The sequence below is a fragment of the Arvicola amphibius genome, chromosome 3, assembly GCF_903992535.2.
Source record: "Arvicola amphibius chromosome 3, mArvAmp1.2, whole genome shotgun sequence".
NCBI classification, from domain to species: domain Eukaryota; kingdom Metazoa; phylum Chordata; class Mammalia; order Rodentia; family Cricetidae; genus Arvicola; species Arvicola amphibius.
Genome location: NC_052049.1, coordinates 103761887 through 103832737, shown reverse-complemented (window position 1 = coordinate 103832737; position 70851 = coordinate 103761887). Strand labels below are relative to the sequence as shown.

Here is a 70851-nt window from a genome sequence, read left to right as displayed (position 1 = left end):
GGCAGATGCATAGGCTTGCCCTTGAGAACATTCACTCTAGACAGGTTTGTGTAGACCACAGACAGTCCTGTGGTACCTGGAGACCCCTCTCCCTCCCACAGAGAGGAGGCTTGCTATCCAACCTCTCCTCCCCACCCCTTTATCTAGGCTTCCAGAATCGCCCTGGCCTTCCCTCGAGACTTCTCCTAAGCCTGGAAAGTATAACCTTCTCACCCCCAACCTGGTTCTGTCCCAAAGCCTTGTCATTCCTCACTGCTCTTTCTTAGACCAGGGGTTGTAGAACAAACTGTTCTGTCCTGCTCTCCTCCTGCCCAGACCCTCCCCTCACCCACTCCCCCTCTGCTGCCAAGGGAGGGACAAGTGGTAGATTTGAAGTCTGATTAGGCTCCTCTGTGTTTACCTTCAGGGGAAAATAAACTAAGACTAATGCCCCCAAGTAAAGTGTTCTTCACTAAGTGAAAACAGAGAGGAGACCAGAAGAGTAGATCTGTCACACACACAGGGTGCCAGAGGGGAGGCTCCACCAGAGCCTCCACACAGCTGGAAAAAGGAAGCAAGTGTCCCGGCAGCCATATTCCTTCTCCATGGCATCTCACCTGTCTCACACCCAAGCCTTGCAGGCAAATGAAGCCAGGGCACTTAGGTCTCCTTACCTGTAGCCCTCCCCAGACCCAAGCATCCTCTGGCAGCCCACACTCACCCAGGACATTATCCTGTCTGCCTGAATCCCAGCAAGGAGTCCTTCACCCTCCATTTCCTCATGTACCACCATCCAAGGATAGCCTCCTGCCAGAGCCCTCAGGATCCTTCTCCTAATCACCCTCCAAACCTGCTGGCCTTGAGTGGTGTAAAGGTACCATGGGCGGTAGTATTTTGTCATCTCTGTAAATAAAGGCATCAGGATTAAAAGTCACAGAGTTTAGCATCTATTTTACACATGAGAAATAGGAGTCAGTTAAAATGTCACAAAACATGAAGGCAAGGGGAGATCATGGTCCGTGTCCTCTCAGTTATCAGGCCAGAGACCAAGTGAGGAAAACTCCAAGTATAAATCAAGCTTTAGGTAGGGATTCTGAGTCACCTCTTCACAGATCATCTCTCCCACACCCCTGGCATAGTGCCTTCACCTACTGACTTGGTAAATGGAATTTTGGTGTAGAAGGTCCTTTTATATATGTGTTGCTTTTATTGGTTAATGAATAAAGAACTGCCTTGGCCTGTGATCGGGCAAAAGAGTAGATCTAGGCAGGAAAAACTAAACTGAATGCTGGGAGAAAGAAGGCGGGGTCACAGAGAGAAGTCATGTAGCCGCCAGAGGGGAAAGACACAAGCTGCCAGCTGGAACCTTGCTGGTAGGCCACAAGCCTCATGGTAAAATATAAAATAATAGAGATGAGTTAATTTAAGATGCAAGAGTTAGCCAGAAATACGCTTAAGCTATTGGTCAAGCCGTGGTTTAAATAATATAGTTTCTATGTGATTGTTTCATGGTCTGGGCAGTCAGGAACAAACAAGAGGCCTCCTACAACAGAATTTGGGGAAGCCCAAAACCTCAACAATTAACTTTCTCAGGAAGGTTTCCCAGCAGACTTCTTCCACGACCCCCACCTGTGTCTTTGCCTGGACTAAGACAGCAGGATCTCAGTGAGCCAGGACAGTAGGCTTTGCTCTGAGTCAGCTCTCACAGGCTGTCCTAACACATGACCTCCTGCCTTCCACACGCTCCATCTGGTTGTAGCCACCATGCTTGGAGGGCTCACTGGTCTCCATCTACTCCTACAGCTGCAGTTACAGTGCAAGTCAGTGGAGAAGAGGGACTGGGGAAGATCCAAGTATGACTTATGACCACCTCTCCTGCCCAAGAAAATCTATATGAGCCACTGACTAGGAGCTAGATTCCTGGTAAAGAGATAGCTGGGGGGGGGGGGCTATCCCTAGGTAATAAAGGTGGAAAATTATCAAGATGCCTGCTTCTTTCTCACCCTTCTGCCTTGAGCAAAAGCCTGGCAGTATAAAACAAAGGCCTTCGAGGCTTTGTTTGCCATCAATGGGCCCCCTGCTGATGGACTGACTCAACGAGGTCAAGGTCTGTTCAGGGTACTATACAACAGTTCTGAGACAATCAAACATCCTAGCTTTTTCAAACTGACCAACTCTAAAGAAGGGGAGTGAAATTCTTCAGAGGTTTTTAAAACCCTGGCCTTTATTATGGGGTTAGGAAGAAACCTGGTGCCAGGAAACCCCCAGGAATCCACAAAGGTGACTCCAGCTAAGACTCCTAGCAATAGTGGAGAGGGTGCCTGAACTGGCCTTCTCCTGTAATCAGACTGGTCACTATCCTAATTGTCATCAGAGAACCTTCATCCAGTGCCTGATGGAAGCAGATGCAGTGATCCACAGCTCAGCACTGGCTGAGCTCCAGGAGGCCAGTTGAGAGGGTGGAGGGATTATATGAGCAAGCAGGAGGGGGAGGGAGTCAAGATCATGATGGGGAAACCCATAGAGACAGTTGACTTGAGCTTGTGGGAGCTCATGGACTCTGAACATAGCTAGGGAACCTGCATGGGACTGACTTAGGCCCTCTGCATCTGGGTGACAGTTGTGTAGCATGTGTTACGGTTTTGGTCCCTGGTCCCTTTAAGAGACAAGCCACGCCCACTCCCTCCCCATCCGCTGAGGCAGGCTGATCTTCAGCTTCCGGCCTGAGCTTGCTCTCTTTCCCATCTTCGTCGTTTCTTCGTTTCTGCCTCTCTCCCCACTTATCCGCTTCTCCCCTCTCCCCTTTTGCTTCTCCTCCTCCTTCTCCTTCTCCTCTTCTCTCTCTGTCTCTCTCTCTGCTCTGTCTCTCTCTCTCTCTGCCTCTCTCTCTCTCTCTCTCTCTCTCTCTCTCTCTCTCTCTCTCTCTCTCTCTCTCTCTCTCTCTCTCTCTCTCTCTCTCTCTCTCTCTCTCTCTCTCTCTCTCTCTTGCTCGCTCTCACTCTGGGACCGGCAGCCGTCTCTGCCTTGGGACTGGCTGCTCGCAGAGTCTGCTGCCTGCCTACAGCTGCCACCTGGGACTTTATAGCATTTAGAAAAAGAACAACAGCATGGTCCTTTGTGGGACTAGGACTTGTTCCTGATGCATGAGCTGGCTCTTTGGAGCCTATACCCTATGGTGAGACCCCTTGTTCAGCCTTGATGAGGGGAGGAGAAAGAGGGGAGCTTGGTCCTGCCTCTACTTAATACACCATGCTATATTGATTCCCATGAGAGGCTTTACCCCATATGAACGGAGATGGAGCAGGAGTGGGTAGGGGCAGGAGGGAGGTCGAGGGAATGAATGGAAGGAATGATGAATTTAAAAAGAAAAACTGACCATTACAAAGAGACTGAAATTTTTGGCTCCCCATCACTGCCACCACCCACTTTGCAAAAAGTCCTTTTCTCTGTGTGTCTGATGCATGCATGTGTTTCCTCAGCCCTAATAAAAGCCTTTCCTCAACTGCTAATTTTGTCTGCTGCTGTCTAAATTTCAAAGAGATTTCTCCACTGCCTCCTGGTGGGTGCCAGGAGATTTTCCCGCCTTTTAGTTCTTTAACTGGCAGAGGAATTGAACCTGATCAAGATCTCAAGACTGAATCACCACCATGTGGGCCTTCCATTTGTGCAGATTTCTAAACAGGTTCCGGGGGTGGGGGGATGGGGGGGGAGACGCACTGCCCAGCAACATCATTGTATAGAATCCATTCAATCGGCAAAAGTGACCCCAGGGCTGTGTCAACCTTGCTCTCCAATGCCAAAGCACAACCCGATAAGAGATGTGAGATCATAGAACTCTTGGCATTTGGGATTCTCGGGAGCCATCTGGAATCTCTAGCAAAATCAGGTCTCAGAGCTAGGGGAGGTAGTGTACCTCTTTTATCTCTGCACTCCAGCAGCAGAGGCAAGCAGATCACTGTGGGTCCAAGGCCAGCCTGATCCATATAGCGAGTTCCGGGATAGTCAGGACTACAGAGTGAGACCATGTCTTGAAAAAAAATTAAAAGGCTCAAATGCTTCGGTCAGGAGCAACTTTTAGAGATCACGAGGGGCGTCAGAGTGGGGAGCAGCCCAAGGCCTATGGGTGACACCCTGGCATTGGAAAGGAAAGAACCTGGCAGTGGGGAGAGCTATAGGAAACAGTTTCTGAAAAAGGCCACATGGCTTCAGTATGGTATGCATGTTAGAGTGGGCAGGAAATCAAGAGCAAGTTCTTCTAAGCAGAGCCTTTGAAGTCTGGGCTGAGGTTCAGAACAGGCTGAATTCTCTCAGATAGCTGAGCAAACAGATTAGCTAAACAAACAGATTAGCCTGGAAAAGAGAAGCCTGGAGCTGTACCTCCTGCAACCCAGAGTAAGCAAAGACACACTTGGAGGGCTGTGGCCATCAGAGACCTCCACACACATGGCCAGACTTTCTTTCTCCTGGGGATGTTCTGAGAGTCTCTGAGGGTCATCCCTCTTAGAGGCAAGCTCTGAGGTTCAAGTAAATTTTCTTCTAGAATATCCATAAACTCTGGTCCAGAAAGATTAAAAGAGAACCTGATCCCAGACCAAACCCAGAGTCGGGCTCTTCAGTATATTGATTCACCCGTGGAACAAGCCATTGAGCTATGTGAGGTGACGAGCCCGAGGCAGAGGCACATAGGTTCTTATCTAATCTTCCTGGATGGAAATGCAAATATGCAACCGTTTTGGAACATAATTTAGCAATTCTTACTAATTAAAAATTCTTTTCATTGTTATCATATGATCCAGCCATCCCAATCTTTGGCAAAGGGACTTAGAGTTTTATGCTGCCCGCACATAGCTATTTACAGCAGCCTTATTGATATTAACCAAACTCAGAAACAGCAATGTCCTTCAGTAGAGGAGTGGGCAGTAAGCATCAAGAGACTGGAATATGGTGGCACCATCCTATGTGCTTGGGTCCTGGACTACATAATGGAGCATGGGGACTCATCTCTCTTGCTTCCTGACCTCAGATTCAATGTGACCAGCTGCCCCTGCTCCTGCTGCCATTACTTCCTGCTGTAATGGACTGAACTTTGGCACTGTGAGCCCAAATAAACTTCTTTAAGTTGCATTTTATCACAGCAACCACAAAAAAATAATTAATTATATTTAGCCACCAGGAAACTGTAAATGAAAACTATGTTAAATGTGTATTGGGTTTTGTTTCTAATTTTCTGTGCATCATTGTTTTGTCTGAGTGGATGTCTAAATACCATTCATGTCTAGTGTCCGTGAAGGCCAGAAGATGGCATTGGATCCTTCGAAACTGGAGTTACAAACAGTTGTGAACTGTAATGTGGGTGCTGGAAATTGAACCCCAGTCCTCTGGAAGAGCAGCCAGTGCTTGTAACCACTGAGCCATCTCTCCGGCTGCCCAGTTGGACTGTTTATTACTAAGAAAACAAAGCAACAAATGCTGACATAGCTGTAGAGAAAAAAATAAACCTTTCTATAGAGGTTTTATGTATTCATGTGTAGTCTGCCACTTTGCTGAAAGTATTTATCAGCTCTAAGAGTCTAGGGTGTAATCTCTAAGGTTGATTAGATATAGAATGATGTCATCAACAAGTAGGGATACTATGACTTCATTGTTATGTTTCTATCCCATTTATTTCCTTCTCTCATCTTATTGCTCTTAGATAAGACTTTAAGCAGTGCATTTGTCCTTATTTATAGTCTTTCAAGAGAATAATCAGAGTTCAGTTGTCAATAGTAGTTGAACTGTTCGAGTCTGGGACCAGTATTTTCCATTCTCCATTTCATTGATGAAGAAAGTTAGTTTTGATATTGCCCAATTTATGGCTCTTTTATAATTTGTGGTTCTCCTGGCCTCTCATTTGGCAAATTGCACAAATATGAAAGCAGTATTATATTCTCAGGTAGATAGAGTGCTATGAAGATTATCCAAGGAACACAAGGCAAGAACTCTCGCTTAGCCACTAAGCCTTACAATGGAGGAGAGATAAGTTTGGGGAGAAGTCAACAGGCTGAGGACTAAGTAGGAGAATAGAGGGATGGAGATACTTACAGTGAGGGAGTCAAATACAGCCATCCTCCTAAGTAAACATTCTTCAAAGGCTCCACAAGGACCACAGACGTAACCTAGCATTGTTGCTATTGAAAATTCTTCTTATAATTTCACACTCGACCATCATATTTTCTTGTGGCCATTTTTTAAAAAGCAATATGATTCTCTCTCTCTTTTCTCTCTCTCCCTTCTCTCTCTCTCTACTCTCTCTCTCTCTCTCTCTCTCTCTCTCTCGTAACTGCCAACTGCTCCTGCATTTCCAAGAATTATTTGTAAACACACAGAGCAGAATGTTTGTACTCAGCATGGGCAAGGCAAGGATCCGGTATTCTCTGATGTTCACCATTGTCCCTCCCTGGGGGATGAGCTCGCTGTCCCCTTGGTGATATGCCCTTAGACTAGTCATGTAATGTCACAGATCATCAGATCACATTCCAGAAAGGACATTTCCAAGAACACAGTACCCCTACCTGATTCACCCCCGCACTCCCAGGAGAGAGTGCACCCTAACTCCACAGTCACTGGAAAGCCGCTGCACAATGTGCCCTATTGTAGCTTTGCACTCTTTATTGTAAAATCCTCTCTACAGTTGAACTAAGACCCTGTCATTAAAATTTCTCCTCACTGATGAATTTTCCAACTCAGTAAACTCTCAGTGGTCATTTTACTAATTGTGAGGTTTTCTGCTAAACCAAGACACTGGTTGAGGAACCTCGCAGAACATGAAATCATCTTAACGAGATCACGTGTGTCCATCAGGGACCAGAAGGGAAGCCTCTCTTCAAATAAAGGACTTTGACTGGCTACTCAGTATTACATAGTCAATTAAGGAGTTTATTCCTCGGAAAAGACTCATTCTCCTTCTCTCGGCACCTATTAATTACATGTGCTTCTTTGTCTAAGAAGGTTCTATGACATTTCCCCCTTCCATGCTAGCATGTCTTTGAGGTTTTACTGTTCACATCTTGTCTAGGCAGCAATAGTGTTGCAGTATCGTTGATATAGATTATCAGCCCTGAAATCAAATACACACAGGCAACACTAAAAGGACTCATCAGAATGTATTTATATATGTACATATATAAAAATAAAGAAAAAGAGGTAAAGCCATGAATTTGGAGAGAGTGATGGGAAGGACACAGACGGAGTTGAACAGTTAGAAAGGGGAAGGGGGTGTTAGATTAATTTTAATTAAAATAAAATTAAACTAACAGAGAGAAAAAGAGTTGAAAACTAGTAAGAACATAGTTGGGTGGGGAAAGACTGATCATGAAGGCACCAGATGAACCTCAAATGTCAAAGGATAGAAGTTTTAAATAATTGGACAGACTGTTAAAGAAGCAGGTGGTTTGCTGCTGCATAAATGAGGTGGATATAAGGATGTACATATGGAAACAGAGAGATACACCGTATTGTAGAGGTAGCATTGGGCAAAGAGATGGTGTCATGATCTTGATACTGAGAGTGTGTGGTGGACGGTGTTTTAGTCTCCTTCTGCTGGCCATGATAAAGCATTCTCACTAAGACTAAAGGCAACTTAGGGAAGAAATAGTTACTTGGCTTACAGTGCAATGATCCATCACTGAAGAAAGTTGGGCATGAACTCAAGGTAGGATCTGGAGACAGGAGCCATGAAGGAACACTGCTTTCTGACTCTCTCTCCTTCTCTCTCTCTCCCTCTCCCTCCCCCTGTCCCTCCCTCCTCTCTCTCTCTGTCCTCTCTCTCTCTCCTGTCTCTCTCTCTGTCTCTCTCTCTGTGTCTCTCTGTCTCTCTGTCTCTGTCTCTGTCTCTGTCTCTCTCTCTCTCTCTCTCCTCTCACACACACACACACACACGCACACACACACACACACCACACAGGTTCAAAGTTATCCATCCAGGATCACCTGCATAGGGAATGTGCCACCCACAGTGGGCTGGACTTTTCTGAATCAATTAACAACCAAGAAAATCCCCCCACAGACATGACCACAGATTAACCTGATTAAAAATAACTATCAAATTGAGTCTTTTTCAAATGACCCAGGCTGTGTCCCGATGAGAGTACTAAATAGGGAAATTTGTATAATAACTTCCAAAGATATTTATATCCCAGCATTTTAAAGGAATGCTACTATATATGTCTCCAAAGGACTTTTAACATCTGATTATGTTAAGGACTGTGGGGTGAAAGGTTATCATGTTTCATATGGTTGAGCCCCTAAATATGATCACAAATAACCTTATAAAAGAGAAGTGGAAAATGAGGTCAGAGATGAAAAGTAGAGAACTTGCCTAGCATTGGCAAAGCCAAATATTTGATTGCCAGAGTCTAAGAGTAGGAGTCGACTATAGAATGAGGGATGGGAGATGTAACGATGAAAGCGGGTTTTGAAGTTAAATGCTTTGAAGATGGAGAAATGGGTCACGAGCTATGGGATACTGGAGGAAAACACATTTTTTTCTTTAGTGTCTCCAGAAGGAGCTAACCTATAACTGACATCTTTACTGTTTAGCTCCCTAATATGTTATCCCTCTTGAACTTGAATAATTCATAGCATCATAAGCTACTGTTTGAAGTTTCATAGGAAATGCATACATTTGTAACTCTAAGGATATAGAATTGAATTCCTTGTTCACTATGGTGCACTTCCAGTAAGTTGACTAAAAAATAATATTTTCTCAAGGGTTGATAAATACACCAAAACCCCACTAATAGGAATAAATGCATCATCTGTAAATTTATCTCAAATATAACCTTATTGCAGACAATTATGGGTTCACTTCATCTGCAACTTGTTACCTGCTATGTGACCTTGGGTCCATTACTGAATCTTTCTGGACTTATTATTTCATTCAAGGAAACAATAATTATTACATATACTTCCCAGAGTTGTTTTTAGGATCCAGTATATGGAAGCAGCAGAAGAAAAGGGAGAGAACCCATCTATTAAGGTCTTAGAACATGCCACACAGCTAATCCCCACAGAGGACAAGGTCAACAAGGAAACAGAAAAGACCTTCATGGTTATTGGTTTGAAACAAAGCCCAGACAATGGAGCTACACAAAGACAAGGTCACCTGGAAAGAAAGCTAATGAGACCCGAACAACTAGAATGGGGGTGGAGACAGTGCACCCCACCAGAAATGGCGGCATTCATGAAGGAAGTAAATCTCCCTCAGATGTTCAGAGACCATGAGGACAAGCAAGAAATTTCCATTTAGGTGTTTGGTCTAGAATGGAGCTGAATGGCTCAGAGCGAGGTTAGGACCATGACCTTTCATTTCCCTAGAGTACACACAGCAGGGGCATTGAGACAGGGTAGAGTGTGGTGGAGGCATGGTCCTAGCTTTAATTCCAGAAGGATCAGGACAGGAAATACAAAGAAACTGTGCTCAGACTCCAAGAAGGAGCTCACTGGAATGCCTCTGAAGAAGCACCCTCATTTTCTCCCCTCACACCCTGAACTTCCCAACCGTAAGATCTGCTGGGAACCTGGGAACCCAGACTTCCAGAGTGAAGAGCACTAGAACTCTCTAAGGGGGAAAGATGGAGGCGTTAGGAGACAGGAACTAGGGAGTTGTGTGCAGACTCTCAGGCTCTAAACTCCTCCTTTCTTTTTTTCTTTTTTTTTCTTTTTTTGGTTTTTCAAGACAGGGTTTCTCTGCAGCTTTTTTTTTTTAGAGCCTGTCCTGGAGCTAGCTCTTGTAGACCAGGCTGGCCTCGAACTAACAGAGATCCTCCTGCCTCTGCCTTAAACTCCTCCTTTCTTGTGATTCAAACTGGAGAATGCTCCAACACTGGATAAGCTGTGCAGGAAATCTTCATGTTCCATGTTCCTTCTCTGGAAATCCTTGAATTCAAAGTCACCATTTCCCATTTCTGAATCCTAGGATGAGCAGACATTTCCCACTTAGCATATAGAGAGGATTTCTGGAGGATCAGAAAACTGAGTCTCACACACTTGCACACACAGAAGACGAGATAAGGGAGAAGAAATTATCTGAAGCAGCTGTAGCTAGACAGCTGGGCACCCTGTGCTTCCCGCGTTATCGCACATTTGGCTTTTTGAAAAAGGAAAGGGCATTTCCTCCTGTGCTGATGTTGGAGATTACTTCCTGTTCTCCAGCTTTATAAAGGCACCGGGTGGCCATCCTTTACACAGTACCTCAAGCCACCATCTATCACCCAGCATGAATCCTGCGACCAAAGTCAGCACAGTGCTCATCGTGACCTTGTCTTTTCTCTGTTTGGTAGAGGGTAAGTTTCCACCATGGGGAGTGGAGGGAGGCCTTAGGGGTGTTGTTACCTAAACCACTGTCCCCCAGTCACACTCTGCATTGCAGCTCAAATCTAAAGACTGAGGTTCTGAGCATTAGGCAGATCATGTGGCGTACTAATCAAGAGAAGAAGAAAACAAAAGAATCGCGGAGAAACAGGGCAGCAATTTTCAGACCTCCAGTTTTTGAGTTTTTGTGCACAGGTTTCTACTTTATCTTCTGTTCTCCTGAAACACTGTTAAGCTACACCCTGCACAACACCCTTCTCCTTCCCCCTTCTTTGTCTCGTTACTTCTTCTCCGTGTATTTTGCAGGTGTTAGGTCAGCATGAATCTTTATTTACCTTCAAAGCTCAACGCTACTCACACAGGTCCTCTTCCACCTCCAAGGCTCCAATTATAACTTATAGCTGAAAATAGTGAGCTCCACTCCTCAGGCAGATCTCTCTGCTGAGACTCCGTCTTACACCAGTGAGTGCACACTCGGCTTGAAAGGCAGCCTTGACACATAGCTCTCCCTCATGACTAAATGAAAATTAATGTCTAATTTGTATTCATCTTACTTATTAAATGTACTCAAAGTACAATGGTGTTTCTATTTTCCCACCTTTTTAATACTAAGAAATGCTAAACCATAAAATATTAGAGAAAATGTAAGATTATTCTTTTACAGGGAAGGGGGAGAAGGAGGGGAGGGAAGGGGGAGGAGGAGGGGAGGGAGGGGGGAGGAGGAGGGAAGGAGATGGAAATTTTTAAATATAAAAAAAAATAAACCGGGAGGAAAAAAAAAAGATTATTCTTTTACTAGTTTGGGAAAGACCTTTCTAACTATAACTCAAAAACCTAGAGTTCTTTAAAAAAAGACCATATGAACTTGAAAGAGAGAAAAGAGGGCCATATGGGGTGGGGGGCTTGTAGGGAGGAAAAGGAAGAGATAAGCGATGTAAGTATACTATAATCTCAAAAAATAAAAATAATACAAAGAAATAAAAATTTAAAAACTCCTCATAATAAAAAGCAAAAAGTCAATTCATGTTGTGAACAAATGTCCCTAATATATGATGAATTTCAATAAAAACATTTAAAAATACACTAATAAGTTAAAGTAAAATAAGTTAAAGACATCAAAAGTTTGTCATACAGTAAATACAAATAACTATTAAATATACAAAAATGTGCTCAGGCTTATGCCTTATATAATGAAGAAGTACATGTTCAAAGAACCTATCAGATTGTCAGCATTCAGAAACTGAATAACCTGGTATAGTGTCCTTTTTGTAGTGAGGTAAGAATTGCCTAAAAATTGATAACAAGAGTATAAATAGTTTCATTGCCTTTAAAGTGCATCTTGCAAAACTATCAAAACAATAATTTATTATCCAGTAATTCTGCTTATATGAAATTATATTATAGATATAACCACATGCAAATGAATTATATAATAACAACTATTCATTATATTATAATGAATAGTGTTCAGGATTATTTACTGTGCCAAGTAATATCAAAAGGTAGAAATAAATATACATAAGGAATTGATTAATTAAAGCAGGCTACAAAGCTATAATGGAATATTTTTTCTTATATCATATATTATTCAAAAGAAATCAAAGTGCATATTATGTATGGTGTATAGCCATCTCACTGAATTATAAAAGGGAACTCACTCCAGGTCTGCTCCTGATACCAAAACCTATGAATGTTCAAATTCCTGATATAAAATTTTACACTGTGTTTGCCTCTAACCTGCGAACATCTTCCCGTATGCTTTAAATCATCATTACTTAGAAGTGAACAAAGCCTTGGTTTGTCATTGGGGATTACTAGCAGCATTTGTAAAGGCGGTTTTAGTGGAGCAGGGAGCGTGGAATATAGAAGACAGATGTGGCACATCTGTCTTCAAAACCAGATGTAAGTCAACGGCACTCAGGTCCTCCTCGGCTCCATACAGAGTCTGACTCAGTAATCTCAAAAAGTCTACGATGAAAGGTTCAAATAATGTACTACCTCCTCTCCATCAATATGGCTTAATCCTAAATGCTAAGCTGTCATCTTTTCTGATATCATCTCTGTGCCCTGCCTCCCTTGCCCTGTTGCTACCTGAACACAGAGATTCCTAGATCATTTCTCTGCTTAGTGAAGAGAGAGAAAGTAGAGCTGAGCTAGGTGGGATCATCAGCAATAAATGTAACCTCAGTCCACTCTGTATGTTCCACTGTTATTCCAATCTCTATGCCTGCCCTCATAAGATCCTCAACACACAATTACCCAGATCTAACCTACATCTCCATATCTCCAATAATCAACTCAACTCCAATAATCAACTGGCCTTCTCAGCCCAATGGAATCTGTCTGTTGTTATACTCAAACTGCATTGCACAATTTATCCAATTGACTACATATATATATATATATATATATATATATATATTTGATTCTCCTTGTTTTTATTTCATCTTTGAATATACGTAGGCACTAACCAGGTAACAGAAATAATGCCACCATTATGTTAATCCACCCCCTAGCTTAACTCACAACGCTAAACTGAATAGTAGCTGAGGGAGTAAATGGACAGTACAGTCCATGTGTAACACTGAAGCCTCTCTTTGATCTTGTAATCACTCATTCCCATAGCCTTATAGTTGATCCTAAATATCCTATTCTCTCCTTACTCAACAGGTCTGATCTGTAATGTCTGTGAATTTGCAGAAAACTCAAAATGTAAAAAGGGCAAAGACAGATGCGTTGCAGACCATGGTCAGTCATGTGCTTCCATATCATATTATTTTGGTAAGTGAGGCTGATGCAGACTCAAAAAAATGCCATCAAAAGACTATTACTCCTTCTAGTACCTGGGCAAAGGACTTAACATTGTTGAGCCTTGCTAGGGGGTAAGGCAGTGAGTGAAATGTGGGGAGGAGGGAAAAGAGTACTTTCTAATTTATCATTGAGGGGCTTGGCATCCAGAGTCAGAGTCAGGATGGGAGTGTGACCCCAAGGAGCCTGGGAAGGAGATCCAGTGTGAAAGGGTTTTCCTCTTGGCAGTGATTTTAGGAAATTATATTAATTTATAATTAAATTATATTAAGATAATCCCCTCCAGCATGTATAACCGGCTTCTTTATTTTTAGGAGATATACATTTGTTCTCCAGACAACTGTGCATGCCCAACTGCACGGAAGATAATTACACTCGGAATGACAAACATTACTTGATGTGCTGTAACACAAACTTGTGTAACACTTTCTAGATGGAGAAGAGTCTCTTGAAGAAGATCATCTTCTGTACAAGATCCAAAATTACATACCAAGAAATATGAGGAATGTGTTTTCCTACACTGTTTCCACACTGGCCAGAGATCCCTGAGATAGCAACAGGAGCTGTGTCTTCATTTCATTGAAGGGCTCCTTGACTGTACCATTAGACCCTTAAATTCATGACCATTGCAAAATGATCCTGTACCTACCATGTTATTCTCCTTATCCAGCTTGCAGTCTCTAGCCCTGTAATAGTCTCTCAAAGGTTTTTATTTTATTATCTGGAATCTGTGAATGCTGTTGTAGATGGCAAAAGAGACATAGAAAATGTGGGTGAGATCTTATTAATGGAAGGTTATTTTTTGGATTGTCAGGGTAGGTCCTAATTGCAAGTACAAATGTCCTTCTAAGATGAGGGGTGAATTGACTATAGAAGAGGAAATTATTGTATGGTTGTGGAAGCAGTAATTGGAATGATGTCCCTTGAAGATGGATCAAAGGTTCAGAAGCTGAGAAGGACAATTAAATTAATTTTCCTCAGTGCAATGCTGCTACTTGATTTTATCCCCAGAAGATTTATTTGTGACTCCAGAGTTCTACAAATTGAATAAATATGTGTTGTTTTAAGCAATTAAGTTTGTAGTCATTTATTATCTCAAAAATAAGAAATTAAAACAATCCAATAAGTGTCTAAGAATTAAAAGAATTGGCAATCCTGAACCCCCCCTACTCAGGGAGCAATATAAAATTCTTTGTTCCAGATTTAGGGTAACCTGCAAGAAGAGAGGTGTCTTAGTTTGGGTTTCTGTTGCTGTGAAGAGACACCATGAGGCTGGCAACTCTTATGCACAAAAAACATTGAATTGGGGTGGCTTGAAATTTCAGAGGTGTAATCCACTATCATAATGGTGCAACATGGTAGCATGGAGGCAGACATGGTGCTGAAACAGAAGCTGAATATCCTGACTCACAGGCAACAGGACGTGGTCTAACTCACTGTGTGTAGCTTGAGCATAGGAAACCTCAAAGGCCACCCCCACAGTGATATACTTCCTCCAACATACCTCCAAGAAGGCCACACCTCCCATTAGTGCCACTCCCTCTGGGGGTCATTTTCTTTCAAACCACGATAGGAATACAGAGAAAGTTCTGGGAACAAATGAAAGTTAGTCCTAAACATTCAACTTCACCATATGATGCAGGTCATCTTTTAGATATGACTTTGGAGCTAATTGTACCCTACCACTGTAGTAAAGAGGCCACTTGTTTGTCCCAGCTGCCCAGAACTGAAATAATGACACAGAAACCATATTAAATAAATCACTGCTTGGACCATTAACTCTAGCTTCTTATTGGCTGGCTCTTACATATTAATTTAACCCATTTCTATTTATCTGTGTATAGCCACGTGGCTGTGGCTGTGGCTGACCGGCTAAAGTTCCATCTGGCTCCTGTGGGGCTACATGGCTTCTCTCTGACTCCTCCTCCTTTCTCCCAGCATTCTGTTTTGTTTTCCCCACCTAGCTCTGTTCCCCTATAGCTCTGCTATAGGCCCAAAGCAGTTCCTTTATTAAACAATGATATTCACAGCATACAGAAGGGAATTCCCCATCATACCACTTTCTAAAGCAATCAAATATATGTTCTAACAGATTAACTTATAGCTTCTCATTGGTTCATATACTGACTGCACCTTCTAGCTCTCTTGGCTGTTAGTTTCTCTACACATCATTTTGCTTTGCTTTTATTATGATGGCATTTTTATATTCAGGCACCTAATTTGTTGTGAGAAACGACTCACTAAATATGATGTTGAGGAAAAATTTCCATTATTATTTTTCTTCATAGAGTAAACTTTCCTAATATGCTTTGCTATAAATAGAAGTTATCCTTTTATTTGTGATATCATTTTATAATATATTGAGAGAAGAAAATTCACTGCTATCTCCCTCACATAAAATTTCTGATATATCAAAGGTATAAGCTTTCCCACACAAAGGAATCTTCTGCATCTTCATGGACAATGGCAGAGTATTCTACAATTTAACTCAACTCTACCATAAACTGCAAGATTCTGTTCCTTCACAGTGTGAGATAAGTCATTTTCCCATCACACAAATATGTTATTATTCACCAGCTCAGTAGTACTCCAAACTCCTTTTGTTGGGAATCTTAATGGAAAATTCATAATACAGCAATGATTTTAATTCAGTCATCAGCTGTTGGTGTTTAACTCAACCTCCAGTCCTTCTTCTATCTTCCCAGAGATTGTGGAGGGATGGAGGGGGCTGAAAGCTCTAACTCTCAATCACATTGATCCCCTATGATCAATCCCAATTCTACAGTAATCTAAGTCATTCACCCAAAATCATCTCCCCAGTGTGAACCTGGGTCTGTCTGAAGACAGTTATCAATAATGAAAGACATGGAGATGTTTCAGGAGCTGAGAACAAAAGGTCAAATACTACAACATAAGGTGTCCCTGTTATTTTTATCACTTAGAAAATCACAGGGATTTTAGTGCCAGAAACCATGTGCAAATACAAAATAAACTACTCTTCAACTTATGGTAGGAAACTCCCCCATCTCACCCACTGCACACTGGATATATCATGCAGATAAAACTAAATTTAATATACTTAGCTTGAGAAACTTAGCCCAGAAACATAGTGCATTATAGGATGTCCAACATTTACCTTCTGAGTGTGGTGATAACGGGGGAGGGGGACACAATTCCTTGCTGCTGCTCAGTATTGCAAAACAGTATTAAACTTAAGCCACTGACCCAGAAAAAAATTCAACGTGTGATGCTTACCAAATGGCATCCTCTGCCATTGTCAAAAAGCCAAAATACTGAGCAATGATGCATGAGACACTATTTGTATGGATTTTGTGTTGTATCACTAGACACACCATTCTACTTGATTGTCTGTTCTATGGTATGCAGGTGTGAAAACTCAGATGTTGAAGTCTTGTTTCCAATATAATAATAGTTGAGGAAGTGACTATGCCTTAAGGGTAGGGTTCGTGAATAGGAAGGGTGATCTGATAAGAGAACCCAGAGGCGCTTTCTGCCCTTTCCAAACTGGCAAAATTGAGCAAGAAGGCACCACCTGTGACAAAAGCAAGCAGGAATGTAGTGGCTTTTCAATTGTATTTTAATAAATAAAGAGTATCTGAAGATCTGAGAGTAAAACAGTCCCACTGGTCAGCTTTACAAACCAGGTTATGGTAATACACACTTTTAATCCCAGTAACCACAATGATACACACCTTTAATCCCAGTAGCTACATTAGTTGCCATAAAAATAGAGCCATAAATGCCTTTAATCATGGTGGTACATGCATACCTTTAATCCCAGCCCTAGGCCCAAGACAGTAACCTCCATAGGAGCAGATACAAGGGAGCGACCACTGAGGAACCAGGCCCAAGCCAGAGACCTCTGTAGGACCAGGTGCAAGTCAGGCACCTCCAAGGGAGCAGACCCAAGGCAGAGATGTCTGCAGGACTGAGCCCAAGTCAGGAACCTCTGCTGGAGCAGGCCCAAGCCAAGGACATCTGCCAGAACAGGACTGCACCAGTGACTTCCACCAGAGCAGGCCTGAGCCAGTGACCTCTGCATGAGGGCCCAAGGCAATGGTCTCCACAGGAGCAGGTACAAGAGAGCTACCACTGAGGAACAGGCCTGAGACAGAGACCTCTGTGGGATGGGCACAAATCAGGAACCTCTGAGGGAGCAGGCCTGAGTCAGCAACCTCTGACGGAGCAGGCCCAAGGCAGCTACCTCAGTGGGAGCAGGCGCAAGCAAGCAACATCCAAGAGAGCAGGCTCAAACAACACCTGGTAAGGCAGAACAACCCCTGGGAGCACTGAGCGACTTCCAGGAACACTGAGTGACTTCCGGGGTGACTGGAACAATGGCTCTGACTGCATCACAAGGAGAAACCATCTGAGCCTCAGATTCACTGGCACCTGGAAGACTGATCACCAGAGACACAGCCCCAACTACACTAATCAGAGGAAAAGATGAGTAGACAAGGTAAGAACACATGCAACACCACAAAGAACAACACGACACCAACTACAACATCAAGACTTGAACACCCCAATATAGATGAAGCAGAAGAGAATGACCTAAAAAATAACTTTAGGAGAATGTTTGAGGCCCTTAAAGAGGAAATAAAAATTTTCCTCAAAAAAAATGGAGGAAAAGGTCCTGTCCCTGAGCTGAGGACAACCTTTCAGACTGGTGAGTAGGTGCCATCCCGGGGTGGGGCAGAACATTTGGGAAAGGACCACTGGGCCCCTTCAACTCCTGCTGCAGGGGTTTCTTTGTTCCACACATCCCTGACCACCCCTCCCTCAAGCCTGCCCTATTGTCTGCAAGGCCCAGAAACAGTTCCTGCTCCTCCACTGAGGCTACCCACCCAGATGGGGGGAGTGTGCACCCACCCAGCCAGAGGGGAGTGCACGGCACCTCCAGGTCCTGCTGCAGGGGCTTCTTGGCTCCGCACAACCCTTCCCCCCCCCCCAAGTTTGCCCTTTTGTCTGTGGGATCTTCAACCTCCAAGAGTCCTGTCTCTGTGCTAAGGACAATCTATCAGACCACCTGCCCTATTGACTTCAAGGTCCTTGGCCCAGGAACAGTTCCTGCTCCTGCACTGAGGCTACCCACGCAGAGTTAATCACAGCATAGATTGGACCAAGACACCAAGACTCTCCTGGCTGAATTTAAAGGAAGAGATGGGCAGGCATCAATGCAAGAATTCATCCAACAACCTGAAAGGCAACGTGACAACACCAGATTCCAGGGATCATGCAACAAGAAGACTTGAACACCCTATTCCAGAAGAAGTAGAAGAAATCAACTTTAAACGTAACATTATGAAAATGATAGAGGACCTTAAACAGGATGTGAAAAACTGCTGTAAAGAAGTGGAGAAGACAAACAAAAAGGTAAAAGAAATGAATAAATTTCTCAAAGATACCCAAGAAAACCACGATAAAGCAATCAAACAGGTAATGGAAACAGTTCAAGACATGAAAAATGAAATGGAGGTAATGAAGAAAACACAAACCAAGGGACAGCTGGATATGGAAAATCTGGGTAATAGATCAGGAACTACAGAGACAAGCATAACCAACAGAATACAAGAGATAGAAGAAAGAATCTCAGACACCAAAGATACTATAGCGGAAATAAACTCATTGATTAACAAAAATAACAAATCCAACAAATTCTTAACACAAAACATCCAGGAAATCTGGGACACCATGAAAAGACCAAACCTAAGAATAATAGGGATAGAAGAAGGAGAAAAATTACAGTTCAAAGGCCCAGAAAATATATTCAACAAAATTATAGAAGAAAACTTTCCCAACCTAAAGAAGGATATTCTTATGAAGGTACAAGAAGCATACAGAACACCAAATAGACTAGATCAATAAAAAGCATCCCCTCGCCATATAATAATCAAAACACAAAACATACAGAATAAAGAGCAAATATTAAGAGCTGCAAGGGAAAAAGGTCAAGGAACATATAAAGGGAGACCTATCAGAATTACACCTGACTTCTCAATGGAAACCATGAAAGCCAGAAGGTCTTGGATAAATGTGCTGCAGACACTAAGAGACAGTGGATGAAAGCCCAGACTACTATATCCAGCAAAGCTCTCATTCACCATTGATGGAGAAAACAAGATATTCCAAGACAAAAGAGATTTAAACAATACTTAGCCACAAACCCAGCCTTACAGAAAATACTGGAAGGAAAACCACAAACCAAGGAAGCCAACAACACCCATAATAACACAAGCATCTAATAACCCTCCACCAGCACAACTTAAAGAAGGGAAACACTGGTCATTAATATCACTTAATATCAATGGACTCAATTCACCTATAAAAAGGCACAGGCTAAGAGGTTGGATACGAAAACAGGATCCAACATTCTGCTGTTTACAAGAAACACACCTCAAACTCAAAGACAGACACTACCTCAGAGTAAAGGGTTGGGAAAAGGCTTTCCAATCAAATAGTCCAAAGAAACAAGCAGGTGTGGCTATACTAATATCTAACAAAATTGACTTCAAACTAAAATCAATCAGAAGAGATGGAGAAGGAAACTTTATTCTCATAACAGGAACAATTCATCAGGAGGAAGTCTCAATGCTGAATATCTACACCCCTAATATAAAAGCACCCACATATGTAAAAGAAACATTACTAGAACTCAAAGCATACATCAAACCCCACACTCTAATATTAGGAGATTTTAATACCCCACTCTCACCAATGGACAGGTCAACAAGACAGAAACTTAACAGAGAAATAAGAGAGCTCACAGATGTAATGAACCAAATGGACTTAACAGGCATCTATAGAACATTCCACCCAAACAGAAAAGAATATACCTTCTTCTCAGCATCTCATGGAACCTTCTCAAAAATTGATCACATAATTGGTAACAAAGCAAACATCCATAGATACAAAGAAATTGTAGTAACCACCTATGTACTATCAGATTACCATGGAATAAAGTTAGAATTCAACAACAATGCTACCCTCAGAAAGCCAACAAACTCATGGAAACTGAACAGTCAGCTACTGAACCATCCCTGGGTCAAGCAACAAATAAAGAAAGAAATTAAAGTCTTCCCTGAATTTAATGAAAATAAAGACACAACATACTCAAACCTATGGGACACTATGAAAGCAGTGCTAAGAGGAAAGTTCATAGCACTAAGTGCCCACATAAAGAAAATGGAGAAAGCACACATTAGATACTTAACAACACACCTGAAAGCTCTAGAAAAAAAGAATCAGGCTCACCCAAGAGGAGTAGAAGACTGGAAATAATCAAACTGAGGGCTGGAATCAACAAAATAGAAACACAGAAAACAATCCAAAGAATCAATGAAACAAAAAGCTTGTTCTTGGAGAAAATCAACAAGATTGACAAACCCCTATCCAAACTAATCAAACAGCAAAGAGAGAACACGCAAATTAACAAGATCAGAAATGAAAAGGGGGACATAACCACAGACACAGAGGAAATTCAGAGAATCATTAGATCTTACTACAAAAGCCTGTATGCCACAAAATTGGAAAATGTAAAAGAAATAGACATTTTTTAGATAAGTACCATATACCAAAGTTAAATCAAGACAATGTGAACAATTTAAATAGACCTGTAAGTCACGAAGAATTAGAAGCTGTTATCAAAAACCTCCCTACCAAAAAAAAAGCCCAGGACCAGATGGTTTCAATGCAGAATTCTACCAGAACTTCCAAGAAGACCTAAAACCTATAATCCTTAATGTATTTCACAAAATAGAAACAGAAGAGTTATTGCCAAACTCCTTTTATGAAGCTACAATTACCCTGATACCAAAACCACACAAAGACTCAACCAAGAAAAAGAATTATAGGCCAATCTCACTCATGAACACCGACGCAAAAATTCTCAATAAAATACTGGCAAACCAAATCCAAGAACACATTAGAAAAATTATCCATTATGATCAAGTAGGCTTCATCCCAGAGAGGCAGGGCTGGTTCAACATATGCAAATCTATTAATGTAATCCATCATATAAATAAACTGAAAGAAAAAACATATGATCATTTCATTAGATGCTGAAAAAGCATTTGACAAAATTCAACACCCCTTTATGATAAAGGTCTTGGAGAGATTAGGGATACAAGGTTCATACCTAAATATAATAAAAGATATATACACAAGCCTACAACTAACATCAAATTAAATGGAGAGAAAATCAAAGCTATTACACTAAAATCAGGAACAAGACAAGGCTGTCCACTCTCTCCATACCTCTTCAATATAGTGCTTGAAGTTCTAGCAATAGCAATAAGACAAAATAAGGAGATCAGGGAGATTTGAATTGGAAAGGAAGAAGTTAAACTTTTGTTATTTGCTGATGATATGATAGTGTACATAAGCGGCCCCCAAAACTCTACCAAAGAACTCCTACAGTTGATAAATACCTTTAGTAATGTGGCAGGATACAAGATCAACTCCAAAAAATCAGTAGCCCTCCTATATACAAAGGATAAAGAAGCAGAGAGGGAAATCAGAGAAGCATCACCTTTAATAATAGCCACACATAGCATAAAATATTTTGGGGTAACTCTAACCAAGGAAGTGAAAGATCTATTTGACAAGAACTTTAAGTCTTTTAAGAAAAAAATTGAAGAGGATACCAGAAAATGGAATGATCTCCCTTGCTCTTGAGTTGGGAGGATCAACATAGTAAAAATGGCAATTCTACCGAAAGCAATCTATAGATTCAATGCAATCCCCATCAAGGTCCCAACAACATTCTTCACAGACCTTGAGAGAACAATAATCAACCTTACATGGAAAAACAAAAAACCCAGGATAGCCAAAACAATCCTATGCAAAAAAGTACTTCCAGAGGCATTACAATCCCTGACTTAAAACTCTATTACAGAGCTACAGTAATGAAAAAAAGCTTGGTATTGGCATAAAAACAGAGATGTTGACCAATGGAATGGAATCGAAGAGCCCGATATTAACCCACAAACCTATGAACACCTGATTTTCGACAAAGGAGCTAAAAGTATACAATGGAAGAAAGAAAGCATCTTTAACAAATGGTGCTGGCATAGCTGGATTTCAACATGTAGAAAAATGAAAATAGATCCATATCTATCACCATGCACAAAACTCAAGTCCAAGTGGATTAAAGACCTCAATATTAATCTGAACACACTGAACCTGATAGATGAGAAAGTGGGAAGTAGTCTGAAACACATGGGCACAGGAAACCAATTCCTACGTATGACCCCAGTAGCACAGACAATAAGAGCAACAATGAATAAATGGTACCTCCTGAAACTGAGAAGCTTCTGTAATGCAAAGAACACTGTCATTAAGACAAAAAGGCAACCTACTGAATGGGAGAAGATCTTCACCAACCCCGCATCAGACAAAGGTCTGATCTCCAAAATATATAAAGAACTCAAGAAAGTAGACATTAAAACTCTAATTAACCCAATTTAAAAATGGGGTACTGATCTGAACAGAGAATTCTCAACAGAAGAAGTTCAAATGATCAAAAGACACTTAAGATCATGCTCAACCTCCTTAGCGATCAGGGAAATGCAAATCAAAACAACTTTGAGATACCATCTTACACTGGTCAGAATAGCTAAAATCAAAAACACCAATGATAGCCTATGCTGGAGAGGATGTGGAGTAAGGGGAACACTCATCCATTGTTGGTGGAAATGCAAACTTGTGCAACCACTTTGGAAAGCAGTGTGATGGTTTCTCAGGAAACTGGGAGTCAACCTACTTCAGGATCCCACAATTCCACTCTTGGGAATATACCCAAGAGATGCCTAATCATACTACAAAAGCATTTGTTCAACTATGTTCATAGCAGCATTATTTGTAATAGCCAGAACCTGGAAACAACCTAGGTGCCCCTCAATAGAAGAATAGATGAAGAAGGTGTGGCACATATATACTTTAGAGTTCTACTCAGCGCTAAAAAACAATGATATCTTGAACTTTGCATGCAAATAAATGGAGATAGAAAACACTTTACTGCGTGAGATAACCAAGACCCCAAAAGAGGAATATGGTATGTACTCACTCATAAACGGATTCTAGCCATACACAAAGGACATTGAGCCTATAGTTCGTGATCCTAGAGAAGCTAAATAAGAAGGTGAACCCAAAGAAAAACATATATTTATGCTCCTGGATATTGGAAGTTGACAAGATCGTCAGGCAAAAGTTGGGAGCAGGAGGGTGGGGGTGGATTGGGGGGAAGAGGAGATGGGGAGAGAGAAGGGAGAAGGGGAGGATTGGGGAGAGCTTGGGGGAATGGGATAACTGAGATGGATGAAGGGTAGATATGGGAGCAGGAAAGAAGTTATCCTAACCGAGGGAGCCATTTTAGGGTTGGCTATAGTCTTGGTTCTAGAGGGGTTCCCAGGTGTACAAGGGGATTTCCCCAACTAGTTCCATGGGCAGGAGAGGAGAGGGTGCCTGAACTGGCCTTATCCTATAGCCACACTGATGAATATCACCATAGAAACTTCATCCAGCGATGGATGGAGATGGAGACAGAGACCCACATTGGAGCACTGGACTGAGCTCCCAAGGTCCAAATGAGGAGCAGAAGGAGGGAGAACATGAGCAAGGAAGTCAGGACTGCAAGGGGTGGGTCCATCCACTAAGATAATGGGACTGATCTAATGGGAGCTCACCAAGGCCAGCTGGACTGGGACTGATGGAGCATGTGATCAAACTGGACTCTCTGAATGTGGCTGACAATAAGGGCTGGCTGAGAAGCCAAGGACAATGGCACTGAGTTTTGATTCTGCTGCATAGACTGGCTTTGTAGGAGCCTAGTCTGTTTGGATCCTCACCTTCCTAGACCTGGATGGAGGGGGGAGGACCTTGACTTCTCACAGGGCAGGAAACCTTGACTGCTCTTAGGACTGGAGAGGGAGGGGTAGAGGGAGAGGGGGAGTGGGAGCGAAATGGGAGGAGGGGAGGAGGTGGTAATTTTTAATAAATAAATTTTAAAAATGGAGGAAAAGACAAATAAAAATAGAAAGAAGTCAATAAATCACTTAAAGAAAACCAAGAAAACGTAATCAAACAGATAAAAGAAATGATTCAAGACTTGAAAACTGAAATAGAGACAATAAAGAAAACACAAACCAAGGGAATTATAGAAATGGAAATTATGAGAAAATGATCAGGAACCACAAATGCAAGCATAAACAGCAGAATACAAGCGATGGAAGAGAAAATCGCAAGCATTAAAGATACGATGGAGAAAATAAACTCAGTGGTCAAAGAAAACACTAAATCTAAAAAACGCTTAACACAAAACATCCAGGAAATATGGAACACGGTTAAGACCAAACATAAGAATAATAGGGATAGAAGAAGGAGAAGTACAACTCAAAAGCACAGAAAATATATTCAACAAAGTCATAGAAAACTTTTCCAACCTAAAGAAATATACGCATATGAATATAGAAGAAGCTTACAGAACACCAAATAGACTGGATCAAGAAAAAAGTACCTTATCACACAATAATCAAAATATTAAACATACAGAATAAAGAAAAAATATTAGAGCTGCAAAGAAAAACCTAAGTAACATAAAAATTACACACTTGACTTTTCAAGGGAAACAAAGAAAGCCAGAAGATTCTGGTCAAGCATTATACAGACATTAAGTGACCATAGATGCCAGCCCAGACTATTATACCCAGCAAAACTTTCAATCACCATAGACAAAACAAGATATTCCATGACAAAACCAGATTTAACCAATACCTAGCCACAAACCCAACCCTACACAAAGTACTAGAAAGAAAACTCCAACCCAAGGAAGTTGGCTACATCCACAAAAACACAGACAATAGATGATCTCACAGCAGCAAATCCTAAAGAAGGGAAAAACACACACAATAACATCACCAACAATGAAACTAAAATCCCAGCCCTAGAGAGGATTATAAAACGAGAGGAACAGCTTTCAAAACACAGTCTCATTCTAAGATTCCAGAAGGCAGGATTGCCATTTCAGACTGAGGTCAAAGTAAGAACCAGTGGCTGGCTGTTTTGCTTTTCAGATCTTTAGATTGAACCCCCTCCCACTATTATAAAAAATACTGGCTGAAATGATCCAGCCTCACAGAATACTCCAGTAAGGACTTGACAATAATCCTAAATTTCTTTGGATCCTCATAAGATTATCAGCACCCCCAATCACCAGGAAGTAGCCTAGAAAACTATGCCCACATTCCCAAAAACAATGGATTATGGATATTTGTTTTTGTTTAATGTGTTGGTTACAAGTTGTTATAGATAATGGTTAGGAAAAAAGCTAAACAAAGGAATTTAGATTCAAGGTTTTGTTTTCAAAAAATGAAAGGCCAGGCAGTGGTGGTGCACATATTTTATCCCAGCACTTGGGAAGCAGAAACAGGTGGATCTCTGTGAGTTCAAAGTCAGCCTGGTCTACCCAGTAAGTTCCAGGACAGGATCCATATCTACTGAGAAACCCTATCTTGAAAAAACAAAGAAGAAAAGACAGGAAGGAAGGAAGGAAGGAAGGAAGGAAGGAAGGAAGGAGGAGGAGGAGGAGGAGGAGGAGGAGGAAGAGGAGGAGGAGGAGGAAAGGAAGGGAGAAAAAGAAAGGAAAAGAAAAAGGGATATAAATATGATAAGATAGAAAGGTAGGTTATTGAATCTAGTCTGAAAAGGGAAGATATAGATATGATAAGATACAAAGGTAGATTACTGAATCTGCTTTTTAAAAGCACCTATTAGTTATAAATGTTTTACAATTGGTTTTACTTTCGTATATTGCATACTGAAGGGGAAGCCCAGCCAATCACCTTGTCTGTCCCCCGTCCCCCCCCCCCCCCACACACACACACACATAGTCTATAAAACATCCGTGTGCGTTTGTTTTTCCTCTTTGGTTTCCTGCACTCCTGACATTCCCGGGACCTTTGGTCATGTAAGTTTTCCCTCAATTAGTAAAATCTTTGAATAGAGCTGGTCTGGTTATTTATTAATCGACCTCGCCCCCTACATTTTGGTGCTCCTAACGTGAGGCTTTTTTTACCCGCCTCCGAGCCTCTAGTAGCCGCTGGAGTCGGTGACCACCAGGGCTCCCTCCCCTCCGTGCAGCCGCCACCAGCTTGTGCAGCCCCCATTGCCAAAGGAGCTTGCCCCCCCCCCATTGCTCACCGGGCCAGCTTCCCCTGATGCGAACCCGCTGCACGGGTCCTGCCAGCACCTGCAGAGCTCCCATCACAGTCTTGTGCACAGTGCAATTGTTCCCAGGGCCCCTGAGCGCCCACAGCAACTGCTCCCGTGCCCAGAGCACACCAAACTGCTACGTGTACCTCCTTAGCATACAAATTTTATATATTGATACAAATTTGAGATTAATTTTGTTAAAACATACTGTACATACATTTCTAATCTTTTGCAAGGTTTGTACTTATACAGCTCATTTAACAATATAATTCAAATTTCTAGTCCTTGAAAATTATTATTATCAACTGTTTAAGATAATAAAGAAATATAGGTTAGTAGTTAATCACCTCCTATAATCAAACTTGTAGTCACATTAGGTATGTTTTCAAGGTCAAACAAAGATATAATTTAAATAAACAGGTCATCTTCAAACACTTCAGAGATCTACAGAATATGGCATTTAAGATGTTTTAATAACCTAGGCTTTTCTTTTTAATGACAATGAAACATGTCTGCTCCTGACAGCACCAATCTACTTCAGAGAAGATAATGGGCATCAAAGAAACTCCACATGGAGTTTGCTTTCTTTGTAGCAAAAAGTAAACCACAAGGCAAGAAAATGCCCCTGCTTGACTGCTGACATTATGCTGTCCTAATTAGACAAGCAGGACATAAAATATCCTGCTTCAGAGAAAAGTCTGTTGAATATGCTAGGCCTGTAGGATGAAGATGGATGTTCCAAAGTTGCAGAGAAACTTTGGGTGACTGTCCAGGCAGCCAGATGTTTCTGTTATTACTCATATTTTTTGGAAGTCACTTTTTTACACTTCCTGCTGACTCAGTTAATATTATTTCCTTCTTGGGTCTCTGAGGGAATTGAAGATTAGATAGCTATAGTTATAATTTACCAGACACAGAAAGCAAGTTATGATAGAAAGTAAATTAGGTATAAGACTTTGGACTTACCAAGATAGAATACATATAAATTTGTCAAATGCAAATGGACTAGACATTGTTGATGTATTTATTGCCTGTATATATTGTATATAGTCATTGTACATTTTGTGAATGGTTTTCCTATATTAGTTATAGCCTTCTTTTTTATTTTAGACAAAAAGAAAGGTAGTGGCTTTTCAGTTGTATTTTAACAAATAAAGACTGCCTGAAGATCTGAGAGTAAAACAGTCCCACTAATCAGCCTTACAGATCAGGTTATGGTAAAAAACATCCCAGTAACCACAATAACATGCACCTTTAATCCCAGTAGCCACACTAGTTGCCATAAAAATCAAGTGGTGCATGCCTTTAATCCCAGCCCTAGAGAGGATTATAAAAAGGGGTGAAACAGCTCTCAAAACACAGTCTCATTCTGAGATTCCAGGAGGCAAGATCGCCATTTCAGACTGAAGTCAAGGAAAGAGCCATTGGCTAGCTATTTTGCTTTTCAGATCTTTAGGTTTAACCCCAATTTCTGACCCTGAGTTTTTATTAATTGTGCTTCACAAGGAGAAGCTTTGAAACCTGACTGTGCCTTGGTCTTTGGCTTCCCAGCCTCCAGAATCCAGAGCAACAAATCTGTGCCGTTTATATTATTTATGTTTTGATGTTCTTGTGATAGCAACCCAAACTGTTTAAGATAATTTTATTTTTGAATGACTACTATACTATTTTATCACTAGGGTTCTGAAGATGTCTTCCATGTCTGATTAGAAATGTCTACTCACTGTCTGTCAGTTCCAGTGTTACTGTGACAATATGCATGATAGAAACTTAAGATATATTTCAGCTCACAGTTTCAGAGGTTTTGGTCCACAGTTTCTTGGCTCTACTGATGTGGGTATCTTACAAGGCACAGCATCTTGGCAGTATGAGCAATGTGATAGCAGAGATTCGTTTAATCTCATTACAGACAGGAAGCAGAGCAAGAGACAGAATGAGTCAAGATTCAAGTTATCCCCAAGAACCTGCCCCTGCTAACCTAGTCTCCAGAACTCCCCAAATACCGCTCTTTGGTTAAGAGCACTTGTTGCTCTTGCAGAGGACCTGTATTTGTGTCCCAGCATCCACAGGAAGGCTTACAACCGTCTATAACTCCAGTTCCAGAAGATCCAATACCCTCTTCTGTCTATCGTGGGCACCAGGCACACATCTGGTGCACAGATAGAGACGCAGGCAAACCACCTATATACACAAAATGTTTTTAATCAAGATTACGTATTTTAAAACAACTTGTGATATGAATTAGAGCCAAAATCGAAAGATATTTACAGAGCTTATACTAGGAAAGAAAGGTTGAAAAATCAATGACTTAAGGATCTTTCTTAATAAGTTGTGTTTTAAAGAATCATCAAATTAAATGTAAAGAAAGTAGCAAAAGGGGAAAAACAAAGACTATAGATAGATCTGGGGAAATGGCTCTGTAGGTGATGTGTCTGCTTCCCAAGGTTGAGAACCTGAGTTCAGTTCCCCAGAACCCATGTGAAAGCTGAGCGTTGTGGCACATGTCTGTATCCCTAGGGCTTGGGTGCAGAATTAAGCAGATCTTGGGAGGTCTCTGGCCTGCTATTCCAGCTGAATGTGGCAACGCTAGATTCAGTGAGAGACCCTGCTTCAAAATCCAAGATGGAAAGCTGGGCAAGTGGCGCACGCCTTTAATTGCAGCACTTGGGAGGCACAGGCAGGTGGATCTTTGAGTTCGAGGCCAGCCTAGTTTACAGACCTAGTTCCAGGAAAGAAATCCTCTCTCACCTCTGGCTCCATATGCATGTGAACACACCTGCACACATACCTGTGCATGCACGCACATTTACATATAGAAAAGTACAAAAATAAAATGGAATGAAAAATTAAATTAATTTTTAACTAGGTAGCAAATTACAATTGACTCAATAAAGTTGGAGTTGGGAAATTTTAAAGACTATTAAATCCAACACATTTCTCATGAGAGTAATCAAGAAGAAAAGGAGGCTTTAAACAACTGCCTGTGAGTCTGTCCTGTTTGGGGCAAAGGGAGAGTTGACACTGCAAGCAGAATTGAGTTGGAGGGTAGATTAGGTGGGACCACCCAGGTGGCCCCAATACCATCACAAGGAAGGGGGACAGTGTGAGAATGATACACTCACTGCAAAGTGGTCAACCTTTGCTGGCTTTGGAAACAGTAAGAGACCATTAACATGTCTTGAGCCACCAAGTTTACAGAACAGTCATTGATTCCCTCCGGTTTTGTTTTTTTTTTTCCACCTTTTTACTGCGCAGATGCACAGCGCCATCTCCTGGAAACTCTGGCCCCTACAATTCTGCTGCACAGAAACTTCAGAAAAGGGGAAAGGAGCCCAATGGGAGTTAGGCCATGCCAGGAATATTCTTCCTTATAGCCTCAAGGAGGAGCCTTTTAGAGAAAATATGAGAAAAGAAAACAATATCGTTTTGAGCTAAGTTTGCGGCTTTTTCTCTATCCTCTCTCCCCTTAGACGAATTTATTGTACAGATGCCCGGCTCATCACACTGGACAACGTGGTTCTTACGACTCTGGTTCTTGTCGAGGTTCATCTCCTATGAGTCTACTGTGTTTGTCAACGACCCTGTATTTCCTAGAAATAATTATAAGACCTTTCACACAAATTAAAAACTGCATTTGTTAAGTTGCGAGTGTAGCTCCAGCTTCACTTTGCTTTGCTCTGGACTCCAAATCCCCCCAGGGAGGGGTTAGGACCACTCCCACAGGGTGTGTAAGGGGCCTCCTAGAGGAGAAACTCGTGGTTTTCAGGTCTGCATGGGCTCCCTACTGTCCTGTCTCCCTGCCATGCGCTTGGCCACCCGAGAGCATCATTCTTAATAAAACGATAGGCATTTTGATTTGGTTTGATTGGACCTAATTGGATTCTTTTTTTTTCTCATTTTTTTATTAAAGATTTCCATCTCCTCCCCTCCTCCTCCCCCTTCCCTCCCCTCCCTTCCACCCATACCCCCACTCCACCCCTCTCCAAAGACAAAGAGCCATCAGGGTTCCCTAACGGGAGACCACCAAGTCCAGTTGGAATGGGACTGATGGAACAGGGGACCAAACCTAATTGGATTCTTACGCCAGCGAAACTGCCTTTTTTTCTTATTAGTATTCTCTGCCCCCCACTTTTTTGTTGTTTGTTTTTGTTTGGTTGGTTTTGGGGGGGGGAGGGGAACCAAAGGCTTAAAGAATGTATCTGCACCTACCGGACCTGAGTAGACAGCACTCAGGTATGTGCAGCATCGTGCCCTTGTTGTGTTTACCACTAGATTCTTTTATTAAGAAGTGTAATTCTTACCAGGTGGTGGTGGTACTTATCTTTAATCCCAGCACTCTGGAGGCAGAGGCAGGCAGATCTCTGTGAGTTCTAGACCAACCTGGTCTACAGAGCAAGTCCCAGGACAGCTAGGACTGTTACACAGAGAAACCCTGTCCTGAAAAAACAACAAACAAAAAAAAGAAGTGTAACTCTCTTTGATTTCCTTAAGAAGATAAAACCCTGAGGCTGGAGAGATAACTCAGAGGTTAAGAGCACTGACTGCTCTTCCAGAGTTCCTGAATTCAATTCCCAGCAATCACATGGTGACTCATAACCATCTGTAATGAGATCTGGTGCCCTCTTCTGGTGTGCAGGCAGACATGCAGGCAGAACACTGAGTACAAACTAAATACAGAAATCTAAAAAGAAAAGAAGAAACAGTTCCTTTGTTGTGTGTCATAAGCTCTGTCTGTCCTCTCTCCAAAACCAGTTCTTCGCGAACAACCCATATCTTTCTCTCCAGAAGGTGCGAGGACAAAGTGGGGCTTGTCATCTGAGCTAGTCACATGCTTTCCAAACAGAAGACAGTTCTGTGTAGCACCTTCCAAGAAATAATGCCGGCCTGTGCTCTGCTTATCAACCAGGTTCCCATGGAGGTAGAAGGTAACATACACAGATTAAGATTTCTAATTTTCTCCAGAATAACCAGGGTAAATTAAATTACATTAGTGATGAGTTAGAAGGCCCCTTCACTTTGGGCCTGTCATTTTCTTGAGATAGGGAGGCAAACTGAGGTAAACAATGACATAATGATAATTATGTTACATAATAACGAGTGATTAGTACACACATTGTAAGCCAACAGATCTTGGTTACAGTTGGCTGATAAATATAATCAGTCACTTCAAATGCATTATATCAGGAGATCCAAAGTATCAGTAGATCCAGTTCAAATTTTTGGCACACAGAATGTCAATTCTGTAAATTTTGTTCTGTGTCTTCAGGAAATGTATGATGATGCTCTCCAGCAGGCAACACAAGGCATGGATTTTTGTGAACTATGAATTTTCTAATTAAATCTTAGATGCTTTCTCTAAACATAATTCTAAAAGGAATTTGTGCTATTATTTTTTTTTTTTTATGTATGAAGGGACTCTAATCAGCCCAACCATGGCAAACATGGTTCTGGCAGGCCTTGCCCTTCTTCCCCATTTCCTCTGCCTTGCTAAAAACCATTAGGTTATGTTCCTAAAGCTAGTCACTGATGTCTGTTCCCTCATTTGGCTACTTCCTCATCCTGAGGCTGACTAACACGGTCCAGCAATCAAAAGCCCCCCTTGGCTCACCTGATTAACATGCCCAATTAAAATTAAAATTAAACCTCTCATCCTTATATGGGGTTTCCTGCTTTACCTTTATAAACTGTCATTTGCCTATGGACCGGATCTATTTCCTCTCTGTCGGGAGGCAGTCCTTTGTCCCCTGGGGCAAATATCTTCCCACTTTCTCTTATTTTCCTTCCCCTTTTTCCTCTTCCTCTATTCCCTGTATTTGCCCCTCTTATCTCCTGCCCTTTGTTCCCCTGGGGCAAATGTAGTAGGAACTGTGGGCAGGCTTCCCACAACGCTAGCTTTACCCAAAATAATTACACGGAAATTGTATTCTTTTAAACACTGCCTGGCCCATTAGTTTCACCCTCTTATTGGCTAATTCTTACATCTTGCTTTAACCCATATTTAGTAATCTGTGTAGCACCATGAGGTGGTGGCTTACCGGGAAAGATCTTAACCTGCGTCCATCTCGGAGAGGAGAGGCATGGCGGTGCCCCATTGCCTTCTCTCTCCCACAATTCTGTTCTGTTTACTCCGCTTACCTAATTTTCTGTCTTATCAAAGGGCCAAGGCAGTTTCTTTATTAACCAATGAAAGTAACACATAGACAGATGACCCTCCTCCATCAGGCAAATAAATATCCTTCATGCTGAGTACTTGCTCTTGGGATGCTATGAGTCCATATGCATCCCATGTACATCTGTGCATGTAAGTGTCTATGCCAGTGAGGGAGGGTGCCTGAGGAGTTCAGAAAAGGGGACTGGAATACCTAGAGCTGGAGTTACAGGTGGTTGTGAGCTGCCCATTGTGTGTGCTGGGAACCAAATCCAAATCCTCTCAAGAGCAGCACATGTTTTGAGGTTTTTTTGGGAGGGGGCTGTTTTGGGTTTTGTTTTGTTTTGTTTTGTTTTGTTATTCCAGACAAGGTTTCTCTGGCTGTCCTGCATCTCCTGGAACTCATTCTCTAGACCAGGCTGGCCTTGAATTTAGAGATCCTCCTCCTGAGTACTGGGATTAAAGGTGTGTGCCACCACCGCTTGGCCAGTATATGCTCTTAAGCACCGACTCATCGATACAGCCCTATAACATGATTCTTAAAGGACAGTGCTTTGATTGTACTATCAAATGTAAATATCGCTCCAAACTATATTATACAATGCACATTTTCACTGAAGGAACTTCTATTTTTAAAAAACATAAGTCTTCACTTACATTTTCCAAATAAATGCTTCTATAAAGGAAAAGATAAATAAAACAGAATGCAAACAAAGGAAAAATTATGAATGAAGGAATATTAGCCAACAAAAGGTGAGCATATGACTGCTTTCTTTTTCAAGGAAAACTGTAAACATTCTTCTTAGTATTTAGGGAATTTGTGCATGTACTTAACGACTGTCATTTGAAAAGGTGCCATAAGCAATAACGTACTGCCAGATTTTGTGGATATCAAAGACTGTGTCATAAGGACAGACTAACGGAACTGTTGTCTTTCAACAACAATAATCTTTAAAAATGGAGCGCCAATTCAGATTCTAACTATAGCAAATCTAATAGTTAAATTGAGATTATAAAAGCTAATGTATAGTAGCATATTAAATATGGTAAGAAAATCAAGCCATATTGATGGTGAGTTTATTAAGCAATGTATGGGAAGATTAAGGTATAATCTTATACAAAGAAATATATATATGGAATATTTGTTAAAAAAAATGTGGTTACATTATCACATGTAGCATAACCGATGGTGGAACAGCATCTGGCAACAGGTGATGACGTAACCGAGAAGGTGAGGAACCTGGAACAGGTGATGACGTAACTGCTTTGACAATAGAGGCAGGCTGCTACTATGGCAGCAGAAACTAACAGGGACACACGGTGACCCAGACTACTCTTATAAAAGAAAGTATTTCATTGGGGCTTGCTGACAGTTTCAGAGGTTAGTCCATTATTGTCATGGTGGCATGAAGGCAGACATGGTGCTGGAGAAGCAGCTGAGGGATTCATCCTGATCTGGAGGCAAAGAGAGAAATACTGGGCCTGGCATAGACTTTTGAAACCTCAAAGTCCATCCCCAATGACACACTTCCTTCAGTAAGGTCACAGCAACTCCAACAAGGCCATACCTCCTAATTCTTCCCAAACAGTGCCACTCCCTGGTGGCTTAACATTCACATACATGAGCCATTCCTGTTCATACCACCACAAAGGTCCAGGGACAAAATTTACTCTGCAGGTAGTAAGCATAGTAACTTGATTATCATTTTAGGAAACCTCATCTGGCAATGATATTGAGGACAGATTGATCCATAAAAGATATAAGAAAAAGGCAAGGAGCCATTACCTAATGGGAATAAAGAATAAAAATAGCACACTGCATTTCGATGCGTTATTTCATAGGTACTATGCTAATATGCGTCTTCTCACTTACTGACCACTCCAAGTTTATCCAAGCTTACAAAAAGAAAATAGCTGCATAGAGCAAAAAATTTCCCTCAGTTCTCACACATCACTTTACACACTTCTTTATTTACTTTATTATTTTACATACATGAGTGTTTTACCTGTTGTACATATGTATGTTCACCATGTGCACACCTGGTACCTGTGGAGATCAGAAGGCAATGGATTCCCTGGGCCTGGAGTTACAGAGAGTTAAAAGCTAACACATGGACACTAGGAATCGAACCTGGGTCCTCTGCTAGAGCTCTTAACCGCAGACTCAGTTCTCCATCAACACAACAAACTTCTTTGATCTAACTGCTTACTCTCATCTCCCCAAGATATCTCAAGGTATCTTCTGGATGTGTAGCATCTCCTAAGATCAATGGTTTGAAGGACGGGCCCCCAGTGGGTGAATCAACTCATTGGAAGGTGATTAGATCAGAGGGGTCCAACCTCAGCAGTTGATCAGCTCAGTAAAGGTTCATAATTTGGTGGCATTATTAGGAGGTGGGGCCTGGTTAGAGGAAGTAGGTAAAGAAGGTATGGCCCAGCCCCTTCTAAACTACCTCTCCATCTCTCTGCTTCCCAGCGGCCATAAGATAAGCAGCTCTGTTCTGCCCACGCACCCACCATGATATTCTGCCTCATTAACCCCCAGGAATGGTAGAGCTAAGTGAGCATGAATGCAACCTTTAAGCACAATAAATCTTTCCTCCACTGGCATTTCTTTGTTAAGCTATAGCAGCAATATACATTTATCCTGGCCATTACCAACTTAGCCTAAAGTACCACAGCCTACACCTGGAATGTGCACATCTCTCATTTAGATTTTACATAGAACTGTGTACACATCATGGATCAAAGGATACACAGTATTACGTTGTGAACCAAGAACTAAGCGGTAAGTGAAAGGACGCAGAGGGCAGATGCAGTGAGCCGTGTGTTCCAGGGAGTGGGAAAGCATAGGCAAAGGTCGCGGCAGATGAGAGACTGAAAGAGAACCAGGAAAAAGGTAGATGGCAGAGATGAAATTAAGAGGTAGGTCATGTAGGCCAATGGGAGGGAGCCAGGTTTTATCCATAGAGCTATGGAAACTGGGTATCTGAAGCAGAATTGGGGTGTGTTATGAAATATTCAGGTTTACACTTGAAACTGTGTATCAGAAGTTCTCTCTGAATAATTTGCCACTCATTGGTACTCACGGACCATAATTTAAATTTGTGATTGACCAATTTCAATTACTCCTAAAGGACAAGAAGTTTCTTAAGGGTTGAGACTGTGTCTGTTGACAGAGGCTTCTGTCCCACCCGGTCCTGCAGTCATTCAGTCCCAAAGAAACATACAGAGGCCTACATTAATTACAAACTGGTTGGCCTATTAGCTCAAGATTATTATTAACTAACTCTTACATCTTAAATGAACCCATAATTCTTGTCTGTGTTAGCCACATGGTTTGGTACCTTTTATAGGTGAGGCATTCCCATCTTGCATTCTCTGCATCTGGGTGATGACTGCAGACTGAGCCTTTCCTCTTCCCAGAATTCTCCTATTCTGGCCTCCCCCACACCTATACTTCTAACCTGGCTACTGGCCAATCAGCATTTTATTAAAACCAATACAAGTGATGAATCTTTACAGGATACAAGACCATTGTCCCACAGTATGTGTCTTTTGGTTTTGGGTACTAAGGATTAAACCCAGAATCCTGTACATGCTAGGCAAGTGCTCGACCACAAGCTACATCCCCAGCCTCTAGTGTTTTGAGACAGTCTCATTATGTAGTTCAGGCTTGCCTCAAACTGAAGATTTTGCATCCCCAGTCCCCCACTTGCTGAAATTTTTATTCAGTTATCAAATCACCAAAACATAACACAGTTAATTGCATGAGTGCCCAATAAATATTTATTGGATAAATAATCAAATAATCATAGGACTAAGCAAGAGAATTGAAGTTGATGTCTGTTAAATTCACTGGCGACTGTCAAAAGTAGTCTGAGTTTACAGATGAGGCAAAACTCAGAAGCAACTGAACAAGAAAGTGAAGAAAAGAGGATGGACAGGCAAAGTGAAAGAGCAGCGGCAGTGTCAAGAAGAAGTTGCTTATTTTCATTTTGCTGTTGTCATTACTATTATTCCTCTATACTGAGAAGACAAAGAAGAAAAAAAACGGAAGGTGATAGGGACAGGATATAACCTTAAAATTGTAGTTAAGGGGACTTTAAAACGCCAGCAAAGGGGCAAGGAAGCAAAGATATCATAAGGGTTAGTTAACTTAAGCATGACTATATAACGAGTTGAAAATATTTGAATCTATAAAGATGCTGGTGGGCTAAAATAAACTACACCTAGCTGGGGGGAGCAAACAAAAGTGAACAGTGTCAGAAGAAAGTCATTAGAGGGAGTCATCAAAATCCAATAAGCTGGTACAAGGAGGGAAATGGAGATGTTTCTAGAATAAAAGAAACTTAAGATAAACCAATCACAATGTGCAAATCTGATGAATTCTTACTTTGAGAAGCAAGTGAAAACTAAACATGGACATTAAATCATCTGAACTATCATGTGTGAAGTGTGGTTATAGGACGTTAGGTTTATCTTCATTTGCAGGCAGGTGAGCACAGTCCTACAACTGCAATACTAGTGGAGACAGACGGAAGAGAATCTTGAGATCCAGGCCAGCCTGGGCTACACAGCAAGCTCCTAAGTTAAGGTACAGGGATAAAACTGAAAGTCAAAAAGTAGGTTAAAAAACAAATAAATGTTTTTTAAAAAGTAGGTTAAAAAATAAATCATCTACCCTTCTGTTTGAGACACGTTAACTGGACGTTCTATGCAAAAGAAAAATCTGTAGTGTAACATGAAGGCAGAATATTTGTTCCCGAGGAAAGAATGTGTGAACTAAAGAAGTGTTATGATTCAATGAAGGGGCAGTCACTAAAAAATATCCGGTCTACCTCTGCCATTTTCTCGATTTTATTCAGTTTTCTTAAATAAATCAAGGTCCTGAGAAAAAGTGAGCTACGTAAACGATAGAATGGAGTATTTGAAAGAGTTACGCATTCTAGATCTTAAGAAATAAAATTGTTTTCTCTGCTTATTTGTGTTAGAAAATAAAACCGTAAGGATTTGGATAAAAAAAATTCTTTAGACTAGAAGCTTCCCAATGAGTAGAATGTTGAAGTATGGGGGCCTCTTTTCCGATCTTATTCTCAACAATTCCCAAAGCATTGAGGTCCTTTTTTTCTTTCAAGGCATGTACATGCACTCTCCTCCCTCCCTCCCTCCTACCCTCCCTCCCTCCTCCCCCCTCTTAAAGCGTCAGCTAGTAATTTAAAAAATAAATTTTTATTTTGTCAAGACTGCGCTCAGAAAGGGGGTAATAATAGTGCATTCTGGGAGAGAGCACATTGTGCCGCGGGAGGGCTGTGGGGGCACCGGTCAGGGCGTCCTGCAGCGGTGGCAGAGAAGGCGGATCCACGAGCCGGGCCAGCGGCGCCCCAGAACCCTCCCCTCCCCTCCGCCGCCGCCGACTGCGGCCAAGGGCAGCTGGAGCACCGAGCAGGGCCAGCCCCTTGTCCCTCCGCCACGCTAACGCCAAGGGAACCACGGCCAAAGCTTCCGCGCCACTACCCGGCGGGTTCCCACTTCAGCTCCGCGCCCCACACTCCGCTTCCGGGCCCGCGGGGAGGGCCGAAAGAAAACACGCACCAATCTCTATGTAAGCGTGGAGGACGTCTGGCTTCTACGCCAATGAGAGAGCTGGTGGGCGGAGCCAGGGCGTGGGCTCGCTCCGGGATTTAAACTTGAACGGCCGACCGTTAACGACAGCGTTGAGCGTGAGCGAGGGCGATTTGTCACCCTGTGTGACTGGGGATCTGTGGTCCTCCGTGGGCGGCAAGGAGACGACAACCCGCGGCAGCGGTGGTGGCGGCTGGTGACGTGCGCGGAGCCGGCAGTGGGGGACACTTCCTGGGCCAGGGTGCGGCGGAGGCCCGTGCTCCTTCCCCGGACCGCCGCGCGTGGATTTGCGTTCCCCTCCCTGACCGGGCTCTTGTATTCAAGGTAAATCCTGGCGTGGGCTGTCTGGGGCAGAGGCCAAGCTCCTCCAGGTCACAATGTGCACCCTGTACGCGCCACTCTTGCCCGGAGGCTGAGCGAGCTGACTGAGCCCTCGGGGCCAGAGTGGAGGCTGGGGACCGGTCCCTGGGGAAGGAGCCGAGCTCCCGGCACGCCCACGGCCAGATGGTGCGACCCGTGTTGTTATTGTTCGAAGAGCAGGGAAGTCGTCTCACGTTCGGGTTACACCTTTTGTGGGCTCACACCTACAACCAGCCTTCCATAGCGTTTGCTTAGGATATAGGTAGTAGGTAAAATTGAAGGACCCGCTCTGTGACAGTTTCCCGGGTAGAGATAAACCTTATAAAAGCTGTACATTAATAATGCAAACAAAAATAATATTACAGTGCTCTTTCAGGTTTGTTAAGTTTTTCAGTACGCAGTGCTGATGAAAGTGAACGCTAACGCTTGTGTTGGGTTAGTGAGATTTCCTAGAAAGCAGGTGTCATTTGACTTGGAAATTAAATTACACCATAATTTCAGTTATATCCGAATAAAATCCAACCCTCCGAATCCTTTCAGCTGTAACTAGGTAATAACCCTGGACCATTACACTGCTGAAGTTTTTTTTTTTTTTTTTTTTTTTTTAAGATAGGTATTTTGGTCATTCACAAAATATAAGATTGGTGGTTTAACTTCTGTGTAAGTTTCTCTCTAGCTGGTGGATTGTCGTGTTTTATTAGAATCAAAAGAAACTGACCATAACCTGTAGACCTTATGAAAAGCTTCATCGCCACATTTGAGGGGTACAATAAAGGGAATGTCGTTTGAACACAAAGGAAAACAACTTATCAATGTTTTGTAAACATGCCATGTAAAAGTCCTCTTGGCTTTAGTGTCCACAATCATCCCAGGCCAGCTCCAGAAGAGAGACAGACGCACACATATTTCAATTAAACTCCAAAACCTTTTTAAATGGAGAAAGTAAAACTTAAGCCCTTCTTTACATTTTTCCAACATCAGTCCTACCTTGGAGTTTTAATATTACTTCAGTGATTTTGCAAACATACATTCTGGGGTTTCTCATTTGCTTCTTCTGAGATGCCTGACTATCAACCATAAGGTCGCTGAACCATTCTTTTAGATTCAGAGCGTCTTAAAAGAACTTTATTCGAATTTAAAGCCTTAGACTCTGGCTTCTATAGACTCCTGAGCAGAACACCTTTTAGTTAGGGCTTTGGAGGGGGCCTTTTTAAATATGGGCTATTTCTTAAAGTCTGTTTTTCTTTTCTAGGTTTTTCCTTTTGGTTAACTCAAGTCAAGGCAAGCCAAAATATGGTAAGAAATTGCTCAAACAGATCCCAGCACCCAGTGATGGCTCACAACTGCCCACTCTTAAGATGCCTTCTCCCAACCTCTACGGACACCCACATACAGACGTTTAAGACTTAAAAATTAAAGGACAAAGCAACACTTTTTAGAATGTTACGTTGACCAGAAATGTTAAGTCACTTGGTATCACTGGTTTCCTGGCTCCTCCGCTAGCCTGTGAAAGCTGTGATCGTGTTGCACCACTTTTTCTGCACAAGTTACACTTTTCAAGCTACTTTATCCTCTAAACCTGGAATTCCCAAAAGTCTGTGATTATATACTCCACCCCTAGGAGCTATAGGACTTAAGGAAGCACCAGATTACTGTAAATATTGTTTCTAACTGTCCGTGTGTTCCTTGTATTGAGCAGTATCCAGATACGATCCGTTTTCAGTCTTGAACATAAGAACAAACTAGTTGCTGGTTGATTGACAAACGTTTGGGTCTTATAAACATGTCTAATAACGTGAAGAACACTTGCAGTGACAGTTACTAAAGTAGGAACCCTGTAAGCTCATCTGCTATGGCATTGTTACAAAGGACAATGCATCAAGAATTTCATATTCTTGGGGCTGGAGAGATGGCTCAGCAGTTAAGAGCATTGCCTGCTCTTCCAAAGGACCTGAGTTCAATTCCCAGCAACCACATGGTGGCTCACAACCATCTGTAATGAGGTTTGGTGCCCTCTTCTAGCCTGCAGGCGTATACTCAGACAGAATATTATATACATAATAAATAAATATTTTGAAAAAAAAAAGAATTTCATATTCTTGCATATTAGCAGTGCTTTTGCTACATAGGTTTTTTTTTTTTTTTTTTTTTTTTTGCTTTTAAAACTTCTTAGTGACCCCTTAAGACATGACTGCGACATACTGGCTTACCTAAATTAAGCTTTTGTTGCTTTGTGGTCACACTAAGTATGTACTAATTTCCAGCCCTATAAAGGACTTGTATTTTCTACCATGGAATCAAAACTTTTTCTTGTTTGGTTGAGGAGTTTCTTATAGCCCAGCTGGCCTTGAACCTCCAGTTCCCACCCAAAGGCTGGGATTATAGGTGTGTGCCAGTACACCTGATTGGCTCAAAACAGATCTCTAAAGGGTCATAAGAGTGTAACATACATTATTTTTCAGAACCTAAAATATCAATTCTTACCCTTAGTAGAAAAAAATTGCCAGCCTCTGCACTAGCTGCCTCATTAAAAACATACTGTGTGGGCTAGAGAGATGGCTCAGAGGTTAAGAGCACTGGCTGCTCTTCCAGAGGTCCTGTGTTCAATTCCCAGCAACCACCTGGTGGCTCACAATCATCCATGAGACCTGGTGCTCTCTTCCAGCCTGCAGCAGAACAGTGTCTACATAATAAATAAACAAACAAACAAACATTTTTTTTAAAGACATCCTGTACTACACTGAGGTGTAGTACACTCAACTTTAGTTCCAACCTGGCACTAAACCCATCTATCCAATCTTTAATTGGTGGAATTTAATAAGAAAGTAAGACACTCTGGCAAAGATCTTTCCGATAAGTGGTTTTCTCATTTGCCTTGAAAAGGAACAAGTGTGAGATGCTGTTGACTTAGCAGAAAAAAAAAAGAAAAAGGAACATATATTTGTAGTATCTGGCTTTAATGAATTTAAATGCAAGGCACAGATTTCCAGGGATATAGCTAACAAGTGCTTTTTGCTTTTTCATTTTATAATTCTTTTGGACAGGGGTTAGAGAATATTTAGACCCTTTACTGTTTAAGACTTATTAGGTCTTTTTGCCAGTCTTTAGAATTTTAGCTGGTTGTTGCTTCTTGTCCTGGTAGAGAGCTTAGCTTGCTGGGCCTATACAATAGTGTTAACTTCTGCATCTATTATACAGACCCTCTTTGTTGGATTCTCTGAAACATTATTTTCTTCTGTGTCAGCACAGTCCCTTTTAGCCTTTGTTTCTTCCTTGTGGAGTACATGTGGGTACTCAATGCGTCCTCTACGTACAAAATGCTGGATCCGGGATTCCAGTCCTTGACATTTAGGGCGATCCATGAGGGGCTTATATGTGCGCATTCTCACTCCTTCTACAAAGGCACTAGTTTGCTTTATGACAGAGGGCTCAATGTTTCTCCATTCTGTTACTTCATCCATCTTTGTTCCTGCCCCACATGTTATCATGACAGAATCTAGTCCTTGTAGCATGCTATATAGCATGTGGGTTTTAACAGCATGATTAGCCCATAGCTGTTGTAGGTGGGTAACATTGAATTCCTGAACCTCGTGATCATAAATCCATTTGGTATTTTCAAATTTGCAGTCATACAAGACTAGAGGAAATTCAACAGCCATGCTAAGGAGAAACAAATGCAAGAATGCACAGCAGTTAGCCAATAGTTCTTTTTTAAATACAGAGCTTTAGTTGAGATTAAGGGGACAGGGAAGACCTATTAATGCCAATGGTTAGTAACAGCTAAGAAAATACAACACTGTCTTAATCTGGAGCAACTCTTGACTACATTTTAAAAGGAAGGAAAAAAAAAGCAATGATCAATTTGATTGGTATTAAGTTAATGTCATTGGCAACAAATGACCAAGATGTGGGTTGATAACCCATAAGACACTCTGGCTCCCCATACCATAAAATTTAAGACCAGTTATTTATCCAGATTTGTTGATGATATTATCACAGCCTAGGAATGAACTACTGGTATCACTGTTTAGCCACAGCCTGTTCACAAAAGAAAAGCCTCTTTTCTACCTTACCTGTAATTTCAGAAGCCAGTCCATCTAGTTCCTTCTTAATAGAAAAATCTAGTACATGTTCATAACATTCTACAAATCAGAAGTTTGTGAAGGGAGCTGGGGAGATGGCTCAGTAGTTAAGAGCACTCACTGTTCTTCCAGAGGATCTGGGTTCAATTCCCAGTGCCCACATAGTAGACTACAACCTTCTGTAACTCCAGTTCTAAAATATCTGACACCCTTTCTGTGGTTACCAGATACACAAGTGGTGTGCAGGCATACATGCAGACAAAACACCCGTACACACAAAACAAAATCTAATGGTATAAAGTTTAATGAACCAAATTATTATTTCAGTAATCATGGGAGAGAGAAGAATGTACTAGTTTGGTTTAACTTACCTATATTGAGGTTTCTCGGGATTTTTCTCTATGTTTAGCAATTCATCAATAATCTCTGGCTTTTCCATTCCTTGGCCAATCAGGAAGAGGATAGCCATCATACACCGAACTTGATGATACAGGAATGCCTGGCCAATCACTTCAAATTGACATAACTGGAAAGGTTCTTGCCTTCTCTCCTCACCCAGAGTCTGAGCCACTACTTGTACTTGTGCAGACAGAATAGTCCTCTGAAAATTAATCACTCCATTGGCCACATCCATTTTACACAGGTTTCTGAAATCATGAGTGCCAACATACTTCTGAGCTGCAGAATTCATAGTTACAATATCTAAATCAGCACGAGGGAAAAAATAGCGGTAAGTCCGCTCAAGGCAGCTAAACCTAGCACTGAAGCTAGGCTCTACAGGGGCCCAGGCCAGTATTCGGATATCTGCAGGGAGGACCCGATTGAGAATGTGGGTATAACGGATCTCTTTAGCAACATCATCGGCTTCATCTTTTAAATTAGAATCATCTGAATCCCTGCCCCTTGGAAACTGAGAACGTAGGTCCAGAGAAATCACCTGTAGAATTAGAGAGAAACTGTTTCAGAAATGATCTAAAGACTCAGTATGTACACTTAGATTTCCATTATTATTTGCTTTGAGAAATAAGGTATTGGTCCTTACCTGACCAAAGGCACTAACTCCTTTGTCTGTTCGACCACACCGGTGATAGTTGGATGTCTGTCTGCTTTCTACCAGTCGGGTCTTGGTTAAAGCCTCGAACAGTTTTTCTTCAATGGTATTGCTTGTATTTTCCTGACTGGCAAAGCCCTGGTATCCCCAACCTAGGTAGGCTATTTTTAGAGCTACATGTCTTCGGCCATGAGCACTGAAATCAAATGCACGCTTAGCTTTTCCAGAGCCTAAAAGATTTTCTCTGATGTTTGAGTCTTTGATACTATTGGCCTGTTCTTTCTTAAGTCTTTTCACTTCCTGCTCCAGTTCCTTTACTCTGTTTAAAAGTTTCTCAATCTGGTTTCTGTCTGTGTTTTCAGCCATGACAGCCGTAGAAAAAAATCATGCAGGCCCACCCTGTGGAAAAGAGTGAAGTAATACATCAGTTCCAGTGCCTGGTCCTCTAGAGATGTTAGTGTCGCATGAATGAATTATCATCTAAGCTGCACATGGCAGTGCAATCTTATAGCCCCAGTACCTGGGGTCACAAGTTCTAGGCCAGTCAGGGGTACAGAACAAGATACTACCTCAAGAAAACAACACTCAGATTTAATTTGATGTTAAAAGTGTAGGTTCAGATTGCCCAAGGTACAGTTTAATTAGTATGAATTCATCACTCCTTTTACATTCTATCTGGCTACTTCACATAGAAAAAAGGGAAAGATGCACCTAATTTTTAAAATTTAGGGAAATGCCTCAATTTCATTTCTCTATTCCTTACTAACCAAGATGATTCATGTAGAATATTTTCCTCCCTATAACATTTCCTCTTGATTTCTCAGTAATTTATACAGCATTTTTAATAGTGACAATTACTTATATGGGCTACTTATGACTACTTCTGTTTCTATTGTTTTATAATATTTCAAGTAAGTGGTATATATATTGTTATCTAATGTTCTGTTTTGTTTTAAAGGTAGCCCAATAGAAGCTGTCTTAACTGAAGAAATATAATCAATGATTGTAATTCACATTAGAAGTAGAACCTGAAGATAAATTTTTCTTTAAGCAGTTGTAATGGCAGAAAAAAGGTAATAACTACTAGCTTTTTTACAACCAAATTTCTTATGTTTATAAAAGATTTCTATAACAGTTATACAAGAGTTAGTGTGACATAATTTAGATCTGGAAGTTGAAATTTCTCATGTATTTCAGTAACCAAACAATACTACAGTCTGAGCACTTAGGTGGTTCTAACGAATCTATGACTGTAATTACTTGGATAGCATTTCTACATCCGTTCTAGGGCTGGCTGTGATTAAATGGTTCCCTTCAAATCTTTGGAGTTTATGATGGAAGATTAAACATTAAAATCTTACAGATGAAGCTAAAATTACTAGAAGAAATATGGGGAAATGATGTTTTTAATATTACTAAACTATCAGAGAAAGCCTGGTGGGGAAATGAACTTAGAAGCCGGGCAGTGGTGGTGCATGCCTTTAAATTCCAACATGGGGGGAGAGGGAGGCAGGAGGATCTCTGTGAATTCAAGGCCAGCCTGGTCTACAAGCGCTAGTTCCAGGACAGGTCCCAAAGCAACAGAGAAGCCCTGTCTTAAAAAAAAAAAAAAAAAGAAAAAAAAAAAAAGAACTGAACTTAGAGCTTCCTGTATGATATGCTAAGTAATTACTCAGTCACTAAGCTATATCCCTAGGGGAAAGGCATTGCTAAGTAAAACATGTTCAAGTATTTGAGAACAATTAATTGTGGAACAGTCTACAAGGATTGGAAAGTTTGATGATATACCACTGTGGAGGAGTGGAAAACTCACAGATAATCCCATCTTGGAAATTGAACCTATGCTACATGCTTGTGCAAGTGTGTAAAAGCTTACAAGGTACTTGCTGTACTTTAACAAGTGACTTTAAGTCTAGATTATGTCAATAAGGAACTGGATAAATCTGATACAACATTAAATGGTAAAGTAGTTTTCATGTTCTGACAGCTGAATCACCACAATTCAAAGTTCAGTAAGATTTTGTGCCATGTTCCTTTATAGTGAAAAAACTTTAGTGTGCAATATGGAAAATTAGAAAACTGCTAAGAAACTGTCTTTTAGAGAGAAGTTTCATCAAGGAGGGGAATCCTTTGAAACTATAAGCATGTATTTCAACTTGAAGAGAAGCATAGGGAAAGCAAAGTAGCAAGCAATAGATAAAACTACGTTGATCCCAGTCAGAAAACCAACCACTAGGTGTTTAGGTGGTTGAATTTTATTAGGACAGATTTGTCTTATACATATACACAGAGTATATGCATACACATGTGTGCTTTATGTATGTGCACAGCCCATTATGTTGATTTTTTTGATCTTCAGGCCATTATCACTTAGGAGTAAAAGCAAAGACTCAGTGTAATTCAGACTGCCAAGGTACGATTCCAGCTCTGCCGTTTACTACCTTTGGGCAAGTTAACTTCCTGAAGCTTCCTATGAAAAATAACTCATCCTAAAACACAAGGATTATATGGATTAATAAACATCCTCTAAGCATGTTATATAATGTCCAGTAAGCATCATGTTCCCTTACATGTAGTCTCAAGCTTTCCTTATGCCAGACTCAGCCCATACCATAGGAGCCACTAAATGTGACATGGCAGTAATAGTTTAAGAAAAGAGTAGAAATGAAAGCAAATAATAGATATATCTCTACCACAACTACTGAATTTATTATTGCTTTGGATTTTCCATTTGACTATAAAATTGAGACAAGAATGAGCAATTAATGGAGTGGAAACTGACCAGTTGTTATCTCTTACAGACAGCCTTATAATGTAGAAGAAGCAATGGAGCAACTGATAGGACCCGGTGGACAAAAATGGGCCAGTATGGACCCAGAAGAACGAATGTTAGCTGCTGCTAAAGCTTTTACACATATCTGTGCAGGGCAGGGCGAAGGAGATATTAGGAGAGAAGCCCAGGCTAGCCAGTATGATCCCTACAGTAAAGCCTCAGTGACCCCAGGGAAGAGACCTACTCTGCCTGTGCAGCTGCACTGCCCACACATCAGAAGCCGCGTCACTTCATCAGCATTTTCAGAGGCTTCCCAAAAATGCAGAAAGCCAGTGATGAAGAGAAAGGTTCTGCGCAGAAAGCCAGATGGGGAAGTACTAGTGACAGATGAGTCTGTTATCAGTGAGTCCGAATCTGGTACAGAAAGTGATTTGGATCTCTGGGACTTACGACACAAGCTGATGAACCTACAATTTCAAGAAGGCACAGAATCCCCAAGTGATGCTTCACAGAAACTTAACCTACCACATGAATATCAAGTTAACCTACCACGTGAATATCAAGGAATTTCTCAAGAAAACCAGCTCATTTGCTATCTGCGAAGAGAAGAAATGGGCCCTCCTGTTTATGAACAAGACTTGATTGTTGCCAGCAGACCCAAATCCTTTATTCTCCCCAGGCTGGATCAGTTAAGCCGAAACCGGGGTAAGATAGACCGAGTAGCCAGATATTTTGAATACAAAAGGGACTGGGATTCAATGCGGTTTCCTGGTGAAGATCATAGAAAGGAGCTACGCTGGAATGTCCGAGGACAAATGCTTTCCAGAACAGAACCCCAGTCCAAGCCTCAGCATGTGTATGTTCCAAACAGTTACCTAGTACCAACCGAGAAGAAAAGATCTGCCCTTCGGTGGGGTGTCCGCTGTGACCTTGCAAATGGTGTCATGCCCAAGAAGCTTCCTTTCCCTCTTTCTCCTTCTTAAGTCTTTTTTACCTGTCTCCTTCCATCATATTTAGGATAACCTAGTTCTTTATCTCTCTCCTTTTAAATACAACTGACTTGAAAAGCCTGCAGAACACAGGGTAAGGACTTCATTGATCCTTCCTATGTCACATTGGGTACCATACACCACTTAAATTTCTAAACTGACATTCTCAAATGCAGAAATTTGGGGAGTTGAGGGGAACTACCTGAAATGTGAATTTTGTCAAAGTAGTAAGTGCCATTTTGAAAAGACTTGTAAACTGTGTTTTTTTTTTTTAATTAGTGGGTATTAAGCTCAACTATTAAAGAATTTGGCAAATGATGCGTTTGAACCTTGTTTTAAGTACTTCCCAGTGTAAGAGGACCTCAGCCAGCTCTAGGCCATGACTCTTCCTCTGGTCATCTAATGATACTCAAAGTTTCTGTATACAGTCTGACATGAAGACACAGAAACGAACTAAGTTGTCTGGGTGCAGATCAAAACATTAGTTCTGGGTTTTTTGCTAGAACTTACATTCTTGATAATCCAGTAAGGAATACCTAAAGATCAGAGTTGTCTATTTCAAGCACTAAATGTGGGCCTGAAGTTTTTATTAAAGTGTTTATTCAAGAAGGAAAATAAACATGAATAGTCCTGGTCATTGCTAGTTGCTGAAACACTCTCCAAACAATATCTGAGGCTAGAGATAGAATACATTGACCCAGAGCCACCCTCAGCTGGACATGATCAGGAAGAAAGATAATCAGTAATAGCTAAATGCTGTGGAGGCACTGACTCCAGGAAAGTAAAATCTGCAAACTCCAATAGTATATCTGAGCAAGGACGATGCCACAAATGCCTGGGGATACAAATGAAGTACCTTGTAACTCAAACAACAAGATCCATCATACATGCAGAACACAAAAAAAAAGTTTTAGACTCAACTCCAGGTGCAGGATTAAAAATAGAACAGCTTCTTCAAAACAGTTGATTTTTTTAAAAAAGTTTTCCTTTGCCTGGACCCAAAGTTCAAATTAAAAGGGTTTTGAAGGTATGAATCCCAGTTTAGCTCCTAAGCATGAGATCAACCCAGTCATGAGGCAGATTTAAGTGGGGTGACCCCAAGACCTGGCCCAGTGCACTAGGTTTATCAAGGAAATTTGGAAGGTAGACCCACAAAGGGAATTCCTGGGTGTACAAGCACCCACCCTAAAATAGTAAGCCTCGAAGTTTTTGAAGTTTAAAAAGGGGGGGGGGAAGGGTGTGTATAAACATTTCCTCGTGATAAAGGGTTCAAAACGCGCTATAATTAACTCTGTATAACTAAGTATAGCATAGGGCAAAACCCAAAATAAACTAGTTTCCGCCACGCCTCCCTCCCATACTTTCTTTACTGGGCTACTACTATTTGTATTTGAACAATTCAGAGGCCCTCTAAACCAGTTGCAGAATCTAAGCCCCGCTGGTGGGACCTATCTCCAAGAAGTCCCAGACATAACACACACACACGCGCTAAGTCCCACCTCATCCACCGGCGACTTCCTGAAGCCCTTAAGTACCGGGGCAGGAGAGAGTCATTTAGCTTCAATTTGCTCATTCCTCTCTAGAACTCAAAGCAGCCCACCTGGAAGAGCGCACACTTACCTTCCGGTCATCAGCTCGCGGCCACGCGACTAGCAGGAAGCTGAGCCTTCATGTCTCCAGTAAGCATGCGCCGCCTCACGGGAGGCGCGCCAGTGGTTCTGGGAAATGTAGTTCCGAGGTCCGGTGGCCGGCTTTAAGCCAAAACCCATCGTAAGCACAGGTTTCTGATTCAACCCTGTCTTCACCCCCAAGGCACAATCAATGACAAGAACAAATGACGAAATTATAATTATGGTCTAAAATAAGTTTTTAAATGCTGACTATCCTATATAAAAACTAGGAGATTGAAGATCGTGTTCCAATCTTGCACATGGTTTAATTAACAGAAATTTAATATTGAGAGTAAAAGTCATTTACTATTAGAATGGTAACGTAAAGGCTAAAGGGAAATGCTATAGCCTGAGTGAGATTGTAACAGTACAGGGCAAAGGAGTGCTGCTTCAGCACCACGGAGAGATCATGGCGACAGTTTTGTTGCTTTTCTATTTTTTGTCGTTTCTAGAAATGTTGCCACGACTCTTAAAATTCCAGTCGGAAAACAGAAAATCCTGGTTCGTTGGTCCAAACTTAGCATAAAGGATCTACTCCCGAGCTGTGCAATAATATATGATGTAGGTGGTGGTGGCCAGGGATGCTTTAACAGGACCACGCCTTAGAATAAAAATTAAAATACGTGTGTAGGAGGGCACATCAGAGATACCCAGCACAGCAGAGAGACAGATGTCTGCACTGGGATTCTGTTTTCTTGCCGAACCTCCAGTCAAGTCCCTCTATTCCTCCACTGCCCTGTGCAATCTCACACCTTTGATGACCAGGAGGAGCTGTTCGGGGAGACACCAGCACGAGAGCCTGCAGCGCGATGCGGGTACCGCCTCCGTGCTCATTTTCTCTCTGCTGTGCCGATGGCCGGCTGGCCAAACGGAAAGCTCACGGGTGCCCCGCACGGCTGCGCCCCGCACCTCGCTCTCCCTCCGCCCGCCCCGCGCTGGGCCCGCGCCTGCGCAGTGCGCCGCGCCACGGGTGGTCGCGAGGCGGACGCCGGTCCCGAAGCTTAACCATTGGCCACTGAGCCGAGCCGGCGCTTCCCCGCGCGGGGGCGACAGCACGTGCCGGGGGCGAGAGCAGAGACCACAGCTATGGCGTCGTTACTTTGGGGAGGCGACGCTGGGGCGGCAGAGAACGAGCGGCTGAACAGCCACGTAACCGCCGCTGAGCAGGGGAGGGCCCACGGGCGGGAGCTAGAACAGGGACTCCCGAGGGAAGTCCCCTGGGAGGGGGAGCGCCCCTCTGGCGTTTGGAGTGGGGTGTCAGGTGATGGGGGAGGTGTGGGCTGGGGTGGAAGGACCACGGGAAAGGACCCTCCCAGAGGGAGGGCAGACCTTGGATTTGAAAGGGCGAAGACCCCTGGAAATCCAGATAGAGGACACAGCTGCTGGTCCTAGCTCTGCTGAGTTTTCTCCTCTCCTGATTTTCACCATTTAGCAGGTTTCCCATCTTCGTAGCCACCTTTCCCTTGTAGGTGTTGTGAACCACCTTTCATCCAGGTACTGCCCATATTCAGACTAAGAGACCTCCAGAAGAGACTGGAAACTCCCATCCTTTTGTGGGATAATTGATTCAGTGGCCCGACTGATGAAATTCTTAACATTGCAAAGGAAGCTGTTTGGGGTGGCCTTCCCTCCCGCTGCTGTAGGATAGCACCAGGCTTGCTGCTTGATGTCCTGCTTCCTAACATTGGTTGAAATTTGTGCCTTTCAATAGTTTTCAAATCTCGTCCACCCCAGGAAGAACCTCCGTGGTATTAGGAGTACCACAGTCCCAAACATAGGTGAGTGCTGTTAGGCTAAAGTAGACTCGCTTAATTAAACATTTTTGCTTTCCCCCAGTATCTGCCAGCTGAAACAGCTTTGGCTGAAACATTTTGCATGCATGATCGTCCCCTACCTTCCCAATCACTTTAGCTCCCTGGAGGTGACTCTGTCTGCATACACTGTAAAACCTGTGAGAAATTTTAAGCGTCCACTGTATTTCCTTTCAACGTTTTTCTTTACATTCATTGTTTCTCTTTTGCCATTTTAGACGGCTCTCTTAACGCTGAAGAGGAAGATGAAGAAGACGATGTAGGTAAGAGACGTTTGTTTACACGTGCATCACTTAAGGAATGTTAATGAATAGGATTGCATTGGGAAAGCATTGTCTTTGCTTTATTTTTGAATGAATACTATCAGACAAAAATACTAAGTTAGGAGGGGGTGTGTTTCTTTAGACAAAATGAAAACTGCAAGGACTGGGTTAAGAATATTCAGTTTTGCAAGGAAGAATTATTCGGTCCTATCATGATTAGATGATGGTTTGCTCAAGGTCAGGGGTTGGTGCAACAGAGCATAAGAAACTGGATCTTTGTAAAAGAGGGAATTCTCGGTGCTATGGAATTCCTTCTAGAACTTTCTTTAGAAGAAAGATGAGACTAAGCTGTAGTTGTTTTGTACGCTTTACTGTGTGGGAGAAAACAGTTAATTAGATGCCATTCAGGAGGTTTGATGCCCTTTTTATTTTTGCTTTTCTAGTGGATTTGGCAGCCAATTCACTCTTAAATAAATTAATCCGTCAGTCCTTAGTAGAATCCAGCCACCGAGTGGAAGTCTTACAAAAGGATCCCAGCTCTCCACTCTACTCGGTGAAAACCTTTGAAGAACTGCGTCTGTGAGTACCTTAACTCTTAGTTCATAAGAAGGCTCGTGTTAGCTACGGCTGTGAGTACCTTAACTCTTAGTGTGTAAGAAGGCTCGTGTTAGCAAGTACTAACTAGCATACTGGCACTAAAACCACCAGAATCCCATTTATTCTCTAGTGTACTGTATTCAAATAGACTGTATAATATTACATGCCATTAAGTTATAACTCAAGGTGTTGAGGTGAGGAGGAAAGAGCTTCCTGCTTGTGGGCGGCACCATCCCATGAGCCGGTCTCTGAGTAACAGGTAGGACAGCACACAGTGAGAGCAGCAACCTGATATTCACCAGCGTGCCCTCCCCCACCATAGTGGACTGTACCCTTTCTCAAACCATGAGCTAAAACAAATCCTCCTTAAGTTGCTTCTGTCAGGCACCATGTCATAGAAAAGTTCCAGTGCTCAGCTGCAAAGTGGCTTCCCTCAGAAGTGTACCTTGCAAGTGTATGTTTCCGAATGTGGTACACGCATTAGAGAGACTGCTGACCACAGAGGCTTTGCATGTTTAGGAGTTTTATTTTTTATTTTGCTACCTATGCATCCATCTGTTGATTTATTATTTTACAGAAAGGAAGAGTTACTAAAAGGGATTTATGCAATGGGATTTAACAGACCATCCAAAATCCAAGAGATGGCCCTCCCGATGATGCTCGCACATCCGTGAGTTTACAGGGTAGTGGTCTTCCAAGTTGGTTGGTTTTGGTTTCTTCTGTTTATACCCAGGATCTTGTGTTCAGTTTTATACCCAGTCCTCTCCTCTGTTTCACAGTCCCCAGAACCTCATAGCACAGAGCCAGTCTGGGACGGGAAAAACAGCTGCCTTTGTCTTAGCGATGCTCAGCAGAGTGAATGCCTTGGAGTTGTTCCCACAGGTAAGGAAGGGCGGTGGTGGAATCATTGTGACTGCCATGCCAGCAACCGCAAATATCAGGATTACTGCAGGAAAATGAAGACTAGGCATTCCTTCCTAAAACCCTAACACCCTGGGTAGAGTATGGGGATAGTAATGAGTGATGCCCAGCCCCAGCCTAAGAGTCCAGCTGCCTCTAGTCCCAGCCTTGCCACCGCTGCCCACCTAGCTGAGTGTCCCTTTCCCAGCGTCTGTTTCCTCCCTGTAAAGCCATCTCTCTAAAGACATGGCTCATCATTGACCCGTTCATGCTGGACTTCACACACCTCATGCAGTGCCTGGATCATAGAGGCAATTCATTAAGCATTGGATGATAACTGAATGTGTAAGTATGTGTTCTCCTCCTAAAGTCATCTTGTGGAGTCAGTGAAGCCACCTACCCTTTCAGCACTATGTTTGGTTTTAAGTAGGCATGTAGTGATGGCAGCTGCTTAGCTGTAGGGTCAGAAAGGCATATGATTCACTCATTTCTCAGAGTGTCTTCCTATCATCACAGAGTGCCTGGTTGAGGCACCCAGCTCACAGTTCTGGCCTCGTTTCTTTTCACAAAAAGAATCTGGTACTGTTTCCCTTTTTCCTCCAAAGGGCACCAGAAAGTTCTTTCATGGGCTGACTTCCCATAGTGATAAGCCTTCCTCAGCCAGCGATTCCTATAAATTGTAGATTCATGTGATGGAGGCCAAGTCCAGGGAGTGTGCTTTCCACATAAGGTTATTAAAATTTTAGTATCCATTAAATTATTGAAGGGGGCCATGTTTGAACCTATGTTTTGAAAATGTGTGTGGAAACTATGTCAGTGCTTTGGGAGTTACCTTCTCTACCATAGACCCTGAACACGAACACTGAATATCATCAGTTTCTTCCATCGGCGTCTCCCTTCAACAGTCGCCATTTCCATGGGGCCATAGCAAATGGGCATAGGAGGGGAATATTATCCTGGCAGGATTATACATCTATAATATGGATTAAGCAGATCATGCCGGAACAAGCAGACTCTTAGGAGCAAGTAAAAGGTGATAGGTATTGTATGCTGTGGTTCATCATGCCTTCTTCATGGACTCCCAGCTCCCTACATCCCTTTCTCTCTCCATCAAAAGACAGTGACCGGTAACTTGTGCTTCTAAATAGCCCTGTAGAGAGAAATATATAAAGTAACCATTTCTTTTCCCTTCAGCTCCAATGCCCCTAGTATTCACCTCAAACCTGTCAGCTACTTATCAACTGCCAAATTATATTCGATTTAAAATGTTTCATCAGCTAGAATCTTCAGTGCCATTTCTGTGACTCTTCCCGTACAACTTTTAACCGTGGTTCCAGTGTGAACAGTGGCTTGTATGAACCTGCCCCCTCCCCTCTTCTGTCTCACAGTGCCTCTGCCTGGCTCCCACCTATGAACTGGCTCTGCAGACTGGCCGTGTGGTTGAAAGGATGGGGAAATTCTGTGTGGATGTTGAAGTGATGTATGCCATTCGAGGAAATCGAAGTATGTACCAGTCAGCCTGTCTTGGCTATTTCTTAAATCCTGCTTCACACCTAGCTCCTCTGCTTTCTCACCTCTGAAGTGGGGGAAATATCTCTCAATGAAGCAGTCCAGGCTTAAGCACTGGTGCAGCCTGGCGTAAAATGAGGGCACAGCAAACAGTACGTTATTTTCACATCTTGTAAGAGGATGCTGTTTTTATGGTCTACTTTTTGAGACTTGACGGTTTTGTGCCAAACAAGTTTTACTGGAGATTTTTTACTAAAATACTTAAATTGCTTATCATGGAAACTGAAACGTTAAAGGACGAAGATGAGGAGATGGAAGTCTGCCCTGCTTTGCCCCAGGAAGAGACAGGAGCTAGTCTTTGCTCTCCCTTGAGCCCATGCACATCATCTGCATGGTTGTTTCCTTGTGTGCTCACAACACGGAAGCCCGTCACACCACCCTGACTGGCTTCCCAGCATCCCATGTTTTTTACATCTAGGTTATTACTGAACATTTTTCTTATTTCCCATTTGGAAAGGCTTTGTTGTTTGGAGGGTTTGGTTTTGATTTGGGGTGCCGGAGATAGACACTGGGCCACGGGCATGCTAGCTGAATGCTCTCATCCTGAGTGTCCCCCAGTTCCTGTAGCTTTATGGGGTCTCTCAGCTCATGCAGTGACAGACTGTCTTATGAGCGTCACCCCACTGCAATCTCCAGAAAAACTGGCATCCCTTCCTGTACTGCCACACCTAACCGGTGTCCCCTCAGCCGTGCCATTAGTCCCACGGGACAATAGAAATGTGGAATGTGGTTTTGTTTATTTGCTTTTGTTTTTGTTTTTGTTGTTGTTTGGTTGGTTGGTTTGTTTTTGTTTCGTTGGGGAGGGGTTGGGTTGTTGTTTTATTTTGTTTTGGTTTTTTTTTTTTTTTTTTGAGACAATGTCTCACTGTGTTGCCCAGCCCAGTCTTAAACTTATGTGAGCAAGTGATCATCTCGCTTCAGCTTTCTGAGGAGCTGGGCCTACAGAATGTCACAATATCCATTTTATCGAAGCATAGCTTTTTGAATGACCACAGAGCACCATCAAATATATAGGACTATTATTACCATAACCCTAGAACTCTGGAACCCATCCTAAAACTCTGCAGCTTCTAAATGCGTCCATGCTCCTCGGGGTCTGCACTTGGGAAATGATGCTGTATTCCTCTCACCACCAAGCACTGTGTCCCATCACCCTGGCCTGTGCCCTGTGACAGTGAGTCGAGCTTCTTTTATCTACAGGAACACTTAAAACCCTTTTCTCCACAGTTCCTAGGGGCACTGAAGTCACCAAACAGATTATAATTGGTACTCCTGGGACTGTCCTAGATTGGTGTTTCAAGCGAAAATTGATTGATTTGACTAAGATCCGTGTATTTGTCCTGGATGAAGCAGATGTGATGATTGACACCCAAGGATTCTCAGATCAGAGTATTCGTATCCAAAGGTAATCTTCACGTTCATCCGTTCCTCCTGGATTTTCAGGCTAAATGATCAGTTTTGTTTGTCTGCCCTTCTAATTACTTCCATTGCTTGATTTCTTGCCCTCTTCACCTTCGGACTGACTTGGGTTTTCACCAGCTCAGGGCCCCTCAGACTGCTACAGTGCCTGCCTTCACCCTGTGGTGTGCCCCTCTGCCGTACTTTTGTTGGAGTGCAGGCCTACAGGTGAAGTGTGTGTCTTGGATCACACTGAGTGTTGCCAGTCATGTTTATATCACGAGCAGAATCCTGATGGAATCTGCTGGAGGCTGCTGGAGGCTGTGGTGGCTGATGAGCTAGAATAGAAAGATGGTGCTGGAGCAGGTCTAGCCCTGCTTCTAAGTTGTAAGTGAACCATCTGTTTCCCCCAATTCCTCAGTTCTGGGCCTTCTCACATTTACTGCATTGAGATTTGGAGAGGGAAGTTAAGAATCCGCATTGATCTTTTTTGTTCCTTTCTTTCTTAATAAAGTTAAGGTGGTGGCTCACGCCTTTAATCCTAGCACTCAGGTGGCAGAGGCAGGTGGATCTCTGAGTTGGAGGCCAGCTTGATCTACAAAGCAAGTTCCAGGATAGCCAGAAGCTGTTACACAGAGAAACCCAGTCTCAAGGGGGGAGAAAGTGTATTTACTCAACTTTAAATTCAATATTATTGAAAGTCTGATAATGAGAACAGCAATCCCCACCTGCTCAGTCCCAAGAACATGTCTGTCTTTTCTGATGTCGATCTTCAGCTCTTAAATAATACGCTCACCTTACTGTTTCCTGATGTAAAGTGTTTGTCTCCTTACTTCTCAGTGTAGAAAGTAGGCTTGAATTCTTTTAAACTACAACCCTTGTCCATTCTCTGTTTCCTCTCAGTGCTTAAATCCTAAGAGTTTGACTATGCCAACACTGTTTATATCCTTCTAAGCACACACATGTGAACACAGGCACTGTTCACTGCTGGGCCCGGCATGGTTGTGTTAGTATTATTTTTTATTGTACAAGTTTTCCTCTAGAGATGTCGATTGCCTTTTTCCTGTGCATTATCCCTGTGTAAGGATTTTTAGCTTCTCCCCAACCATTCTGTCATGCGTGTCATATGCAAGTGGTTTCTTCACATAGTCAAAGCATGCTTTTTATGTTTAAAATGTTTAATTATTTCTTTTATGTTTGAGATTATAATCTAATTACATTATTTCCTCCTTTGCTTTCCTCCCTCCAAACCATCCATGCACCCCTCTTTACTCTCTTTCAAATCCACGGCCTCTATTTTTAATTGTTCTTAGATACATATATGTATATGTTTGTACATATCTTCCTTAGTAATGTTTCTTGGTCTGCGTAATGTTTCCTGTATGTGTGTTTTCAGGGCTGACCATTTGGTACTGGGCAACCAATTGGTGCGCTCTGCCCTGGGGAAGGCTGTTCTCCTGCTCTCAGCATTGCTTGCTGTCTGTAGTGCTTTGTGTAGGGCTGAAGCCCTCAGATACCTGTAGTCCTCATGCCAGGAAACTTTCTCTTTGCAGCAGACAGAAAGCATTATAGAAAACCACAGCTGATCAAAATGTATTTGTAGAGCCAAGTCCCATTGTATACCTCTACAGAAATCTAAGGCCCAGAGATGGCTGAGGAAGAGGGGGGAAGAGGCTGTAAGAGTCCAAGGAACAGGTAGTCTGCTGTGATACTGTGTTTCCTAGTAATGTCAAAAGCTACACCCACAAAGCATCACTGACAAGACTGCTTCAACAGGAGTTTAGCGAGGACAGCAGCAGGAGATATGCCACAGTGGATGGAGGAAAGACCATGAGGCCTCAAATCATGCTTTTAAGCCACTGACTTCTGTATCTCAGGGTCTCCCTCTCCTGCCTGTGCGGGTGTCCAGGCCTGCTATGTAGTTGAATCATGGCTGTGCTGTTGGTTCATTGGCTGCCTTGAATCTCCCAGTTCCTGGACTCTTGTGTAATCAATCTCCCTAATGTGCTGGGTTGTATTTTCTGGTCTCTTTTCTAAAGCATATAAGAAGTTCATGGTTTGTTTTTTGTTTTTTTTTGTTGTTGTTGTTGTTGTTTTTTTGCTTGTATGTGTCTTGGCATGTTTTTATTGTCTTGTAAACCTGTTTTTTGACTGGTATTTATTGCATAGGAATCCTGTATTAAAAACCATTCTTCCTCCAATTTCAGATGCTTATTGAAAACAAAACAGTTTTCTGGGGTAACTTTATATATAATTAGCCCTGTGAGCGTCTGCTTCTGTGGCTGAAAGGTTTGGTGTCACCCTGGTCTCCCAGACCTTGTCCTTAGCCCACCACTGGGTCTCCTGCCACCTCCGTATCCTGATATTTCTCACTGGAGTTGGTTGACTTTTATTACCGAACCTTGTGCCTGCAAGTTCTAGAAATTCTCGGAAGTTGTTTCTTTTCATAGAATGACCAACTGTTGAGAAAGCCAGTATAGGACACAGTCATTGCAAATAAGAAGTATTAAAAATAGAAATAATTACACCTATGTTACTAAAGCAGGGTGCCATTTCTGTTTTCAGGTGACCCATTCTCTGTTCTCTTTCTCACTGTGTTTCCAGTTTGGAGAAGGACATCTGTTTTTCACCCATTGTACATCTTTGCAGAGCCACCAACAGTGTTGTCACCATGTGAGCACATGTCCTCATAGCTAAAGATCTTAACTGCGTGTAAACTTTAAACTGAAAAGCGGCCCAAACTTGGAGAATGAAAGGCTCAATCAATATCAGGGTCAGATACTGTGTGCATTTTAAGATGTCAGGTGCTAAGTGTGCAAGACATGTAGCAGTTAGGACCATTCTTGTTTTGTTTGGTAAGGAGTTTGTGCGATGAATAGAATTTGCCAGAATTTATATTTACACTCTACCATTAGTTTATGCTTGAATGAGATGTGAGCAAACCTGTCTTTTGTTTTATGAAAAGTTTATAGATATCATCTCCATTTTTAAAATTTTAGTATCTTAGACTCTGGGTGTGTGTGTGTGTGTGTGTGTGTGTGTGTGTGTGTGTGTGTGTGTTGAGAAAGACTTTTTTGCTATAGCCTGAGCTGATCTAGGACCAAGTATCTATATCCAGCTTATCCTCAAACTCATGACAGTCCTACTACTTCAGCCTCCTAAATGCTGAGATTACAGGTGTGAGCCAACATGCTTAACAAGGGGCATGTTTTTGTTCCTGGGATTTGGTGTAGCATGGATTACATGTCTGAAGCAGATTTAGGAGAATCGACTCTCACACCGAAAGCTGTGTCCTCTATTACCAGCTCTTCGGCCTTTGTTTACTCCCAGAATGTTTTATTTAGGCCTACAAACCGGGTCTCCCCCAACCCTTTACTGAAGTTAGATTCTTTTCTCTTACAGTATATCCTGATTATGGTTTCCCCTTCCTTCACTCCTCCAAGTTCCTCCCCATTCCCTACTCCTCCAGATCCACTCCCTTTCTGTCTCTCATTAGAAACTAAGCTTGACAAAATAAAATACAAGGTGAAGCAAAAACTTTCATATCGATGTTGGACATGGAGACCCAGCAGGAGGAAAAGAGACAGAAGAGCAGGTTCCAGAGTCAGAGCCCCACTTGTTCTCACATGCAGGAGTCCCATAAAAACATTAAGCTGAAAGCTGTAATCTCTACTCAGAGGACCTGGTGCAGACCCGTGTCTGCTCTGTGCTTGGTGCTTCAGTCTCTGTGAGTCCATATGAGCCTTGCTCAAGAAGCCCTTGTCTTCCCGCTGTCCTCCATCCCTCTGGTTCTCACACTCTTTCTGCCTCCTCTTCTGTGGGGTTCCCTGAGCTCTGGGGTGAAGGATGTGATGGAGACATCCCACTTAGTTTTGTATAAACCAGTCTTAAATTTTCTCTCCTTAAAACTCATTTTCCCTGGAGAAATTTTTACATGACTCCAGATATCTAGGTATATGGCATAAGTATACATATCAAGCATTTACTGAAAATAAGTCATAAATAGATTTATTTTAAGAAATTTTTAAATTTTGTTAGTAAGCATATAATTTTATCATTAGTGATAAATTTGCATAATGATGTGGTAGATGTGCCTTTTATTTTTATATCAAGAATGAAATATCGTCTGAAACAAAACTTATTAGCTATTTTCTAGAGTTGCTATGATTAAATTGCCAATGCTGGAATTACTCCTTTGTGCAAGTATTTAATACAAGCAGTGGAAATGTGTTTCACACCATTTTGGAAATTGTTAGAAATTTTTCCTAACCCCAAGCCATGGTTATAAATTTTTTCTTAATGAAACAGAAGTCAGCAACTTGAAGCAGTTAAAGTCAAACCACCCAGCAATTACAGCATACTGACTTGAGACCATGCTGCTGATATCTCTGTGAGAGCAGAAGGCTGTGTAGGGAGCTCATCCAGTCTGAGCCAAGTGTCTCAAGCAGCACTTGCTGATAGTTTGTATGGCCTCAGTGGCACACATAGCACAAGAACCAAGACTGCAGTGAAGTCGCGCTGTGTGACCCAGGCAAGCTCTGCTTGGAACACCTCAGGTTCATTACGTGTTTACCTTTGAATTCATTGTTGTAACCTGTCTCACAATCCACATATTAAGTTACTCAACCCAGACAGGGCCTCAGCACACAGTAATACACTGCACTGTAAGCCATGGCATGCTACTCCATGTCATGGAGACGGATGCCAGGGACAACACGGTGACACATGCTCATTTGGGTGCTGTGACTGAGGTAGCTGGGGCTACTGTTTTCAGAGCAGCGCTCGGCCCTTGAGGAAGCCAGACCTAAAAGTTTGGAGGTACTGCCTTTTTCTCTCTAAGCTTACTAGTCCGGCTCCACGCTGACCTCTTAGATCCCTGGCCCTAGCACCAAGTCTCAACGCTTTCCTCCAGGTACTGTGTTCATCTGTGTGTGTTGTGCACTTCCCCTGTTTGAGGTTAAAATGCGGTCTCTGGCTTTCTTTTTCCTGTCTGGATCCTACTGGTGCTATTGTCTAGTTCTTTTCCATCACTTCCTGTTCTTGTATTCTGGGTGCAGCACCGACCTTCCCTCACTGAGGGTACTAATTTCAGTGTTTTTGCAAGGTATTGTTGCTGCTATTTTGTCTATTCTGTGTTGCAAAAGAAGCGGTGGGCTGTGTTCCCACCGGGATCTCGGTCTCCCGGCTACTTTACACCCAAAATAATTACACGGAAACTGTATTCATTTAAACACTGCCTGGCCCATTAGTTCTAGCCTCTTATTGGCTAACTCTCACATCTTGACTAACCCTTATCTAATAATCTGTAAGCCACCACGAGGTCGTGGCTTACTGGCATGAGTCTAGCCAGCGTCCGTCTTGGGAAGGGGAATCATGGTGTCTGCCTGACTCTGCTTCTTTCTCCCAGCATTCTGTTCAGTTTACTCCACCTATCTGAATCCTGCCCTATCAAAAAGCCAAGGCAGTTTCTTTATTAACCAATGAAAGTAACACATAGACAGAAGGCCCACCTACTCCAATTCCGAGTTTACAACGTGGTCTGAACTGGCAGCTCTCCTGGTTTGTTTGCTGCATCTGCCTTTCACAAAGGTTGACCTCTGCCAATACTTGCCTGCTCTTCCATAATCTGAGAGACTAAACTGCAGTAGCCAGCTCTCAAGGTGGATACTTGGAAGCTTGACGTTAGGGTGTTTGTCATACGGGGGTATTAGAATAGAACTGTGTGGTGCTTGGGTCTCCTTCCAGGTGGCAGAGCTCGGCTACTGGCAGTCTGAGTGAGAAGAGGTTACCAGAAAGTATGTATGCTTTCATTTAGTTTGCTCCCTTCAGCCACGTGACTTGTCTCCACCTACTATTGAGGCTCATAGCTCCAAATATGGAATTTTTGCACTAGTCTCCCGGTAGTAAGTGTTTATCTGCTGAAGTGAGGGATCCAACCATTCATTATGGCCAGAGGTCAAGGGAAACTCCCCTCTCGCTACCCTCTAACCAGTAAGTTAATGTGTTTATGTTGTAAAGTAAATGGGTCAGAACTCAAGATTTAGTAGGCGAAGGGGCTTCTGAAAAGGCCCTTCTATTTCCTACTCAGGAGGATACTGTATAATAATTGGAGCACTTGTGTTGGGTGCTCCCCACCCCCTGTTCTGATTCCCTTCTTCTGGTTGTTAAAACAAGTGGTTCACTTCATCCCCTTCAGATGTGTGCCGGTGTGAGACTGACTCTTCAGTCAGAGATGGGCATTGCCGACCCTCCAGACTGCATGTTCTGAACTTGGCTCTGAGATTCACATCCCATATATATTTTTTTTCCAGATTTTTGGTGCCAGATAGGGACAGGCTGCTTGACTTGTTGTGTAAAGGTGGAGCTGATCACGGCACCCGGCACCACATACGCTACAAGCATGCACAGAGCAGCTGGTGCCAGGGCTTGAAGGGCGACAGCCTGCTAGCTGGGTGACGGCCACCTTCCTTTCTCTTCCAGAGCCTTACCCTCCGAATGCCAGATGCTCCTCTTCTCTGCGACCTTCGAGGATTCTGTGTGGCAGTTTGCGGAACGGATCATTCCTGACCCCAATGTTATCAAGTTACGAAAAGAGGAACTGACCCTAAACAACATCCGACAGTATTATGTGTTGTGTGAAAACAGAAAAGACAAATATCAAGCCCTGTGTAACATCTATGGCGGCATCACCATTGGCCAAGCCATCATCTTCTGCCAGGTAAGCCTGCTGCCCATGTCTTTGCCGTGGACGGAGTCCATACAAGCAGAGGGGAGACGGTACTAGGAATACAGGCCATCTAGCCAGGCTCCTTGTTCAGTTTAACTCGCAGAACAACTTTGAATAGAGTCTCCAGTTTCAGGGCAAAACTTAGGAGGGTTGACCGATGGGATGGGGTCTTAAATAAAGGTCCTTTCAGAAGCCCTGCTGCTTACACCTCCACATGTGGCTTGAGGCTTGCTGTAGCCGTTCCCTGTCCATGGTGTTACTTTTACTGATATCCCACTGTTTGTTTGGGGGGGGGGGCTGTGTTTTCTTTTTCCTCTGACACTTTGCATGTTCGTATGTTTTATTTTCGTCCCTACCGTGTGAACATGCTAAGCCTGTGAGCAGGTTGTTGAGACATGTCTCCTGCTCTCGGCTGGCTCTGCTGCCCCAGGAGAGCCGTGGAAACTTGGCAGTGTCTTGGCTTTGCAGTTGTTTTCTTTTTGTTCCATTTAACAAAAACGATGCTGATGATGAAGCAGCAGAAATGGGGGAGCTATTTTATTGTGTACATAAAGATGTTAATCGCATGGCTCCTGCAAAGAACTCTTGTAGTGTTTGTTGGTTTGGTTTTGGCTTCAGTTTGTGGAAAAGAAGGCCAAAGCTTGGTCAGGTTGACAGAATATGATTCTTAGAATTACAGAGAATGCCATGCCACAGTCTAAGACTTCTTGCAAGACTTAGAGAGGGAGGAAACAAAACAAAACCCTCTGCTGCTTTCACCCAACACCTGTGAGCATCCCAGGGAGAGCCAGTCTTCTTTGACCCGCTGCTGTTCTTTCTCTCCCAGACCCGTCGCAATGCCAAGTGGCTGACTGTGGAAATGATGCAGGACGGCCACCAGGTGTCCTTGCTGAGTGGGGAACTCACGGTGGAGCAGCGAGCTTCCATCATCCAGAGGTTCCGAGACGGGAAAGAGAAAGTTCTGATAACAACCAATGTCTGTGCCCGAGGTATGTGAGAGTTGGGTGTCACTGTGAAGCCTGCCACCCCCCAACATTGCCCTATCTCCTCCCAGCACATTGCCTCTGGCAGCTGTTAATGAGATTTCAGTATTTCTCTGTCTCAGACTAATGCCTGAGTTGCATCATGTAGTGTGTAACCTTTGTGGCTGACTCTGTCCACCTCACACGATGCTGCTGAATTTCCAGAAGGCTCGGAGCAGAGAGGGCAGCCTGTCAGCATGGGGATGGAAGGCCCAGAGAGCATAGAGGTATCCTAGGCAGCACGAGGGTTGAAAAGTATTGAAGGAAGGAAGATAGTTCAGATTAGTTCTTAATGCTGGTATTGAACCCCGGGCCCTGTGCTTGCAAGGTGGGAGCTCTACCACTGAGCCACATCACCAGCCAGGAGAACAGTTCAACTGGGTAGGGAAAAACAGTGGCTTTGGAAAATGGCTGCCCATGTAACTGGAACTGAACATGAGGATGAGGTGAGCCTGTGCATGGCTGGACGGCTGGAGGAGTGTGTGTTCCAGGCTGTGGCCCAGGTGCCCTGCGCATGGCTGGACGGCTGGAGGAGTGTGTATTCCAGGCTGTGGCCCAGGTGCCCTGCACATGGCTGTGGTGCCCGTCTGGTGAGACTTTAGAGAAGTGGGGGAAGAGACAGAGCATGGAATGCAATGTCTAAGTTGTAACGGCTGGGGCAAGAGATGAAAAAAGACCTGATGTGAACCCAGTCATGGAGTAGAGTTGAGCTGCACCCATCATGGGTGAGAAGACATGGACCTAGGAGCCTGCAGGGCGCTTAGCGCCACAGAGTGGGAGGAGCTTGGCGAGGGCCTCTCTCTTCCGTTTCCCGCTCTCCTGTACACATCCATGCCTTGCGCCTGTTTAGATTTCCACAGATTTAGCCTTGTTTAGCATCCTTACCGAGCACCACGGGCACTGAGTGTGCAAGCAGATTGATCTGTGTTATGACCCACTTGTGAGAATCCCTTTGGCTAATACAGTTCTTGGTGGATTAGTCCTGAAGAAATTATTGCAAGATACCATAGTGCCTTTCTTCTCCTAGGAATTGATGTGAAGCAGGTCACCATCGTTGTGAACTTTGACCTTCCTGTAAACCAGTCAGAAGAACCAGACTATGAGACCTACCTCCACCGTATAGGGCGGACAGGACGCTTTGGGAAGAAAGGTCTCGCCTTTAACATGATTGAAGTGGATAAGCTGCCGCTGCTCATGAAAATACAGGACCACTTCAGTAAGTAGCAGGCTTTCACATGCACAGTGGGACCCACAGACTTGCTCATACCGGCCATGAGGGCAATGAGGGGCTGTGTGGAGCAGAGGTCATGTGGGAATTGCTGCTAATTCATAGGATGAGAGTCATAACGTGGGCCAAGTGATTACACAATTCCTTTGTGGTTAGGCAGAAGTTGTGTCAAGTGAAGTCACATGAGCTCACTCTGCAGTCTCATAGAGCAGTACCGCAAAGTAATGACCCCCTTGAGGATCTATTGTCTCCCAATTTCTTCTTTCATGGTTTCTCCTTCTCTTGTCTCGCCGTCTCTGACGGGACAGTCCTGACTTCTGAGCTTTGCAACCCTTTCCCAGCCCCACACCTAAACAAGCAGCCTCAGTCAGCTGGGCCCAGAACTGGCAGAATGCCCTTATGGGAGCTTCAAGGGTTAAATCACCCAGTAGTTGTACCCCTCACCGGCAGAAGTCAAGTGTACTGGCACACGCCTTTAATACCAGTACTCGGGAGGCAGAGGCAGCCTGGTCTGCATAGTGAGTTCCAGGACAGGCAGAACCACATAGTAAGAATTCATCTTGAAACAAACAAAATTAATCCAAGCCCAAGAGAGCATATAGATGTGGACAGGGAGCGTGGCAGAAAGGCAGTAAGTGCTGTTTCCCTGATGGGCCTTTGTTGGTAGCAGTGGGTACCCTCCCCAGGAAGTGGACTCATAGAACATTTGGAGTGGAATTTCACGCTGACTGCTGCACATCCCACTGAGCCTCTAAAGGATTGCTTAGGCACCACATCTTAAACTCCCTGCAGTGGCTAGGAGAAAGGGCCCTTGCAGGCCACGGCTGCCATGTTGACTCTTAAGTAACTACAGTGGGGAGGCGTGGTCTTCCCCGGCTTTTCTCACTGTCGGCATAGCCTCTTTTTCTCAAGGTATCTGGACGTGTACATTCTCCATCCAGTCTATCTGCGCTGTGTTATTATGTGGGTCAGCTATTTGATAACTGTTACTTGTCCTGGGCTTTCTCTACAAAATGTCACAGGGGCAGGTTGGTTGGTTGGTTTGTTTGTTTGTTTGTTTGTTTGTTTGTTTTTTAGTTTGTTGAGACAGAGTCTCACTACGTAGCCCTGGCTGTCCTGGAACTCACTATGTAGACCTGGCTGGCCGCACAGAGAGCCACCTGCCTATGCCTCCTGAGTGCTGGCATTAATGGCGTGCACCGCCACCACACCCTGCTTGGTTAGAAACGGGTTATCTTCAGAGGCGCCACTGTTTTCAGAACTGTTCGCTGGCTGGCATGAACTTGCATTTAGGACCTGGGCTGAGACTGCTTCCTTTCTCTTTGTTCTTTCAGATAGCAATATTAAGCAGCTCGACCCAGAAGACTTGGATGAGATTGAAAAGATCGAATACTGAAGAGAGGCCGTGTGAGAATGCTCCAGCAGGTTTTGAAGATAATTTTCTATGTTGAGGCTCTGTCAAGGTGAAACTGTCACAGATGGAAAAAATAAATGTCGTGATACTCTTCATTCTAAGACCTGAAGTGTTTTTGAACAAATTTGATTCAAAGCTGACCATTCTAAATGAGAACTATCTTCTGTTTTCAGGAACCATCTCCTTGAGCTACTTATGAACCTGGCCACGAGGGGGCAGTAGAACATCACTAATTTTAGAATTTCAGCTGGAGACTTTAAACTGGCAGGACAGAAAAAAGCCACCCATTTTCAGGCCTCGCTCACACCTTGCCCTTTCTGCATATTAATTTCCCCATTCCTGCCCCATGCTCTCAGGTGAGAAGTATACTTTAAATTTTTGTGAAAGAGAGCATTTTACCTTTTAATATTTCAAGTGACATCCAGAATTTCAGAATCTTTCCCTCTTCTGCTTGTTAACTGTTGTCAAATTAGGAAAGATTTATTCTGTCATCTTATATCATAGTCTTTGAAAATATGGCTTTATTCTAGACATTTCCCAAAAATGGGCAGTGAAGGTTTCAAAAACAAGAACCGAGGCCCTGGGGAGCTGCGGCTCAGAGGGTAGCGTGCTGGCTGAGCACCTGTGCAAGCATGATTCTGAGTGCAGATCCTCAGCCCCTACGGAAAGGCCAGACTTAGTGGAGCGGCTCTGCACAGAGCTGGGAGCCCGAGACAGATCTAGGAAGCCCCAGGCCCAGTCGGTCTCACTGAATGGCAAGCTCCTAGTTCAGTAAGAGACAGTGCCTCAGAAACCAGTGGAACACAGCGGTGTTCCTCACATGCCCGCAAGCGTCTGCACTCGCGCGCGCACACACACACACACACACCACACCCCATACATGCGTGCATCACACGGATTCACCAAAAAATTAAAAGCAAAATAAACCCAGAAGTAACATGTCAGGGAATCAAAGATTTTGTTTATAAAAGCTTCATGGTAGCAGAGCATGGTGGTGCATACCTGCAATCCCAGCATTCAAGGAGCAGAGTCAGGTGGATCTCCACAAGTTCAAGGCCAGCCTAGTCAACACAACAAGACCCTGTCCCAAAATTAAAAAAAAAAAGTTTGTTTCAAAGAAAAAATTAAATCTTCCACAATAATGGAAGACATTTTCTGCAAGCAAAAAATGTTCTTTTTTTTTTCCCCAAGACAAGGTTTCTCTGTGAAACAGCCCTGACTCTCCTGGAACTCTCTGTGTAGATCAGGCTGACCTTGAACTCACAGAGATCCACCTGCCTCTGCCTCTGCCTCTGCCTCCCGAGTGCTGGGATTAAAGGAATGCACCACCACACTCAACAGCAAAAATGTTCTTCATTACCACATTTGCTACTTAGAAATTAAATCATGAGCTTAAAAACAATGGGATGAATGGCTAGAGTCTCAGAAAGCCCAAAGCCTGCAGCTCTGCCACACTCTACAGTGCAAGTGGCATCTCCAGGGAGTGATTGCCACCCTGTTGTGGATGCAGTCTGTCCATGGAGTGATTGCCACCCTGCTGTGGATGCGGTCTGTCCAGGGAGTGATTGTCACTGTTGTGGATGCGGTCTGTCCAATGAGTGATTGTCACCTACTGTGGATGCGGTTTGTGGCTTATCTATTTTGACAGTACACTTGGCTATCGCTGTGCCCATGTTGATCCCTAAGTGCAGGAATGGGAGAACCAGCAGGCTCCCCCATGCAATACCAGGTATTTATCGTGCATCCTTGTGCTAAGCAGCATGGAAAGGAAGATAAATAAGATTCAAGATACCTCAGCAGAGAGTGTAATGGCGGAGACCCAGTATAAGCCAGCATCCAAACAGCTAAGAGGGAAGAACATATAAATCTAGTGTCACACAGATGGGTCCGTAATAGCCTCCTCCAGGGAGGTGGGACATACTTTGCACCATGGGTCCACTGGGTCAGTGTCCCAGAGCCAGCTCATCCTGCCCGTCCCTGTCTGGATAGACAAAGCTCTGAGGCTAGAATCCAGAAGATGTTAGGTAGAGAACTCTAAATGTTGGCCGAACAGTGGATAGAAGGGGCACTGTCTATAACACGCTGAGGCAGAGAGGTTCTCGGAGACAGAGTTTGCCAGAAGGAGCCGTCATTTGGGAATATCTGCTCGCCTGTTTACATGCTTCTGCTCTCCTCTCTGTGACTGGAAACTGTTACCTTGTATACTCGAGACCTTGCCCGTCATGGTGTCCATGATAGCAACTCTCCTAGTAACTATTTTTCTTCTTTTGATGCCTCCTCGTCCGTTCGCATTTTTCCATAGTTTTGAACCCCAATAGGAAAACATAGGATAAGCAAGCATGATAGACATAATAAGGTTTTTTGTTTATTTTGGTTTCTGGTTTTTGGGTTTTTGTTTGTTTCTTTGTTTGTTTTCTCGCTGTTTGAGAAATGAGTTGGGCTCTCCATCCCAGTCAGCTCAGTGTCCTTAAATGAAGCCGCACATGCACACCATCCCCAGTGAGGATCTCCAGAGAGACCTCAGCAGGTCACTGCCCCACAAGAGCCCTTGGGAGGCTTCCCCTGCAGCTCTTCCCACAGAGTCTGCAAACACCAGACATTCTTCTGCCTTGCCCTTTGTCCCTCTCTTCCCATCCCTTTGTGTCACCACCTAGGAGGCAGCAAGGCCACAGCTGTATGGAAACTGCTGTCACAAGTTGGCGAGTCGGGCAGCTCCGTGCTCAGAACCATAAGCAGTTTCCCTATCTCCACAATGACCTGACCAGGTCGTCCGAGTGCTAGCTTGAGGAAGGAACACATAGGCAAGAAACAGCCACATGGTTTCAGAACATCTGTGAGCTGGCTTAATCAGCTGTGTGTTACTTGGCACCAAAGACCAAACCAAATCCAGGAGGTTTATATTGGCCAGCTCCATCCTGTTAGCCTACTGAACTTGGTGATCACATGTGGCAGGGTTGTGACCTGCAGGGGAACCATGAGTGACCAGTGATCAGCCTGGGCCCTCTTATGATGTGAGGTGGCGGATCTAAGGAAAGGAGAAGAGTTTCCCACAGTCTGGAAGGATGTCTGACAGCTCAAGGGACGTTATTGTGATTAGACAAAGTGTCGTTCCTCCCCTTAAAGTCTTAGAGGATTGCAGAAGGGGTGGCAGAAGGCTGGTTGTGCCAAACCTGCCTTTGGTTCTTGGGCCTCTTGGTTCATGTAGGTGCCCAGATTAAAAAAAGAACCCAGAGACATCCCTGGTGCTGGGCTGGTAACAGGAAGACAAGTCCCGACCTGGGCCTCTCAGGCTAGGCCTGCAGCTCTTTCCCACTGGACCCTCTTCCGTCTGGCACACTGACCAGTCATGCCAACTGATCCTCGCAGTGGTCCTCCCAGAGCCTGCACTGCACTGCGACACTGTTAGTCTTCCAAGGGAGCTCCAGAAGGTTCTGTTCCTTTCGATCCTGACTGTTCCAGCCCTCTGCCACTTCCAGAGAATAATCAGGACTAATCAGGACTATCTAAGACCTGTGTCATCACCACATATGAAATATAGCCTAGCAATAAGCCTTGAGGAATCCTGACTTTTACAATCTACCATGGGGAGAATTAGGTATCACTCTACCCCCTCATGCCTGTTGGCAGGATTCTTCCCCTCCTGCCCTTCATTTCCAGGATAGGGTTCGTGTACAGACTCTGCCTTCTCATTTGCCTTGGGCATCCCAGAAGGTCAGGTGCGCCATGCTCTGGCCTGTTCATACAGTGTGGCCTGGCCCATTCTCTCTACTCTTCTGATTTCCCCAACTGCTTTGCAAACTCTTGTTTATAATGTGGGTGGAGCTGAAGTACCATTCACAGTTCTTAACTACATTTATTCTTTTTACACTGTCGTGGCCACGTGCATGCCAAAGAACATGTGTAGAAGTCAGGGGACATTTTTCACAGTTGGTTCTTTCCTACCACCATATATGTGGTTCTGGCGTGGAACTCAGGCTGGCAGGCTTCGTGGCAAGTGCCTCTACCAATGAGCCACCTCTGTGTGTGTGTGTGTGTGTGTGTGTGTGTGTGTGTGTGTGTGTGTGTGTGTGTTTGAGATAAGCCTCATTGTCCAGCCCTGCCTGGTCTGGAGCTTGCTATTTAGATCAGTCTGGGCCTCAAACTCTCAAAGCTCCAGCTGTCTCCGCCTCCTGAGTAGGATTAAGACATGTACCCATTCTCCATTTTTAATGTAGAATTTCTGCTTCAGACAGAACTAGTAAAATAATAAGAAATGCGCACGAAGTATGCTGAGGCTGAATGAGAAAAGTAACTGTCTAGACACCCCACAGAAGGCCCCCGAGCCCAGCTCGTTAAGTTCCCAGCCTCCTTGGACCAGCATTTCTGCCTTCTACTTCTGGGGAAGTTATCAACAAGCAGAAAGCTCTGCTATGAGGAAGACAAACTCTGGGGAGTCTCTATCTACCATTTAATGGGAACCCAGGGTCTTAACTGTTCTTGACCAGAATAACTATGAAATTATTTCACGTTTGAGACTATATCTTCACTGACTATGGATGCTCTCCTATTTTGAACTTAATAATTTCCTATGTTAGAACCAATAGACAGTCTTACTCCAGGCCTGGGGTCCATGGCCTGTGGCTTGAAATCTTGGTTGGAATGAAGTGCTTAACTAGGAAGCCCAGTTTTCAGTTCAGAGGCCCAGTCACATAGAAAAGCCTCTGCTGGTACTGAGAAGACACACACTCAACAGTCTGTCCTGAGAAGTGGTGAGAATTCACCGTCCTCCATGGGAGTGCCCAGTCAGAGAGCAGACATGTACAATCGGTGCAAATTTGGCATAAAATGATCTCTGAGGCTCTGCCCATTTGAGACACC

General features: G+C 43.1%; 4 protein-coding genes across 7 annotated transcripts; 3 read left to right on the top strand and 1 right to left on the bottom strand.

Annotated features, from left to right (window-relative positions):
* The first annotated feature begins 10234 nt into the window (after positions 1–10234).
* On the top strand, positions 10235–13570 carry Pate4 (prostate and testis expressed 4). Its single transcript, XM_038321424.1, has 3 exons — positions 10235–10301; positions 13000–13110; positions 13452–13570. Exons 1-3 carry the CDS (start codon positions 10235–10237, stop codon positions 13568–13570), a joined length of 297 nt encoding a protein of 98 aa, XP_038177352.1.
* A 24640-nt stretch (positions 13571–38210) lies between these two features.
* Hyls1 (HYLS1 centriolar and ciliogenesis associated) lies at positions 38211–47662 on the top strand. 3 transcript variants are annotated; one of them, XM_038324248.1, is made up of 5 exons: positions 38211–38464; positions 39753–39796; positions 44592–44706; positions 45993–46046; positions 46435–47662. In XM_038324248.1, the coding sequence occupies exon 5, from the start codon at positions 46460–46462 to the stop codon at positions 47387–47389; it is 930 nt and encodes a 309-aa protein (XP_038180176.1). In that variant the 5' UTR covers positions 38211–38464; positions 39753–39796; positions 44592–44706; positions 45993–46046; positions 46435–46459; the 3' UTR covers positions 47390–47662. The 3 variants fall into 3 exon arrangements, with proteins under 3 accessions (XP_038180176.1, XP_038180175.1, XP_041910737.1); XM_038324247.1 differs by lacking the exon at positions 45993–46046; XM_042054803.1 differs by lacking the exons at positions 38211–38464; positions 39753–39796; positions 45993–46046 and having other exon boundaries at positions 44124–44706.
* Pus3 (pseudouridine synthase 3) lies at positions 41441–49060 on the bottom strand. 2 transcript variants are annotated; one of them, XM_038324245.2, is made up of 4 exons: positions 49016–49060; positions 43625–44032; positions 42954–43519; positions 41441–42160 (listed from the first exon to the last, which is right to left on the bottom strand). In XM_038324245.2, the coding sequence occupies exons 2-4, from the start codon at positions 43997–43999 to the stop codon at positions 41662–41664; spliced, it is 1440 nt and encodes a 479-aa protein (XP_038180173.1). In that variant the 5' UTR covers positions 44000–44032; positions 49016–49060; the 3' UTR covers positions 41441–41661. The 2 variants fall into 2 exon arrangements, with proteins under 2 accessions (XP_038180173.1, XP_038180172.1); XM_038324244.2 differs by having other exon boundaries at positions 48895–49016.
* Positions 49061–50687: 1627 nt separating this feature from the next.
* On the top strand, positions 50688–66002 carry Ddx25 (DEAD-box helicase 25). Its single transcript, XM_038323168.1, has 11 exons — positions 50688–50843; positions 51095–51139; positions 51583–51718; positions 52314–52406; positions 52516–52618; positions 54025–54139; positions 55433–55610; positions 62084–62321; positions 63157–63319; positions 64380–64568; positions 65915–66002. The coding sequence occupies exons 4-11, from the start codon at positions 52345–52347 to the stop codon at positions 65974–65976; spliced, it is 1110 nt and encodes a 369-aa protein (XP_038179096.1). The 5' UTR covers positions 50688–50843; positions 51095–51139; positions 51583–51718; positions 52314–52344; the 3' UTR covers positions 65977–66002.
* The last annotated feature ends 4849 nt before the right edge of the window (positions 66003–70851 follow it).

What these genes read in the sequence shown, in the direction of transcription:
- Pate4 (XM_038321424.1), top strand. Translation starts at nt 10,235, where the DNA reads ATGAATCCTGCGACCAAAGTCAGCACAGTGCTCATCGTGACCTTGTCT. An exon ending in TTTTCTCTGTTTGGTAGAGG is followed by an intron (nt 10,302 to 12,999) that starts GTAAGTTTCCAC and finishes CTTACTCAACAG; the next exon opens with GTCTGATCTGTAATGTCTGT. An exon ending in TTCCATATCATATTATTTTG is followed by an intron (nt 13,111 to 13,451) that starts GTAAGTGAGGCT and finishes CTTTATTTTTAG; the next exon opens with GAGATATACATTTGTTCTCC.
- Pus3 (XM_038324245.2), bottom strand. Translation starts at nt 43,999, where the DNA reads ATGGCTGAAAACACAGACAGAAACCAGATTGAGAAACTTTTAAACAGA. An exon ending in GAGTTAGTGCCTTTGGTCAG is followed by an intron (nt 43,520 to 43,624) that starts GTAAGGACCAAT and finishes CTAATTCTACAG; the next exon opens with GTGATTTCTCTGGACCTACG. An exon ending in CCCGAGAAACCTCAATATAG is followed by an intron (nt 42,161 to 42,953) that starts GTAAGTTAAACC and finishes GTTTCTCCTTAG; the next exon opens with CATGGCTGTTGAATTTCCTC.
- Ddx25 (XM_038323168.1), top strand. Translation starts at nt 52,345, where the DNA reads ATGGGATTTAACAGACCATCCAAAATCCAAGAGATGGCCCTCCCGATG. An exon ending in CCGATGATGCTCGCACATCC is followed by an intron (nt 52,407 to 52,515) that starts GTGAGTTTACAG and finishes TCTGTTTCACAG; the next exon opens with TCCCCAGAACCTCATAGCAC. An exon ending in AACCAATGTCTGTGCCCGAG is followed by an intron (nt 63,320 to 64,379) that starts GTATGTGAGAGT and finishes TTCTTCTCCTAG; the next exon opens with GAATTGATGTGAAGCAGGTC.